This window comes from Humulus lupulus, chromosome 4 (assembly GCF_963169125.1).
Source record: "Humulus lupulus chromosome 4, drHumLupu1.1, whole genome shotgun sequence".
NCBI classification, from domain to species: Eukaryota; Viridiplantae; Streptophyta; class Magnoliopsida; order Rosales; family Cannabaceae; genus Humulus; species Humulus lupulus.
Window position 1 is genome coordinate 82864299 of NC_084796.1, and position 72089 is coordinate 82936387.

The window sequence follows — 72089 nt, forward strand, 5'->3', positions numbered from 1 at the left end:
ACCATCACCAGGAAACTATGTTTGATGATTTTCCTAGGGGCCATCAACGAGTCAGCCGATCAGTCAGAACTTCAACCCCAAGTTCGGCTCCACCTTCGAATGCACCCAGGAGAGCTCGCGACGATTCAAGAAGGAGGTCTGGGGGGAGCTCGCGTGGCCAACCTACTCTGGCTAGCCCTCTCGTGCAGCGATCGGATTGCCAGACACAGAGGGCTGGAGGCACTAGAGCAGAGAGACCGCGGGCTAGTTTGGTTCGACCTGACGGAACTAGAATTGCATCACCAATCAGACATTCTCCTTCGAGATTGCCTTAACTCGCTGAGGGGAGATCCAACCAAAAATGAAATTCATGCTTGCCGATAGGATAGTCCTTCCAAAATACGTGACAATGGGAATGTCCCACCAAACCAAGCTTGGAGGGACAATAACCTGCCTAACGCGTACAATGGGAAGGAAGCTATTGAACAGCCCCAGAACAACCAAGGGATCAAAGACCAAACCCTGGAAATGTTAGCTCAGATGGAGGAGCTAATGAAGAGACTCCTATCAGAAAATGGAAAAGATGAATATGACTCGGGGGACGAGCTCGAGCTTTTTTCCCCCAACATCGCAGCAACGGCATACCCGCCGGGTTTCAGGATGCCCCATCTATCCAAATTCAATGGTGACGGAGATCCGTCGGATCACTTGGGGATGTTCAACACCATGATGATGGCCCATAATATCGGGCCCGAGCTGAGATGCTTGATATTCCCTTCGACTCTGATCGAGCCAGCTAGGCAATGGTTTAAGCAATATAAGAAACATTCTATCAGCTCGTGGAAAAGTTTCTCTGCCGATTTCAAGAGAGCATTCCAAGCCTCTCAAGCAGTTCACGTCAAGGCGGACTCCCTTACAAATGTAAAGCAGCAGCCTAGAGAATCCTTAAAAGCTTATCTGAGAAGGTTTGCCAATGTTGCAGCCCGAGCTAGAGATGCAGACGAAAGTTCCAGACTCATGGCTATGAGAACTGCAATCCTTGTTGGAGGCGACCTATGGAAAGAAATCTAGAGGAAGGGCGTCAGCACCGTGGATGAATTCTTGCACAAGGCCCAGAGATGGATAAACTTGGAAGAAGCACGAGCGTCGGTCGCAGAAAATACCAAGTCCCTGACCAGCCTGCTGGAGCGGAAATGGACGTCGTAACTACGACTCAAACCGTTGCCCAGAATAACCATGGGGGAGGAAGCAAGAGAAAGGGAAATGGTGAGGGCGGCCAGAATGGTCCTAAGAAAAACAAGCCCGTGGAGAAGTTCAAACAAGTCTACGCTGCTTATGCCGACCTCACGGATACTAGAGAGCATATTTTTCTGGCAAATTTTGCTCGCCTTCCTTGGAAAAAGCCGGAGCCTTTAAAAAATCAAAGGGAAAAAAAAGGACCCTTCCAAATTTTGTCGATTCCACAACGACATTGGTCACAACACAGACGATTTCAGGCATTTGAAGGATGAGATTGAGACACTCATCAGGGCCAGACCCTTGGCCCAGTATGCGCGGAATCGAGTCCCTTCCAGTCAGCTCGCTGGGCAAAGCACTCAACAAGCTCCGGAGGCTCCTATAAACCAGCCTGGGGCCCGGGTAAATCAGGATACCCCTCCTCCCATAGTAGGGGGAGAGATAACCACCATCCTCGGAGGCCCTCATCTGGCAGGCACGAGCAGAGGTGCCCATAAGAGATACATCAATGAACTGAGGTCTCATAATGGAGTTGAGTTTATCCCGAGGCAGCATCTGCCTAAACAGCAGCGATTGGAGAGACAAACAATTAGTTTTACGAAAGAAGATTCTAGTCATGTCCAGTTCCTACATAACGATCCTCTAGTCATAACCGCCTAGCTCGCCAATCGGAGAGTTAGGAGGATACTAGTTGACAATGGGAGTTCGGTGAACCTGTTGTTTCAGTCCACGCTAGAAAAAATGGGGTTGTCTGTAACCAAGCTGAAGGGAACCTCCATGATGTTGTATGGGTTTTCTGGCGAAGGGTTGGCAGTGATAGGAACAATCGAGTTAGTAATAACCTTGGGTGAGGGACCCTGAATTGTTTCCAAGCTCCTCGAGTTTATGGTCATCGATTTTCCCACCGCATACAATGCAATTTTGGGTCGGCCTACGTTGATGGCAATTGAAGCCATAACTTCTATCCGCCACCTCGTAGTCAAATTCCCTTCCTCTATGGTGATATGTACAGTCTGAGGTGATCAGCTTGCTGCCAGGGAATGCTATAGCATTTCCATGAAGGGAAAGTCACAACCCGGGCAACAGACGATGGCCATCCAAGATGGGAGCAAGGAATCCTAGGAAGTGAGGAATAGCCCTGGGATAGAAGAACCTCAGCAAGCCGATGGCGTAGGTATTACCTTGAGTAATTATATCGACCCTAGAGTAGGCGAAGATAGATCTGAGCTCCAGGCTATCAAAGAGTACAAAGAGGTAAACATCTATCCTAAAGACCCTTCGAGCATGATTAGGCTCGGGAAAAACCTTGGCAACGAGAGAAAGGCGGAGCTGCTGAAATTTCTGCAAGGAAATCTAGACGTTTTCACCTAGGCTCATGAAGACATGGTAGGGATCAGCCCGAGCATCATCATGCATACCCTTAACTTGGACAAAAGCATGCCTGCGATGTCCCAGAAACAGAGGCGTCTGAGCACGACCCGAGCTGCGGCCCTAGAAGAGAAAGTAGCTCAACTTTTAAAATGCGACTTTATTCGCGAAGCAAAATACCCAATCTGCATCACCAATCCTGTTCTAGTTCCAAAACCTAATGGAAAGTGGCAGATCTGCATCGACTTCTCTGACCTGAATAAAGCATGTCCCAAGGATTGCTTCCCCTTGCCAAGAATTGACCAATTGGTGGATGCCACAGCGGGACACGAGCTCATGTCCTTCATGGATGCATACTCTGGTTATAACCAAATCGCTATGAATCCCGCGGACTAGGAGCATACAAGCTTCATGACTCCAACCAATGTCCATTGTTATAAAGTCAGGCCCTTCGGGCTGAAGAACGCAGGAGCTACATATCAGAGAATGGTTAACAGAATGTTCGTTAATCAGATCGGGATAAACATGGAAGTGTATGTTGACGACATGTTGGTCAAGTCAAAAACTGTCGATAACCATGTTCCTGATCTGAGGGAGTGTTTTGAGATCCTAAGTATGGTATGAGGTTGAATCCCCAAAAATGTACCTTCGGGGTGACATCGGGAAATTTTTTGGGGTTCATAGTCAACACTAGAGGGATAGAGGTGAAACCTGACAAAATCAGATCGCTGCTCGAAATGCCACCGCCCAGGTCACAAAAAGACGTCCAGAGTCTGACAGGAAGAGTGGTAGCCCTTAATCGGTTTATTTCCAAGTCAACTGACAAGTGTTTGCCATTCTATAACCAGCTCCGGGGGAACAAAAAGTTTGAATGGACCGAAGAGTGCGAGCGGGCCTTCCTCGATCTAAAAACACATTTAGCTAAGCCGCCAGTGTTGTCTAAACCAATGGCCAGAGAGCCTCTTTTCTTTACTTAGCTGTTACGGAAGATACGGCTAGTGCCGTGCTGGTCCGGGAAGAGGACCGAGTTCAAAAGCCAGTCTATTACATTAGCAAAAGACTTCTCGGAGCTGAATCGTGGTATCCTTTAATGGAAAACATGGCTTTTTGCCTTATCATGGCCTCCAGATAGCTTAGGCTGTACTTCCAGTCCCATTCAATCCACGTCATGACCAATCAACCTTTAAGGTAGGTACTCCAGAAACCTGAGGCATCGAGACGTCTTTGTAAATGGGCCATCGAGCTCAGCCAATTCGAAATACTATATGTACCACAGACTGCAATAAAAACCCAATCTCTGGCTGATTTCATGGCTGAATGCACTAGGTTCCAAGAGGAACCTGTGGAAGAACCGGTGCAGGCCTTATGGAGAGTCTTTGTGGATGGTTCATCTAACGAAAATGGGTCCGGAGCTGGAATCATTTTGATATCCTTAGAGGGGCATCGTTTCCACTCCGCGTTACAGTTTGAATTCGAGGCGTCCAACAATGAGTCCGAGTACGAAGCTCTATTGGCTGGGCTTAGAGTGGCAAAGGAGTTGAAGGCAAGGGTCGTCCAGTGCTACAGTGATTCCCAGCTCGTGGTAAACCAAGTATTAGGGGAATACCAATCGCGGGGAACCAAGATGGTGGCCTACCTAGCCAAAGTGAAGAAAGGGTTGTCTGAATTCGAATATAGTCTGGTCGAGCAAATCCCTCGTGAGCAGAACGTCAATGCTGATGCTCTAGCAAGACTCGCCACCTCCAAGGAGGCCGAAACCTTAAGCCTGATACTGGTGGAATTCTTGGAAATACCAAGCGTGGTGGAGAATACAAGGGAGATCGAGATGATTGACGCCAGGCCAACCTGGATGACTCCCATAGTCGAGTACCTTACAACAAGGAAGTTACCTGACGAGCAAAATGATGAAAGAAAGATAATCTTTCAAGATCTGAGGTATACGATCGTAGATGGGACGCTGTACTGATGTGGCCTTTCTCTACCTCTTTTGCAATGTGTTCTGCCAGAGGAGGCTAAAGCTATTTTTCAGGAGGTACATGAAGGCTTTTGTGGAGATCACGCTGGGGTGGCAAAACCTGGCCTTGAAGATATTGAGGCAAGGGTATTATTGGCCCACTCTATCAAAGGACTCAATTTCCTACGTCCGAAAGTGTGACAAGTGCCAGAGATTTGCCACGATCGCCCAAGCTCCACCAGTTGAGCTGAAGATGATCTCGTCCCCATGGCCATTTGCGGTCTGGGGAATCGACTTAATTGGAGCCCTGCCCACGGGAAAAGGAGGAGTTCGTTATGCGATAATGGCCATTGACTATTTCACGAAGTGGGCAGAAGCAGAGCCCCTGGCAACAATAATGTCAAAGAAAGTCCTCGATTTTGTGGTTAAGAATATCGTTTTCCGGTTGGGACTACCAAGGAAGATCATATCAAACAATGGAACCCAGTTTTATAGCGACCTCTTCACCAAATTTTGTGGAAGACACAACATAATTAAGAGTTTCTCCTCAGTGGCCTGCCCCCAGGCTAATGGGCAGGTCGAAGTTGTGAACAAAACGCTGAAGGAAAGCCTTAAAAAGAGGCTGGAGAGGTCAAGGGAGTTTGGCCCGAGCAGCTCCCGCAGGTGCTATGGGCGTACCGGACCTCACACCGAACTTCAACAGGGCACACCCCTTTTTCCCTGACTTTCAAAAGTGAGGCCGTCCTTCCTGTCGAAACAAAGATAGCTACACACAGGATCCAGACCTTCAACCAAGAGAAGAATGATAAATTGCTCAGCGCGTCTCTCGACCTGATTGATGAAAAGCGAGAAGATTCACAGCTACGGCTTATGCATTATCAACAAAAAATCACGCGTTACTTTAGTACAAAGGTCAAGAAGCGTGTCTTTGGATTAGGAGACCTGGTACTTCGAAGGGTGTTTTTAGCAGGCAAGGACCCCAAAGATGGTGCCTTAGGCCCGAGCTGGGAAGGGCCCTATCAAATAATTGAAATCATACAGGAAGGTACTTTCAAATTGGCCTGACTTAATGGAGAAGTGGTACCACAGACCGGGAACGCTATACATTTGAAAAAGTATTATCAGTGATCAAACCACCTGTCTATGTAAGGCTTGGATATAAAAGCCATTTAATTTTAAAAGTATATATAAAAAAATTGTTTATGGTACATTTGTGTCTTTGTACAACAGTTTCACTTGTATGTTAGTTCAAAGTAACCTAGAAAGTTCGCTTCCTGATTACTTGGGGGGGGGGGGGGTGGGTGGGGGGGGGGGGGGGGAAATAACCCGAGGACCAGGTTCTAAAACTTAGAAGTTGGTTAAATTGATTAACAATGTTTTTTCTAAGGAAAAAGCGGAGTATTCAATAAAACTAACGCAAACTAAGTTTATAAATTAAATATCCTGGACATGACCAGGTTTCGAAACTTAGAAGTTGGTTAAATTGATTAACAATATTTTTTCTAAGGAAAAAGTGGAGTATTCAATAAAACTAACGGGAAATAAGTTTTTTAAATTAAATATCCTGGACACGACCAGGCTCTAAAACTTAGAAGTTGGTTAAATTGATTAACAATGTTTTTTCTAAGGAAAAAGTGGAGTATTCAATAAAACTAACGCGAACTAAGTAATTTAAATTAAATATCCTGGACACGACCAGGTTCTAAAACATAGAAATTGATTGACCAGTGTTTTTCTAAAAAACGTGAGGCGTCAATAAAACTAACGCGAACTAAGTTTCTACTGAACACATCATAAAATATAAGAAAAAGATTAAAGAACAAGTAAAACTTGGACAACTAAAATTAATATATATAAATTGTCTCGAGGTGAATAACCTCGTGCTTAGCATTTATAAATGAAAAATACAAAATAAACTAGGACTCCCCAGGACACCCCGAAGAGGTCACCTCCTCAGCTTCTTGCTCGCTGGCGGTAGAGGTCTCCCCAGTCTCAGGAGGCGGCTCTTGTTGAAGTCGAGCCTTAAACTTCTCGAGATATGGCTCCCACACCTCGGAGGCCAGGAAAGAGAAGTTGCCATCTTGATTGAAGGCCCAACAATGGTAAAGCATAGCCTCCATGGAGGAGCAGGAAGACACCTTCTCTGCTTTGGTGGCAGCCTCGGCCTCCAGCTGTTTAGCCCTGGCCTCTGCGAGTTTAGCCTTCACAGTAGCCAAGGAGGCCTGCACAGCCTACTCGCCATCTTGGGCAGCTTTCAAGGTAGCCTTGGCACTTTGCTCTTTTTGTTGGGCAGTTGCGAGAGCATCCTGAGCGGTATGGAGCTCGGCCTTGAACTCTTCATTCCTGGCCATGGGCCGAGCTAGCCTGCGATGAAGGGCCAAAGCTGCCTGCAAAAAAAAAGTAAAGAAAGTTAACCGTGTGCTAGGAAGAAAATCAAAGAGTAAATTTAACTAAGTGTGCTTATCGTGAGGTTCATCCCCAGCGCGAACTCTATGACGTTTTCGGGACTCCTCGCCTCGATCTCCCTTAAGTCCTTCAGATTGGCTTTGTAAAAATGCTCCATCGTATAGTTTATAGTCTCATAGACCATTCCCCGAAAGGTGTTTGGATTTTCTCTAGATCTTGGGCATTGATCGGGATACGCACGATGGGAGTGGGGACTGGCGGAGCACTAGCTGGTGCCACCTGGTCCCGAACAGGGGCTAGGTGTCGTGGGGAAAGAGGCGGCATCTTCTCTGTAGCTGTAGGAGTCTGACCTCTCCCCTTAGCAGGGGACTTAGAGGTTGAGTCTTCTTAGGGAACCAGGGCCTCTTTACAAGTGGCCCGGAGGAGGGATTCCCCTCCTGGAAGATGGAACGCAGGTCATTGTCCCCGGGCTATGCCATATCCTCGCCTGAAACAAGAGGAAAAAGATGTTATTACACATGTAAGGTTGGTCCCATACTCCTAAAAAAAGGCCAACCTAAAAGACAAGGTGTTGTCTACTACTGTGGTACCCCTAGGACAGCCCATGTGATGATGCAGTACTAATTGGTCTACACATTAGAGCAAGGTTATGTTACGGTCTGGGTTTTTTTGGTGGCGGTGCACGAGCTAGTTTGGGTTAAACCTAGCTAGCCTAAGGTCTGTGGCAGCCCTGTCTAGGTCCCTAAAAGGGTATGGGTTACCTTGGCTGGAGGGATCGGCTGCTGCCCCCGATTGAGCTCGGTCCAAATCAGGGTCCCGAGCAGCCTCAGGAGCTCGCCTCTTCTGTACGAGTGGCACCTCGGCCTCCTCTTCCTGCTCGTCGCCATCGTTGACTGCAAAGTCTCCCTTGGGGAATAGGCGCCAGCTCGCGGGCTACTGGATAATTGGCCCGTGTCCTCCACAAGGCCAAAGTTTGTCCTGCGGAGATTAACTTACATGCCAACATTGTGTCATCAGACACGAGCTGGCAGTAGTCCTTCTCACTGGGCGGAAGCCCCGCCAGAGTATCATATTGACTCCCAAGGGTCACAGATTTGGTGGTCCTTGCAAAAATGTCTGCATGATGATGCTCCAGTCAGTATACAAGCAAAAAGACAAAAAAAGAAAATAGTAATAATAATTTCGCGAGTTGAGAATAGAAAGGAAGGTTACGAGGACAGTTGAAGTAATGGTACTTGCAGTTGCAAAACCCATTCGACATAAAGAACTGATCTTTAAAGTCGTTGGGATGGTTGGGCAGCTCGATGACTGTAGGTGAGTTCGGGAAGCGGGTCAGGTAGTAGAACCCATCGCCTCATCCCCTTTGGTCCAGGCTGGCCTTAAGACAAAAGAAGAAGAGGATGTCTGCGGGGGTGGGGACCTCCCACATCTGCTTCAGGAAAAGATACCTCAGCCCGGCCAACAGACGATAGGAATTCGGAGGAATTTGAAATGGTGCCAAATTCACATAATTGAGGAAGTCGGCAAAGTACTGATAAAGGGGGAGGAAGGCCTTGACCCTTAAATGCTCATCGCTCTAGGTTGTGATGTCTTCATCGAGGGGTGCGCAGCTCCTCTCCCCCTCGAAGGGAGGCAGGGCAATAAGAACGCCAGTCCCAATCTCGATGTTATGGGACAACATTATCTTGTTGAGCCTCCCTTGGGTCGTGATCTTCGAGACTATCCTCTCCGCCTCAAAGTAAGCATCAGGTCCCACCTCGATCTCCTTCTCCACTGTGGGACCTAACTAGGGGATGGGGGACTCTATCGCAACCTCCTTCCCCCTGCTGGATTGCTGGGATGATGAGCCGGCCGCGCTTTTCTTAGATACACTCCTTTTGGGCGCCATCTGATCGCCTAGCGAACAAGAATGATGAAATACTTAGTAGGCGGCCTAAAAGTTATGAAAGCACAAACAGCGTGGGAAGAACAAGGGTTTTTCATACACGAGCTGAGGTAATCTCAGCCCGCAGTGTGACGCCACGCGCTGTCATGGACACGCGCCTAAGTTACCAACAGATCCCTGATATTCAGGGATCCTTGTGTTAGGCCATGCGGCCCATTATCTATTTTACCTATTGATTAGACCACCCAGAGATCATTCTGCTATAAATACCAGGACCTTGGGTAGCGAAAGGGGTTGGATTCTGTCTGTAATACAAATACTCTGTAAAAATAGGAAGTAGTATACAACAATAATATTTACTCGTGGACTAGGGGGATTTTAACCTCCGAACCATGTAAAAAGGAGTGATCATTTTCTTTGCAGTTGATTTCCAACGTCTTTGAGCATTATCCCTTTCTTAGTACGGTTTACCATTAAGCACTAATCCATCCTAGTTATTCATATAATTCACTTTTGGCAAAAAACCGCATCAACACATTTAATAAATATAATTCCCATTTACATAGGGATATGATTGCCTAACAGATTATACTCCTGTTATCTCAGACAATAAATGTGCAATGCAGCCTTGAAATTAATGAGTGTATAGAGTGCCTCCGAATCTCTCGGGTTCCTTCAGTATGCTTCATCACCAGGTTTCTGTAATGCCCCAACTCCAGGGACCGTTACGGTGTGCCTTATAAATAGTGCTAAACTCGTTAATCGAGTCATTTGGCCAAAATCGTGTAGCTAAGTATGATTAGCAGTTTAGGGATTAAAAATTTTGGTTAAGATGTAACGTTTCATTAGAACGTTTAACATATCTGCTGGGATCCCAAAATTATAATTTCAGAGTCTACTACAAGAAAATATTTACAACAAGTCGTTCTATGTGGCAAAACAGGGTTTAAACCTAGCAGCTGCATATGTACACGTCATCACCTAAGCTCTCCAACTCAAGGATGGTCCAGCTTTCTTTTGCTTTTACCTGCACCACATAGCACCCATGAGCCGAAGCCCAGCAAGAAAACACAATAAAGCAAAGTATAATATCAGCAATGATCATAATAATCATCCAAGACTCTCAGTCCCAATATAAATAGATGACAGTCGCAACAGTCACGAAAATGGGTACAACCCCCCTCTAGCCATGTGACGTTAGGGTCACTCGGGCTTAACTGATAAGAGAACCTTCATAAGTTTGATCAGGATAGGTGTATGGTGAATAGTCACCAACATAACCTTCCTAATGACCATAGAGTCATAACCCTGGAATAGCGTTCCCTAGCCATGTGACAAACAGTCACCAGGGCCATATGCCCTGGCTCTGAATAACTGGTCTTAGACAAGACAAGCGCTTATAAGTTCATCGACCTTAGGGTCGGTCCAGCGTTAATACCCGATATGAGTCATTCTTGCTGATATCGATTAGATCTAATCTTCATTTGGCTCGGCGTTCACGACGCTATGCCATTTCAAACTCTTAGGTTAGTAAAACACGATCAATGTTCAACCCATTTTGAACTTGACTAATAAATCACAGCTTCACAGATGGATCTAACACCATTGCCGATTCTGGCTAATAAGTCAGTGCCACACACAAGTAAGTCATGCCACCAAACATATATCACATGTCCAATATCCATAAACAAGGTATTCAACATGCTTACTTAACATGTACTAGTACAATTAGGTCTATGCAAGAACACAGAGGCTCAAGTTCTGAACAATATCATACTCAATATGTAAAGCATGTCCTAATCACATGTCTCTCATGCATCATATTCATTATATTCAACAATCCAACATGCAGCAATAATAGCCATGCATGTCACATACACACAGGGTGCAGTTTTCTTACCTCAGATTCGAGCTAGAACGAATAAGAGAACGAACCTTGAGAACAATCAACTTTTAGTCCTTTAACGGTCACCTAGTCATAACCAAATATAGGATACCATCAATAAAAATGATCAGCATAGGTTCCCAAACCAATATCTAGCCTCCGGGACATCAATCCACACTTAACCGGGTAGTAGGATCGATCCCGAGGCCGAAAGCTAGCATCCCTAAGTCAAAAACCAATTTCTGGACAAAAATGCCCTTATGGGCCGCGGCCCTCCCTAGCCATGCCGCGGCTCACACTCAGACAAGGGCAAAATCCCTCCAGAAAGCCACATAGGCTGCGACTCACCATAGCCAGGCCGCGACCCTTTACGCAAACCAGCAAGCCACTAGCTTGCTTCCCTTGAGTTTTTCTTTGAAACCAATCCTTCAAACCAGTCCCAAACATCAACCTAATACTGAATTCAACCACTAAACTTCACCTACAACGCACCCTCATCAAAACTCAAGTTAAACATCAACCAAACTTCCATTAATTCCAACTTTCCACAAAGAATTCACAAGCTGAAAAGTAAAGCCCAAAACAGAGTAAAACCAGAGATTCCATGGCTGAAACTTACCTCAAACTTGATTTTGAATCCCCTTCAATGGCTGAATCAAGTTCCTAAGCTCCCACCTTTGATCTCCAACCTTAATTCCTCAATTTGAGCTCAAAAACTCTAAAGGGAAAAAGAGGGAAAAAAATGATGTACGGGAGAGAAAGAAGGAGATGAGGATGATGCTCTGTTTTTGTTCTGTATTCCTACAGCCTTGAAAGTCAATATAAATCCAACCCAAATGACCTAAATGCCCCTAGGTCATTAAAAGTTTCTAAAGCCTTGCCAAGGGTAAAACCGTCCTTTCCCGCCTATCTCGTTAATTATAATTAACACCCTCAAATTCCCGCTATTCTCAATATTCTCAAATGCCAATAAATCATATCCCATTACCCTTTAATTCTCGGTAATGTTCTAATCATCGAAATGACCCCGAGACTCACCCCGAGCCCCGAACTTAAGCCCGTTATGACTAGACCGAACACTTACATTCATGATCGTCTCATGCCGAATAGCTCGAACCAATCCACCTTATAATGTGGCTATATTAATTAATCACTACCATGCACCCAAAATACACAATTACGCTCACAACGGCCAAATTACCAAAATACCCTTATAATCATAAATACACCCATATGCATGCATTTACCATCATATGATAATATAATTCACATAAACATGCATATGATCATTAAATAGCATCATAACTCAATTATGACCCTCTCGGCCTCCTAATCAAGGTCCTAACCCTTATTAGGAAATTCGGGGCATTACAGTTTCCATGAGCTGAACATATTTAGAGCGCCCTAGAGGAGATCCAACCACTACATGTCTCGAACTAGACCGTCATCCTAAGAGGGGACCTGCCTATCGCTTTAATGTCATGCTACCAAGTCCTAACTCGGGCTGCTCGCATCATCATTAGCGAGATGTTCTACTCGTATGCTTTTTCCATATTTCATCTACAAATTGTACCAATACCTAAGTGATTAAACTCGTGCTAATTTTTAGAGTACAACATTTTCCACTTTTTGACTCGCACAGTAAGGGCTTTTAGGTTTCTTCCATGTAAAATTGTGACTGCCTACTACTCGAGTATTGACCACATGGCCGTCTATAATTGGAGTCTATTTGGGTTTCGAGGACTTTGACAACTGTCCTATCAACTTTTTTCTGCTGCGTGGGTCATTTAATCTTGCCCTTTGGATCTTGATCTGACCAAATCTGATGGCCCAAATTAATTCCCAAAGCTTACACATAAATAAGGAGATCAGACCTGAACCTTACCACCTTCACATTCAAAAACTTTTCGTTCAGAAACAGAAATCTCTTTTTTCTCTCAAATTTTTCCCAAAAAACTTCATCGCCTTTTAGTTTCTCAGAAGCTCTCAAGCTCTGCCTGTGGACACATCAACATTCTCAACAAACGTATAAACTATAAGTATTTCCTCATTTGGCTTGAATCTTACACTTCCTTATTTTCCCATGAGTTTTTTACTTCGAAAAATAGTTTTTGTTCAGTACCGTTTCATGTTATGCCCATGTTTGAGTTTAAATAGGGTACGATTTTTGCTAAAATCTCGATACTAGATTTGTTTAGAAAGAAGGTATTCAAAAAATGGGCACATTTTGATTAGAAATAAGGTATTCTAAAACTGGACATATTTTCTGGGTTTTGCAAGGAAAATGTCACTAATGAATCGATTAGGATAGCTTTTTGGATGTAGAAGTTGAGAGGATTTTAGGTTTGGCCCTGGGTAGCTTAAGGGTCACAAGTCCTTAAGCGGTTTTGCATTAAGAACTTTCAAAAGAAAAGTAGTGGGTCTGACGAACCTAACACACGAATCCCGAAGTATCAGGGAATTTCCTAAATACATAGCGTGTGGCCTAGGACTATGCGTGGAACCATGCGTTGATGCTAGGACATATCTTAGATCGTGTAAATTTTGAATTGCCAAAAGTAAACCACTCCAATCCTCGGGTCATCGTACCATTATCACCGTAGCTAGTAATTGTCTTAGGTTGCCACCAAAAGGACGCTTTGTCGTTAGGCGAGCTAGATCATGGCCCCACCAAAGAAAAACATCGCGAGCTCCTTTACCCAGAACAAGAATAAGGGCAAGCAGATCAAGTTTGAATCTCTAATTCCTCACTTTGGCCCAGTGGTGGAGATGGAACTTGTTGTTGATCCTAATGCTTTTTTCGAGGCCGAGCACATCGTTTCCCGAATAACATCGCTGGGAAAAGTGAACAAAATACTGCTGAGCCATGGAATCGAGATGGGAATTGATGGCCTCCTCGCCCGACCTCTGTTGGAAGGAGAGCAGAGTTGCGCCCCTCTTCAGGATGGCTTTGGGGCTTGGAGTGATGAGCATCTAAAAGGTAGGTGCCTTCCTCACATTAGACAAGTACTTCATGGATTTTGACAACAACGTCGAACTGGCTTTGTTCCAGCTTCCCCCCAAGCTCGTATCAAATTTTGGCAGGGTTGAAATATCTATTTCTGAGGCACGAGTGGCAAGTCCCCAACCTGGCAGATATTATGTACTTCTTCTGCCTCAAGGCCAGTCTTGATCAAAAGGGTCGAGGTGTCGAATTTTACTACCTCACTCACTTCCCCAACTCGGCATCCGTTATTGACCTCCCCTGCCACCCAAATGACTACAAAGATCTGTTCTTTATGTCCAATGGGTTCAAGAATTGCGATCACCGACACTTCAACCGCCCTCGTAAGTCTCCTAACTTCCTGAAATCTTTACACTAACTCTCTTATCATATTCAGTTTTTTTAGTTTAATCCCTCTCACTGAGTTTGCTCCTTGTGTAGCTATATTCAAGAGGACAGATCGTTCTAATACCCTTAGGGGTCAATACGAGATGTTGTCCCATCTCCATTCGAATGAGGACTTTCTACAGGTAGTGAATGATGCTACAATGGATGCCTGCAATCTGATTCGCAAAGGCTAGACACTGGATATCAGGACCCGAGGTCCACCTTCCATATTTCCCCAAGATTCCTTATCCTCAAAAATTCTTGCTTGCCATTGAAGACACCGAGGAAGAAGAGGATTTGGCACTGCTGGTGTGCAAAAGGAGAGCTGTTGAAGATGATCAGGGTCCTGATCCAGAGTGAGCTACGTCCAGGGAAGCAGCCGGTACTTTCGGCCAAGGTAACCCATATAGAGAACTTGATCGGGCAGCTGTTAGTTTTAGGCTAATTCCCTTCAACCCCCATTAGCTTGTTAGTCGACATCCTACTAACCCAGACTTGAACACAACACTCCTTCAGTATGTGGATCATCTGGTGATATGCTATGACCATAGCTACCCCAGATGCACCATTGTGGTTGACAACACCCTCCACTTTAGGTCCTCCATTTTTGAAGAATATGGGCAAAATCACAGGACATGGCCTTCCTTACGTCAGGATGTATTCGCCCCCAGCTTTAGGCAGCCTGTAGATGAGTCTAGCTCAAAAGAAGTGCCTGAACTCCTTTGTAACCAGGATGTAATAACTCTAGACTCTCCCCCACCTCAGCTAGTCCAAGAGATATAGGTTATACTTAATCCGGTTCAAAGCCCCAAGTTGATCGTATTAGATTCCTCCCCTAGCTCGGAGGGTAGGGTTCTTGCTCTTGTTCTTGTCTTTGCATTACTTTGACTACTTATCCCTTACACCTGAATCTTCTATTTGTCATTTTTCAGGTGAAGAGATGGACTTGCCAGACTCCTTAGGTCTACGGAGTGCCTTCAAACCTAGTGGGGTCGGAGCTGGGCTCGTGGTAAAAAGGCCTAGATTGCCAAAGAAACATGCCTCGAAGACTAGGACTTCCATCGAGTCTCCGGTCAAAGACAAAGGTGCCATCTTCGCCCAGGAGAAGCAACATCAGACTCATCCCTTAGTCCTGGTGACAATAGTCACTGTTCTCGAGGCTCCTCCTCCTCTCCCTCGACCTGAATGTCCTTCGGTTCCTCATGTGATCCAAGGTGAAGCTCCCTCTGTTCAGACCCTTGTAAAGCCACTCGAGCTGGCGAGGATCTCTAAAGCATTTTGGGGGATTGTATACGAGATGGCGAGCCATATGGTTGGCCATGTGTATAGAGCCAATGTCAAGGACCTGAGGGCCATGGAGGAGCGTACTCCAGAAGATGTTCTCAAGTCTGCGATTGTAATGAACCTCACTATGAGCCAATGTCAAGGACTTGCCTTTTCCTTTTGCAGTCTATCTTGGATTAACTCCATGGAATAGCTCGGGTTTGACCTAGGAATGATGAGCTCCAAGCCACCCTTATCACCTCCCAAGAGAGCAAGCAATCTGCAAAGGCTGCCTTGACTGCTTCCCAGGAAGGCGAGCAGATTGCTAAGAATTAGGTCGTGGAAGTGAGCCATCGTCTGGAACAGTTGCAGGCTGAGAATGATGGCCTCAAAAGAAGTTTGGTGAGGTCGAGGCCAATGCCAAGGAGGAGGCCAAAAAGGCAAGGTTGGAGCTTGCGGAGTTGTCGAACTCAATGGAAGAGATGCCTTACCAGTGCTGGGCTTTCAACCAAAACGTGAACTTCACTTTCATGCAACCAGGGTTTTGGGAACTTTTTCTTGCCAAATTCAAGATTTGATTCTCACAGGAATCCTCTGAGATCGTCGAGGCTTTTGATACAACTGACATGGATGGCGAGGAAGTGACATCCTCCAAGCGAGTCGACGAAGATCAATGATTTCATTTCTTTATTTTTTATTTCGTAACTATGTTCCAAGGGACTAAAACAATCACTTTTGGGCTCAGATCGAGGTTTTTTCCCTCCTCAAGAGTTAATTTGTGATCTATTTGTGTTTCCCTTAGTCTATTGTTTTCTCATGTTTGTGAATTCTTGGATTCTTGTACACTCAAAATCTTAGGGGTTGTCTTTAGATCAGGATAGATTTTTGATGGCTTGACTAACTAATTTTTGTCGATATCATAGTTGTATCCAAGATTTTGCCCACCTATTTGTGTTATACATGTTACGATTGTATTCATGAGTTTTGTTTGCTTAACAGCATTGTACCTGTTAGGAATTAGGCCTCAGACCTGGTCGTATCTAGGGATTTTAGTCTGCTTAATTGCATTGTAACTGTTAGGAATCAGGCCTCAGGCCTGGTTATTTCCAGGGGTTTTGTTTTAGAAATTTCTCAAACTTAGTTCGTATTCAGAATTTGAAAATCCGAGCTTTAGTAAGCCGTTGAATAATAAATTTTTCCAAACTCTAAATTTTAGATTTCATCTAAATACGCTAAACTCTTTTAAAATCTCTCTTCGGTTATGTGCCCCCCAAGAAACTAGAACTTATAAATGTTCTAGGTTACTTTTACAGAGTGGCTCGTTTTAATAAAATGACAAATTTGATTACGTAATAATCCGATTGTTATTCAAATGAAATTGTTTTTATAGACAAGCCTTCCATAAACAACAATTCCAACATTAAAGATAACAAAATTATTGATAGTACTTTTTGAGGTGTAGGGCATCCCATGTCCGTGGAACCATTTCTCCAATTAATCGGGCTAGCTTTAAGGCCCTTTCGTGCAAGATCTCCACGATCTAGTGTGGTCCTTTCCATTTCGGCCCTAACACACCGTCCTTGGGATCTATACTAGCCCAAAATACATCCATGTTTCCCGACCTGGTTAGCACACATTGTGTTGACTAATCATTGGTACGTAACACCGACATTCTTCATCCCGAATGGCATAACATTGTAGTAGTATACATTATGCTTAGTCATGAAGCTGGTATGCTCCTGGTCTGCAGGGTTCATTGCAATCTGGTTATATCCAGAATACACATCCATGAAAGACAATTGATTATGACTGGCAGTAGCGTCTACCAACTGATCAATTCTCCAACAGTAGATTTAGAAATCTAAGAAGAGTATTAGTGCTTATTTGCAAACCGTAATGAACTTATATGAACACACATAATTTTATGTGGTTCAGTGGTTAAAATCCACCTAGTCCATGAGACAATGTTATTTCTCTCTCACAATTTCTGCAGAGTTTCAGTATTTCAAAAAAGGCTGTACCCTTCCCTGTCCATTATTCCTGATATATTATAGTAGAATTTCCTGAATAGGTTTGGGTAACCGTGTGCATAAATATGGTAACCATTAATAAAGATTATTCCCATTTACATAAGGATACAATTTCCTAATAGATTATACTCCTGTTATCTCGGACAATAAATGTGCCATGCAACCTGGACATTAATGAGCGTATACAGTACATATGAATCTCTCAAGATCCTTCAGTATGTGTCATGACCAGGTTTCAAACTGGACCGTCATCCTAAGAGGGGACCTGCCAATCACCTAAATGTCGTGCTGCTATGTCCTAACTTGAGCTGCTCACATCATCATTAGCCAAATGTTCTACTCATCTGCTTTTTCCATATATTCATCTTCGAATTGTAGTCCTAGCTGAGTGATTAAACTTGTACTAATTTTTAGGGTACAACAGAATTTACATTTGTTATCTCGGATATTAAATGTGTAACAAAATCTAGGTATTAATGAGTGTATAAGGAATCTCCGTGTCTTTTGGGATCCTTCACTATGCTTCATGACTGAGTTTCCACAAGCTAAACACTTCCTTCGAGCTGGATGTCACTGAGATAACCTAACCCGACATGGGCCAAGATCTGTCTAGAAGGAGATCTAACCATCACATATTTTGCACTAGGTTGATGGAGCAAGAGGCGATCTAGAGATTATCTGGTTGTCGTACTATCAAGTTTCACTTGAGCTGGTCACATCAGAGTTAGCTAAATGTTATACCTGTACACTTTCTCCATACGCTTATATGCCAGTTGTTCCACAGGCTGAGTGATTCAGATCGTATTTATTTTGGGTTAAAACATTTTCCCCCGAGCTCATGGTCGTGCATGACATCACCTCTGGCATGCACAGTAGGCGCGTTTAAGCTTCTGTTGTGTGAAATTGTGCCCACTCACTACTTGAGTGCTAAACACATGTCAATCTGTAATAGGTGCATGTTTGGGTTTCGAGTACTATGACAACTGTCCTATCAAACTTTTCTCACTGCAAGGGTTATTTAATATATCCCTTTGGATCCCGAACTGACCCAATCAATTGGCCCAAATTAGTTCTCAAAGCTTATGTTTAGATAGGAGAAATAGACCTGAACCTCACCACCTTTGCATTCAAAAAAACTCCCTTTCCTCCTAAGGGCACTTTCAGAAACCTTCTGCATTTCCTCATTCTCCAAAAGCTTTCAGGCTACTATCTTTGATGTTTTCATCACTTCCCTCAATCGAACATCTAATTTGTAAGCATTTCTATAAGCAAATTAAACTTCACCCTCTTATTTTTCAATAAGTTTTACGAAATTTTCTAGTATAGTTTCTTGCTTCGGTCATGTTCGAGTTTAATAGGGGTTTTTGATAGGCCAAAACAATAGGACTAGGTTTGATTAGAAATAATGTTAAAAAGTGGATAATCTTCTTAGTTTTGAAAGAGCAATGCCTGTGTATCCATAGAAATTTGAGGGTTTTAGGTTCAGTTCTGGGTAGCTTAAGGGTTACGATTCCCCGAGCGGTTTTGCATTAAACTGCCTTTAAAAAGGTATTGGATCTGACACGCGAACCCCAAAGTATAAGGGGATTTCCCAAGTTTATAACTTGTGGTTATTGAATGCTCATGGACACACCCGTTGTTGCTAGGAGATACCTTAGCTCGTGTATTTTTTTAGGTTGAATAAATCAAATTTAAACCCTCAGGTAGCCTTACCTTTATCGTCGTAGCAAGGTTTTGTCTTAGGTCGCCTCTAATAGGCCGGTTTGTCAACAGGCGAGCTAGATCATGGCCCATCGAAAGAAGTCAGTCGCGAGCTTCTCTTCCCAAAGCAAAAGTAAGGCCAAGAAATTTACAGCTGAGACCCCTGTTCCCCACTTCGACTCGGTAGTAAATAGGGAGCTCGCAGTCGAACCCAACACCTTTTTTGAGGCTGAGTGCATCGAATCTCGAATAAAGACTCGGGGCTAGGTGAATAAAATTTTTTTTAGCCACAAGATCGAATTGGGATCCGAGCGCCTTGTTACCTAAACTCCATTGGAAGGAGAACAGAGTTGTACTCCACCTCAGGATGACTTCGGAGCTTGGAGTGATGAGCATCTGAAGGCAGGTGCCTTTCTCCCTTTGAACCAATACTTCGTGGATTTTTTGAACTACATCGAATTGGTGCCATTCAAGATTCCCCCCAAATCGTATCAAATTTTGGCAGGGCTAAAATATATATTTTTGAAATGAGTGGGAGGACCCCACTCTTGCCGACATCATCTACTTGTTCTGCCTCAAAGCCAACCCCGAACAAAAGGGGCGAGGTGACGGTTTCTACTACCTCACCAGATTCCCAAATACGGCCTCCTTCATCGTTCTACCCAGCCACCCGAATGGCTACAAGGATCAATTCTTCATGTCAAAGGAGTTCTAGAATTGGACACATCGGTATTTCAATTGTCCCCGATAGTTTCTTAGCTCTTCAAATTTTGTACTGGAATTCCTGCTTGATCAAGTTTAAATATATAATGATTTGAGTTGTTACTTTCTACAGCTACATGCAAGAGAACAGGGTATTCAAAGATCCTTGGAGGTCAATATGAGACGTTGTCCCGTATTCCTACCAAGTAGAAGGAGTTCCAGACGGTAGTTAATGACGCTACCATGGTGGTTGCAAACTGATTCGGAAAGATTAGACACTGGCCATTAGAGCATCATGTCCTCCCCCCGAGCTCCCTCCTTCTCAAGAATTCATCCCTATCGTTAAAGACACTGAAGAGGAAGAAGAGGTCATGCAGCTAGTGCGCAAAAGAAAGGCCCCTGAGGATGGACAACATCCTGACCTAGACCGAGCTAAATAGGGGGCAGCAGTAGGAACTTTCAGCCAAGGTAACCCATATAGAGAATTAAATCGAGTTGCTGCCAGTTTTAGGCTAGTTTGATTCAACCCAGGACAGCTCGTTATTCGACCTTCAGTTGATCGGGACCTTAACATGATCCTCCTTTAGTGTGTGGATCACTTGGTCGTACTCTACGGCCATAGCTATCCCCGGTGTATCACAGTGGTAGACAACACCCTTCACTTAAGGTCCACTATTTTTGAGGAGTACGGTACAAATCTATTGTCGTGGCCTTCCCTATGTTAAGGTGCATTTCCCCCGAGTATTAGGCAGGCAGATCGGAAAAATATATATACGTAAGTGCACGCAATCGACTCAAGTAATATTTATGATAAGTAGAGTATCGTTCCCACGAAGACTATCTTCCAAGTACCACTATTTGTTCTTTTAATTTCTATTTGGCAACCAAATTTTAGATGAATGAATTTAATTTTAAAATTATAAAAGAAAACTAAGAACAAGAATCACTAATTAAAAGATTTAAATCACTATTAAAAAGACCCAGGGTGTTAATTTCATCAACTTTTCATTCTACCAATTTTATTAATCAAGTCTAAATTTCTTTCTTCCTATTCTATTAGTAGGTTAACATAATTCCATTCCTATTCTTTTTCAAGATATAAGATCTCAACCTATATGCAGGTTTTCTACATCTCTGTGATAAACTTAAACATATAGAAGGCATTAAGCATGGAAACCTAATTACTACACAAGTCATACAGGTACTTTCTTCAAATATGCAACCTATGTCTATATAATAATACCATATTCAATTCCTATTTTTCGAATTTTGAATCAAAATCATAAAATTAAGCAAGTATTTACTAGCAATAAACACACATTATATAGATTAGAATATAGAAGAAAAATCAAAAGAACATAATAATTAAATTAGATAGAAATCCAAGTGACTACATTAAACCCTAGATAAAATTGTTTAGTTCTTATCAGACATGACTAAATCAACAAAATAATAATTCAAAAACATAAGATTCACAAATTTAAAGAAGAAAGAAAAATATAAAAATGCAGAATAACTAGCCCTAAGAATCAAATTAGTCTCTAAAAACGTAATTAAAATCTGACCTAATAACTTAATTAAACCCTAAAAATGAATTTATAGTAAAAAAAACTACAATAACTGTGTTTTTCACTTACGGGTCGCGACTTGGCCTTCTTTGGGTCTCAGCCTGTGTCTATTTTTGATCCATCTCGCTTCCTTTTACATGTCCAGGCGCTACGACTTAAACATCACCAAGTCGTGGCCCATGTCCATTTTTCCCCTTTGATGAGCCTTTGATTTCCTCTTGAGTCGCGACTTGCAAGTCCAAGTCGCGACACTAATTGCCTCCAGTAACCATGTGTCTCTAACTTCGCCTTGAGTTGTGACTTATATGCCCAAGTCACGCCATTAATTCCATTTTTTTCTCAAATTAGTTCTTTCAACCCGTCTCTTCATCCAAAACTTACTTTTAATCGTCCTTAGCATCATTTTGAGTCCAACAATTGCCAAAAGCATATTTTTTTCCACAATTTTCACTTCTTTTTACATTTTTCTCGTGATTCACCACACCAACATACGACCAAGGCAAACAAAAGCGTAATCTTGCACAAAACACACATAAATATTCAAGATTACCACAAAACACATTCTAAAATGACACTAAAATGAAGTTATCAAACTCCCCCAAACTTACTCTTTGTTCGCCCTCGAACAAAGGACTCAAACAAACCTAGACTCTAACAACATGAATTATACCACCAACAACAATTATGCCTCAAAATCGTGAATAATAATCATATAATTCTAAGAAAACTGCTCAACAATTTATTCAATCTAGAATTTTGATCAAAACACTCCATCAACACACCTTAGTGTACTAACATTTTGGATTATCAACTCATGATTATTAAATAAACATATTCGAAATCAATTATGCTCACCAAATTTCTTTCCAATCGATCCATTCAAACCAAGTAATTCCATAAGCTCACATACATGCAATTCTCCACTAATATAAATCATGATATGCATAAGAATCAATAAGACTTTTATAGGCTTGCAATGATGGCTTAGGTAAAGGTAGATGAGAAAGTAATTTTTAAGCTCACTTTACTATAAGCACATGACCAAAGCTCACCAACTTTACATCCATAATAATACAATCCCATAACCTCCTTTCTTGTTTTTTTTTCTTAAGATATATATATTTCAATTATAACTCCCCCGAACTTGATTTTTCTATATATTCTTGTTTCTTTTTTTTTTTTGCAATATATATATCCTCTCTCTAATTCTTTTTTTTTTTCACTTTTCATTTTCTAAATCCACTCAAATCACAATTAAACCCCATTACACATCAATCCCCATAATTGCTTTCTCAATCATATGCTCATAGTATATTAGGGACAAATATATAACCAAGTTTAAAGTATTAGGCTTAAATGATGGTTTAGAACAAAAAGGTACAATATTAGGCTCAAAAGGGGTAAACAAACGATTATGTAGTTTAAGGTTAGCAAGAAAAGCTCAAACGATTCAAATGATAGCCTAAATCATATTCCTAAGCATTCATGATATATTATTTCGCCTCAAATAACAAGTAAGTAAGTTCTAGAATTATAGAAAATAATTTCCACTTTCCATTCATCATTCCACTAACCAATTTTAGCAAGCATAATCAATATCCAAAAACATAAATTTAACACAATGACAAGATATTCAACAAATGTTATCTAAACTAAAATGAACTAACGGAGTGTTCAATCAAGCACACAATTTTTTTTTTCAGATTTCATTTTCTTTGAATTATACTCATAACATTCATTTTATTCTCATCGACATTTGTTGTCAATCAATCTTCATGTTGGAACTAAGCACACTAAAACAAAACTCTAAACACTAACATAAACTAAACAAATCACACAAAACAAAACTAACAAAATAATATGCTCCCTCCCCCAAACTTAAACTTAACATTGTCCCCGATGTTTAAAAATAAGTAAAGAAAGAAAAATTACTTGGTGCAAATCACGTCTAAAATGGCGGTGAATCTGGATAAGGATGCCATGGTGATGGATGAGGAAAGTACTGGCAGTCTGCCTCTTGGTTTGACCATTGGTAAACCAGCTCATTTTGTCTATCAACCAGAGCTCTATGAAAATCATGAAGCTCTCCCAAATAATTGTGAGTATGTTGGTTCTGCCGAATGATATAATATAATCTAGCCAAGTGCGGATCTGGTGGAGACTCAAGCACCAAATATTGAGGATATTCTTCTCTTCTCTCCTCCTCAACTACCCTTGTTCCATCTTGTTGATCATTGACAGGTATGGATTCCTTAGCCTCTTCTCTTTCCCTTTCAACTATCACATTCCTGGGCAGCGGTACTGGTGGCTCGAAGGATGGGGCATTGAATTTTTTGATTGTAGCACGAGAGACTGGCCCCACAAACTTCATATAAATATCACTGGGATATTTAGGTACCTCCCAGACTTCACACAAATCAATAATCATGGAATCGTGTCCCAACCAAGTAGTAGTAGTCAATCTACATAAATCCCTAATGCTTTGGCGAATAATTAGGCCAATATCAATAGAGAGTCCCTTCATAATTGCATACACCAGAAGACATATATCAATCCCCACCTCAAACAAGTGTGTGTTGGGCATAAGTCGTGCACTCACAAAAAGAGCCTAGGCTTTGGCCACACAATTTATTTGATATCTCCGTAAATGTTTTAGCTCCCCATTCTGCATAACAAAAAAAGCACCAGGAATTCCTAAAGTCTCTGCCACCTCAGTCCAATTTATTTTAGTATGATACGCCAATTGATATATTCATCTCCTTCTTGAGACAACATTGGTAATCTGTATAGAGCATCAATATTATCAATGGCATACTCAACCGAAACCCCTCTAACAAACACATTTTTATTAACGACCCCAAGAAAGTTGGCGTAAAATTCGTAAACCAGTGAACAATTGGCCTTCGGCATCTTATCATCCACAAAAAGTTCCCAACCTTGGCGTTGAATGTCATTCCTAATAATGTTATAAATTTGAGGGTACGACTCTTCTTGATATTCCATTCCGCGCTCTTGAATGATTAGACGCTGAGATAATCGTTGATAGTGATCATAGGCATCCTTGTTAATAAATCACATTGGATCAAATTCTAAAATTGGTTGAGGTGTTGGCGGGATTTTATAAGTTTGGGGTGGTAGGGTTCGATATGTCGAGGGTCGATTAGTGTTTTTAGAAGATGCAGCCCTAGTAGGATGTTTCCTTGGACCCATACTTACACAATTGATAAAAAATATCACACAAAATTTTTGGCAGCACTTCCCCAAAATTTCTATAATTTCTTCACTGAATCGTTCCAAAAATTTCACTCAAAAACACCAAATATGCTAACAAGAAGTTTAAAAATCCAATGCAATCCCTTAGTAAAAATTATTGCAATGAAAACATCCAAAAAAAAAAAAAAACTTACAAGCCTTGAAATTTGAAGAACTGCCCACTCTTGAATTCTCCTTCAATCTTCAAATACCACCAATGGTAACAAAAAATTAGGGTTAGGGAGAAAGAAAGGAAGAAAGAATTCAATATGGATTAGAAATTGTAATTAGAAATTAGGAATATGGCTTAAGGGAATTTGATATAGAAGGATAAAGGAAAAAAAATTGAGAGCTTTTTCTTAAGAAAAACTGATTTGGGAATGAAAGCATTTGAAAAATGAGGGATATGACTAAAAAAAACATGATTTAAATCTAGTTTTCCTCTGTCTGACACAGGTGCACCACCACCCAGCTTCTTCATGTCGCGACCCGCATAAAAAATTAATAGAATCCTCTTTGTTAGGCGCCACGACTCAGCTTTTTCAAGTCGCGGCCCGTCCCTATTTTTAAAAATTATAAGCTCTCTGTTTCAGCCAAGGGTCGCGACTTAGAAGCCCATGTCATGACCTGCCCCTCCTTTAAATTATAATTGCTCTTTGACTTGTTTAATGTCACGACTTTCTGGTTTAAGTCGCAATTTGGCCAAAGTCTAATTGACAGACAATTTTTTTCACGATTTGCACGAATTTTTTACAGACTTTTTTACTAAAAGTAAATAAAACGAAAATAAATAAACTTTATAAATCTAAAATAAAATTAAATAAAATTGTGCACTAATAAAAAATAAAAACAAAGGCTAACATTAAATATAGGAATGCCATAGCACTGTCGTTAACGTCATTTAACTGGACGCTGACTACCCCATTTAAAGTGGTTCCAAAACCATCACTGATTTGCACTTTTCCATTGGTCCTTTCCAATATTGCTTTAACCTCTGACCATTTACTTTAAAATGTCCTGTTTTCTCGCTATGAATCTGAACCGCTCCATAAGGTAATGAGACCACAACTATGAAGGGTCCTGACCATCTAGACCTTAGTTTTCCTAGAAACAACTTGAATCTAGAATTAAATAACAGAACTTTATCTCCTTGTTGGAAATCCTTTCTAATGATCTTTTTATCCTGAAAAGCCTTAGACTTTTCTTTATAAATCTCTGCATTTTCATAAGCTTCATTTCGAAATTCATCGAGCTCATTCAACTCTAGAAGCCTATTCTATCCAGCCATAAATAAGTCATCATTCAACTTTTTCACTGCCCAATAAGCTCGATGCTCAAGTTCAACTGCTAAATGACATGCCTTCCCGAATACCAACCGATATGGTGCATATCAATCAAAGTATTAAAGGTTGTGCAATAAGCCCACAGTGAATCGTCAGGCTTTTTCGACCAATCTTTCCTTGATGTGTTTACAGTTTTCTCTAAAATACTTTTAATTTCTTGGTTTGAGACATCAGCTTAACCATTAGCAAGTGGATGATAAAACAAGGCCAGTCTATTATGAACTCCATAACGAGCACATAGAGCTGTGAATGATTTATTACAGAAATGACTGCCTTTGTCTCTAATAATGGATATTGGAGTACCAAACCAAGTAAAAATATTCTTATGCAGAAATTTAAGTACCTCATTTCCATCACAAGTAGGAGTTGCTGCAGCTTCCACCTATTTAGAAACATAATCTACTCCCAGCAAAATGTACTTATTATTATAAGATAAAGGGAAAGGTCCCACAAAATCTATTCCCCACACATCAAACAACTCAACTTCCAGAATTCCAATCATTGGCATTTGATCTCTTCTGGATATATTACCAGTCCTTTCGCAGTGATCACAACTCTTAACAAAGGCATTAGCATCTTTAAATAATGTAGGCCAATAAAATCTACATTGCAAAACTTTTGTTGTTGTCCTTGTTCCTCCAAAGTGACCACCACAATGTAAAGTATGGCAATGAGTAAGTATGGAAATCATTTCCTAAATTGGGACACATCTTTTAATCACTTGTTCAGCACAATGACGAAAAAGAATGGGTTCATCCCAATAAGAATGCTTCACTTCCGAATAGAACTTTTTTAGTTGCTGCCTTGACATGTCTCGAGGCACATCTTTAGCTACCAAATAGTTGACATAATATCCAAACCATGGTATCTTCTCTTCACATTCAATAAAAAATAATTATTCATCCGAAATTTTTTCATCAATTGTCTCCTCTTTAGCATTATGATCTTCTTCTTCTTTTTCCAATCTAGATAAATGATTAGCAACCAGATTTTCTGTCCCCTTCTTATCACGAATTTCCACATCAAACTCTTGCAATAATAAGACCCATCGAATCAAGCGAGGTTTAGCATCTTTTTTAGTCATAAGGTACTTAATAGCTGAATGATATGTGTAAACAATCACCTTATTACGACTTAGATATGGCCTGAACTTGTCAAATGCAAAGACTATTGCAAGTAATTCCTTCTAAATAGTTGCATAATTTAATTGAGCATCATTCAAGGTTTGACTAGCATAATAAATTGTTTTGAATACCTTGTCAACTCGTTGTCCAAGAGCTGCTCCTACTGCATAATCACTAGCATCACACATTAATTCAAAACGAATTTCTCAATTTGGTGATACAACAATTGGAGCAGATGCCAATTTCTCCTTTAGTATATTAAACGCCCTTTAACAATCAGAATCAAAATTGAATACCGCACCATTGTTAAGTAAAGTAGATAAGGGCTTTGAAAATTTTGAAAAGTCCTTTATGAACCTCCTATAAAATCCAGCATGGCCTAGAAAACTTCAAACACCTTTAACAGACACTGGAGGAGGTAAATTTTCTATTGTTGAAATCTTGGTCCTGTCTACTTCAATTCCATGGCATGAAATCTTATAGCCCAAGACTATTCCTTTTGTCACCATAAAGTGACATTTCTCCGAGTTTAATATTAAATTTGACTCCTTACATCTTTTTAAAACCCTTTCCAAGTTAGCTAAACATCCATCAAAAGAGGGTCCAAAGACTGAACATACATCCATTAAAATTTCAATACCTTTTTCCACCATGTCTGAAAAAATAGACATCATACATCTTGGAAAGGTGGCAGGAGAATTACATAACCCAAATGGCGTCCTTGGAAAGGAAAATGTTCCATAAGGGCATGTGAAGGTAGTCTTTTCTTGATCCTCCAGTGCTATAGGAATTTGATGATCTCTTGAATATCCATTCAAAAAACAGTAATAAAGATGGCATGCCAATCTATCTAGCATCTGATCTACAAAAGGTAAAGGAAAATGGTCTTTCCTGGTGGCCTTATTCAACTTATGGTAATCAATACAAATTCTCCACCCCGTCACTATACGAGTTGGAATAAGTTCATTATTATTATTTGGAACCATAGTTATCCTCCATTTTTCTCTTATTAGACAATTTCTCCTTCATAAACTTCACATAACTAGGCATTTGTTCTGGAGCCTCTACAAAAGGAATTTTAATGTGAAGTTTCTTAAATACCTCAAGAAATTTGGAGAATTGTTTGTCAAGATTAGCCTTTCGAAACCGTTGAGGATATGGAATCTTTTGTGTAGGCTCGGTGTATTTTGGTTTTTCTGTTTTTGGAAGGTCTTCAGTAACTTCCTCTTGTATTGGACTAGTAACTTGTTGATCCTCTTTCTTCTTCCCCTTGTCATCCACTGTAGGTCCATCATACTTAGTCTCACTCTTCAAAGTGACAGCTTGACATTGTTCATTAGGATTTACCTCAGTGGAACTAGGCAAATTCCCTTGTTGCCTACTAGAAAACATTTGGGCCAAATGACCTATTTGTGTCTCCAAACTCCTGATTGAAGACCTAGTCTCTATCATGAATTGATTTAATTAGTCTGGCTGAATTGTTGGTGGGTTCATTTGAGGATGTGGTGGTGGATGTGATGGGCGTGGATTTTGATCATAATATGGTCTAGAATGTAATCCGTAAGTTGGTTGATGAGGGGGTTATTGAGGTGGGTACTGTGGATATTGTCGTTGTAACCCTTGATGAGGCACATCTTGAAAAATCACCAATAACTTGTGTTTGTTCCAAGGGCATATTATTCACATCAATTGAGCAACTAGTAGTGCTCGGGCATTGTTCATAAGCTTGTGGTCCCCCACAAATCTCACAACTTATAACATTCTGTACTTGCATTGTTTGTGCGGTGAGATTAGTTTGCTACAATTGCTGTGTTAGAGATGCCACATGAACAGTTAATAGCGCAATTGGATCATGTTCTAAGACTCTTGCTACTTTCTTATTCTCACACTCAGTAGGCCAATTATAGTTATTCATAACCATCTCTTCCAATAATTGATATGCTTCATTAGCACTTTTTCTCATAAACGCTCCTCTTGATGCAACATCTATAATTGTCCTTGTATTGCCCCCCAAACCATTGTAAAAAGTATGAACTAGTAGCCACTTCTGTATTCCATGATGTGGGCATTTCCTTTGCAACTCTTTAAATCATTCCCATGCATCATACAAAGAGTCCCCATCCAATTGATGGAAGTTATTAATCTCTCCTCTTATTCTTGTTGACTTGCCAGAAGGAAAATATTTACCAAGGAATATCTGAGCCAAATCTTCCAAAGTAAGTATAGAGTTAGCTTGTAATGAATTCAACCAACGCTTAGCTCTGTCCCTTAGTGAAAATGGGAAGAATCTCAATCTTACAACATCGTTACTCACCCCATTCATTTTGAATGTCGCACATAGCTCTAAAAATTTTGTAACATGGAGATTTGGATCCTCATTTGGTAACCCTCCAAATTGTACACATTTTTGCACCATCTGAATAATTAAAGGTTTTATCTCAAAATTATTTGTTTCAATAGTTGGAGGAAGAATGCTTGAATATATCCCTGTAACAGTAGGGAGTACATAGTTTCTTATTGGTGGATCGGCTTCAGCTGCATTACACATATTTGCATTATTGACAATGTTATTTACCTTCTCAGCCATGGTTAAATCCAACCGTTTCTTTATCTTTCGATTCTTTCTGTACATTCTCTTAATTTCAAAATCTATTGGTATGATTTCCTTTTGTCTACTTCCTCGCATATACCAACAATTTCTGTAACACAGTAGAGCTTTGATCCAAATACGTGTAAAACAATAAAAAGAAAAAAAATACCAACTTAGAACAAATAACAATTAACTTTGATTTTGGAAATTAAGTCCCCGACAACGGCGCCAAAAACTTGATCGCAAAAATATATATACACAAGTGCACGCAATTGATTCAAGTAATATATATGATAAGTAGAGCATTGTTCCCACAAAGACTCTCTTCCAAGTACCACTAATTTATCTTTTAATTACTAGTTGGCAACCAAAGTTTAGATGAATGAATTTAATTTTAAGATTATAAAAGAAAACTAAGAACGATAATCAGTTATTAAAAGATTTAAATCACTATTAAAAAGACCTATGGTGTTAATTTCATCAACTTTTCATTGTACTAGTTTTATTAATCAATTCTAAATTTCTTTCTTCCTTTTCTAATAGTAGGTTAACATAATTCGATTCCAATTCCTTTTCAAGATATAAGATCTCAACCTATATGCATGTTTTTCTACATCCCTGTGATAAACTTAAACATATAGAAGGCATTAAGAATGGAAACCTAATTACTACACAAGTCATACAGGTACTTTCGTCAAATATGCAACCTATGTCTATATAATGATAGCCTATTCAATTCTCATCTTTTGAATTTTGAATCAAAATCATAAAATCAAGAAAAATATTGATCAAGTATTTACTAGCATTAAACACACATTATATAGATTAGAATAGAGATGACAATCAAAAGAACATCATAATTAAATTAGATAGAAATCCAAGTGACTACATTAAACCCTAAATAAAATTGTTTAATTCATATCAGACATGACTAAAACAACAAAATAATAATTCCAAAACATAAGATTCACAAACTTAAAGAAGAAAGAAAAATATAAAAATGCAGAATAACTAGCCTAAGAATCAAAATTAGTCTATAAAAACATAATTAAAATCTGACCTAATGAATTAATTAAACCCTAAATACGAACTTACAGTAAAAAAAAACTACAATAGCTGTGTTTTTCATATGCGGGCCGCGACTTGGCCTTCTTTGGGTCGCGGCCCGTGTTCATTTTTTGATCCATCTTGCTTCCTTTTAAGTCTCTGGATGTCGCGACTTAAACATCAGCAAGTCGCAGCCCGTGTCCATTTTTCCCATTTGATGAGCCTCTGATTTCCTCTTGAGTCGCAACTTGTAAGACAAAGTCACGACACTAATTGCCTTCAGTAACCATGCGTCTCTGACTTCGCTTTGAGTCCAACAATCGCCAAAAGAATCATTTTTCCACCATTTTCAATTCTTTTTTCATTTTTCTCGTGATTCACCACACCAACCTACAACCAAGACAAAAAAAGTGTAATCTTGCACAAAACACACATAAAGACTCAAGATTACCACAAAAACACATTCTAAAGTGACACTAAAATGAAGTTATCATAGGCCGCGCATGAGTCTAGTCTAGATGAAGAGCCTGAACCCCGTACAACCCAAAATGTAATAGTATTAGAGTCTACCCTCTTCCAATAGCCCAAGAGTTAGAGGTTTTACCTAGTCCAATTCGTAACTAGAGTCGATCATAGTAGTTTCCTCCTCTAGCTCGGAGGGTAGGGTTCTAGCTCTATTTTGTTCCTTGCATTACTTTGACTAATCATTTCTTGGATATGAATTTTCTGCTCGTCCTTTTGTAGGCGAAGATATTGATCCGAAGGGCGCCTTCAAATCTGGTGGAGCCTGAACTGGACCCGTAGTCAAGAAGGAGATAATATCAAAGAAGAGTTCCCCTGAATCTGGAGCTACCATCGACTCTCTTGCAAAGGATAAAGGTGCCAGCTCCATTCAGAAACAACAATAATAGATGCAAGCACCAGCTCCAATAACTACATTTACTATTCTTAAGGCTCCTCTTCCTTGTCCTCACGATGAACCTGTTCTAGTTTCACAAGTTTTTTAGGGCAAACCCACGTCTATTAAACTCCTAGTCCAGCCCCTCGCGGTGGCAAGGATCCTAGAGGCATTTCGTGGGTCCCTCTAACACATGATGACCCACATGGTGGGTCACGCCAACCAAGCGAACGTCAAGGATCTTAGGGCCATAGAAGAGCATTCCCCAGGGGATGTCCTGGAGTCTGCCCTAATAATGAACATGACTGTGAGTTATCTTTCTTCCCCCTATAGTATTTCCCTTTTTGTTTTTACTTTTGCGAGCTAATTCTATCTTGCGTCTTTTTTTTTTTTTTGTAGTCTGTTTTAGCTCAAATCTGTAGCATCGCCTGGTTCTGATCTCAAAGAGAGGAGCTCAAGGCCGCCCTGGCTACATCCCAGGAGAACGAGCAAATAGCCAAAGATGGAATTGTTAAGGTGAGCCAGCAACAAAATCAGTTGTAGGCCGAGATCGATAACCTCATCAAGAAGCTTCAGGAGGTTGATGTACTAAAATATCAGTCATCCGAGGTCGAGGACATAGCCAAGGAAGAAGCTAAGAAGGAGAAGTAAGATGCCGAGAAGGAGAAGCAGGATGCTGAGTAGGCGAAACTGGATGTTGCAGAAGCAACGAATGCCCTTAAGGATATGTAGAGTCCCAGAATGTTTACTTAGTTAGCTAGCTAGTAGTAGTAGTAGTATTTTAGATTTTGTCGATTTTGGTTCAAACCGGGACTTAGTTGGAAACTTCTAGCAATAGTTATGGATTTTATAAGTTTAACCTATTGTTTAAGAATATTAATTATAACATAAGGTTTGATTAATATTGCTGGTCACAAATATGATATTTATTATAACCTAAGGTTTAGATAGAGCAAATAGGAATATGACACTTGTCATAAGCATGATTATTAAGGAATTAAGTATTTTAATGATTAAATAAGGAAATATAAGCTTTAGTCTTCACCAGAAACTGTTAGGATCGTAGTTTGACTCAGTGAAAGCAGTTATCTAACCTTAATTTATGCTAAAAAAGTGCAATTACGTGTTTAAAATATTCACGTATGCCGATATATCGCAGCATTTGAGCCGATATATCGCTTGACGAAGAATACGGAAAACACATTGACATTGCACGATTGTACGAACGGAGGCTCAGGAATAGGGCAGAGCCAATATATCGCCCTAAATCCTTTTTTTTGTTTTTTATTTTTTAAAACAATGAGCTCATTTATGTATTACAAATATTACTTTAAAGTTTTCAATGAAGTTATGAATTTTCTCATGTATGTTCTCTTCAAGTAGTAGTTATGTCTAGTAGGTTTAATGATCTAAGTCTTAGAAATAGTTGGGTCATTACAGTTGGTATCAAAGCAACGGTCCATTTACATGAAATTCTCCTTGATACACACGCTCAAGCTCCAAATCTAACAGCCAATGTAAGTATTTATGTTTTAATTATTATGTTTATGTGTTTAACTAACATTTTAGTCTTATGTTTTCAGTTAGAGATATGGATGGAGCTTTATCATATAACGATATCTGAGCCATTAAAGCCTTAAAAAGGATTAGAGAACCAAGAAATACAGTAGGAATATTGGAAAGAATCACTCGGAGATTTCTTTTATTCAATAATCAAATAGTCCATCTCCAAACAACTAAGCAAATAATGATGAGAGCTATGGAGCAATATATTTTAGTAATTAGGCTTCTTAGAGATTTTCCTTTTGTAATTGCTGCTTTGGAAGAAAAATGGGAGACAATAGATGTTGAAGAGGAAATACCATTGGCTATGAGATATTATTTTCTCATAATTAAGTTTACCTCTAAGATGGAATTCCAATCCACACAAGAACAAAAGAATAGAATTTTTACGAATCTTCCTAGAGGAATTTTTTAGGCTCACAAAAATGTGACTATGAAGAAATAAATGACAATATGTTAGATGAAGGATCTGATGTAGAAGATCCCGATTTTTAGAATAGATTAGTTTCTTTATTTATTTTATTTATTATTTTGCCTTTATGATTGTACTTAGTGAAAACTATTTTTCCAAATTAATATCATTGTTATTTTGATGACATGTATGAGTTTGATTTTATTTTGCAATCATAATAAATAATAAATTTAATAAATAATGACTAAGTTTGGTGAGGGTGGATACATATCAATGAACTGAGTTTCTATATTGAGAGTTAGGGGGCCATAGTAGTGGGAACGATTTTATTGATCCCAGCCCTCCCTCAGTATGGTTAACGTTGGAACAACGATGAGTTTTCAGCCTGAGAATTAAGTCATATAGGATAATTAGAAACACACATCGAAAATAATAAGGATGGCTTATTTTTCTAAGTTTAGAAACACACCCTAATTATAAAGAAGGCTTACATAATTCTTTTCATAAGAAATCATAATTAATAGGTCCGAGTTATGTTTACTTAGATTAAGTTTTGTTTTAGAGCCTATTAAGGTATGTTCTAACATGATTCTCTCAACTGTTAGAACTCTGCTGAAGATGTCACTCAGAAGATCTGCTCGCAACAATGGCAATGCCTCCAAGGTCGTTCCTGAGACGAATGAAGCCCTCCAGTTCGAAGAAGCGGAAGGCGTGCAACCAATGCTGCTATTAATGAAGGTACGCCACCGCTGCCAGTCGACAACACTGCAGAAATTGCCAAGCTTCGGTAGCAGTTGAGGAATTACTACAGCAACAGCGACAACAAGCTTAGCCTCAACCATAACAACAACCTCAACATATGGCTTAAGCACCCCATCAAGTAGGTACTTATGGGGGATAGCCAATGGCAAACTATGCGCCATACCCAGCTCAGCACATGGAGCCAATCTATGAACGGTTTCGTAAGTAGTACGCTCAGAACTTTGAAGGGACAACCGACCCCTTCGAGGCAGAAGAATGGCTCAGGATTTTCTAGCCGATCCTAGCACACATGAACCTCGGCAACGCGGACTGCATATCCTGCGTTTCGTTTCTACTCAAGAAGGAAGCAAGAATATGGTGGGACCTAGTACAATAGACTCATGATGTCGCCAACATGACTTGGGCCAGATTTGTAGAGCTATTCCACAAAAAGTACTATAACTCAGCTGTCATCGCTTCAAGGGTCGAGGAGTTTGCTAGTCTAAAGCAGGGAAGCTTGACTGTAGCAGAGTATGCTCGGCAGTTCTACCGATTAGTTAAGTTTTCATCAGAAATGGTTCCAACTGATTTTCTGAGGGTGACCAAGTTCGTTAGAGGGCTTCGACTAAAGATTGAGCTAGGGGTTAAGCTTCTGAACCCAGGAAATACTACTTATGCTGATGTTATAGAAATGATAATAGAAGTGGAAAGGCTTCAGGCGAATGTTAGTAAAGAGGAGGCCAGTAAGCCTGAGCCTAAACAGTCAAATCAACCCCTGAATGGTTGGAACAACCACAAAAACAACAACCAGAAGTCCAACAATAGTAATGGTCAGAAAAGAAGGCATCCTGACAACAAGCAGTTTGACAACGATAAAAGGGCATAGACAAATAATGGAGGCAATAGGCTGGGTTATGTAGAATACCCGTAATGTGCGAAATGCCAAAAGAAACATCCGAGTGAGTGCCGTGCAAACACTAAGGGATGCTACAACTATGGTCAGGAAGGTCACCGAAAGAAGGAGTGTCCCCAGCTCAAGTCAGAAGGGAAAAGAGACGACAAGATGTTTCCTACCAAGGTTTTTTTCCTTAACCCAAGGAGAAGCTGATGCTAGCAATAAAGTAGTTACAGGTCAGGTTTCTATCCTCAATAATGTATGTTTTCTGTTATTTGATTTGGGAGTCATTCATTCGTATATCTCGTTAGGAACGATAGGAAAATTAGACAAACCTTGTGAAAGATTTAGAACTAGGTTTGAAACAGAATTACCTTCGGGTGAAATAGTCCTATTATCACGGGTAGTACGAGGCGTACAATCAAGATTGAGGACGTAGAATTAGAAGGAGACCTGATAGAATTGGAGATTAAAGACTTCGACGTGATACTGGGAATGGACTAGCTAGCAAAGCATGGCGCAACCATTGACTGCAAACACAAGAAAGTAACGTTTGAGACTCCTGATGGCCAGAGACTATGTTTTATGGTAAAGCTTTCAGGTCTATGCACACAACTTATTTCATCACTCAAAGCTTAGAAGATGATAGAAAAAGGATGTCAAGCATTCTTAGCCAGCATTACAGATGTGGTAAAAGAAACATCGCTAAAAGTTGGAGACGTTCATATTGTAAAGGAATTTCCAGAAGTATTTCCTGACAACTTTACCAGGGTTGCCGCCGACTCGAGAAATTGACTTCATAATCGAACTAGTACCGAGCACCGAGCCTATCTCTAAAGCACCATATCGAACGGCACCTATCGAACTCAAGGAGTTAAAAACGTAGCTACAAGAACTCTTAGACTTGGGTTTCACTAGACCGAGCCATTCGCCATGTGGAGCACTTGTTCTATTTGTGAAGACGAAGGACGGGAGTATGCGGATGTGCATAGATTACCTTGAGCTGGATAAGGTAACGATTAGGAACAAGTATCCGCTACCCCAGATTGACGACTTGGTTGATTAATTCCAAGGAGCGACCGTGTTCTCAAAGATTGATCTACGGTCTGGGTATCATTAGCTCAAGGTTCGGGAAGAAGACATTTCTAAGACAACTTTTAGAACTCATTATGGGCATTACGAGTTTCTAGTCATGTCTTTCGGTCTTACCAATGCTCCAGCCGCATTTATGGATTTAATGAATTGGGTCTTTAAGGACTACTTGGATAAATTTGTTGTAAGATTCATCGACGATATATTGGTGTACTCAAAGGATAAAGTCGAGCATGAAAAACATTTAAGGTTAATCTTGTTGCGATTAAAGGAGCATCAACTATACGCCAAATTCAAGAAGTGTGAATTTTGGCTTTCACAGGTAGCATTTCTCGGCCACATAGTATCCAATGACAGAATTGTTGTAGACCCATCTAAAGTAGAGGCTGTGAAGGATTGGCCAAGACCAAAGAATGCATCTGAAGTAAGAAGTTTTCTGGGACTAGCAGGTTATTATTAGAGGTTTGTAGAGGGTTTTTATAAGATAGCCACTCCACTTACCAACCTGACTCAGAAGCAGCAGAGGTTCAACTGGAATGACAAGTGTGAAGAGAGTTTCGAGTTGCTTAAGGATAGGTTATGCTCAGCACCAGTACTTTGTGTACTGACACCCAATGACAAGTTTGTAGTCTATTGCGATACGTCGAAGCAAGGATTGGGTTGTGTGCTGATGCAGATTGACAAGGTGATAGCCTATGCCTCAACGTAGTTGAAGGATTACGACCAATGCTATCCAACACACAATATGGAGTTGGCAGCAGTGGTCTTTGCATTAAAAATCTGGCGCGATTATCTTTATGGAGAACGGTGTGAGATTTATATGAACCATAAAAGCCTAAAGTACTTCTCCACGCAAAAGGAGCTTAACATGAGGCAGCGCAGGTGGTTAGAACTAGTAAAGGATTATGACTGCAAAATTTTATACCACCCAGGAAAGGCAAACGTAGTTGCTGGTGCGCTAAGTAGGAAGAATTATGGAAGTCTAGCAACATTAGTCGGAATAGAAAAGCTGCTACAGCAGGAGCTGATCAATGCTGGAATAGAAGTAGTCATTGGTAAATTGGCTAACTTGTCCATTCAGTCAAGTCTGTTAGAAGACATACGGAGTGGGTAAGTGCATGATGACACGTTAGTAACACATATGGATGCAGTTAGAGAAGGGAAGGCCACCGATTTCTCAATATCAAGTCAGGGGTTATTAAGATATAAGGATCGGGTATTCATGCCAAATGATCAAGGGATTAAGGTGAAGATTTTAGAAGAAGATCACAATACCCCATACTCAATTCACCCAAGGTGGACCAAGATGACTTACGACATCAAGGCAATGTATTGGTGGCCAAGAATGAAGAAAGATATAGCGGAGTACGTGTCTAAATGTGTAGTATGCCAGCAAGTGAAAGTAGAACATCAGTGGCCTGCAGGTTTATTTTAACCACTTAGCATTCCAGAATGGAAATGGGACGACATAGCCATGGATTTCGTGATGGGTTTGCCTCGGAAGAATAAGCAACACGAATCGGCTTGGGTAGTAATAGATAGATTAACTAAGTCAGCTCATTTTCTGCCTGTCAAGACTTCATATACAGCAGAACAATATGCAGATATTTATGTTCAAGAGATAGTAAGACTGCATGGAATCCCTAAGACAATAGTGTCCGATAGAGGATCGGTGTTTACATCGAGATTTTGGAGAAGCTTGCAGCAAGCTATGGGCACCAAGTTAAGTCTTAGTATAGCATTTCATCCATAGATCGATGGTCAGTCCGAGCGTACCATACAGATTTTAGAAGATATGTTGTGTGCTTGTGTACTTGATTTCGGAGGATCTTGGAGTGAGTATTTGCCACTGATAGAATTCTCCTACAATAATAGCAACCATTCAACGATCGGGATGGCACCTTATGAGCTACTTTATGGAAGGAGGTGTCGGTCGCCATTACATTGGGATGAGGTAGGAGAAAGGCAACTACTTGGACCCGAAGCTGTTAGAGAAGCTCAGGATGTAGTAGTGCTAATTAGGAAGCGTATGCTCACTGCTCAAAGTCATCAGAAAAGTTATGCGGATGCCAAGCCGCGTGATGTGGAATTAAAAGTTGGAGATCAAGTCTTCTTAAGAATATCTCCTATGAAAGGTATGAAATGGTTTGGGAAGAAAGGCAAGCTTAGTCCCAGGTTTATAGGTCCCTTTGAGTTATTGGACAAAGTGGGAGCAGTTGCATATAGATTAGCCCTACCGCCAGCGCTATCAAATAGTCACAATGTGTTCCACATCTCGATGCTGCGTAGATATGTGTCAAACCCATCTCACGTCCTCAAGTATGATATGATAGCACTCCAGAAAGACTAGAGTTATGAAGAACAGCCGGTTAGCATCCTAGATAGTCAAAGTTCTATGGAGAAATAGTTCTGAACGAGAGGCAACGTGGGAGTTAGAGGAGGACATGCAAGCTCGGTATCCGGAATTGTTTTGTAAGTAAATTTCGGGGACAAAATTCTTTGTAGTAGGGGAGAATTGTAGAGTCCCAGAATGTTTACTTAGTTAGCTAGTTAGTAGTAGTAGTAGTAGTATTTTAGATTTTGTGGATTTTGGTTCAAACTGGGACTTAGTTGGAAACTTCTAGCAATAGTTATGGATTTTATAAGTTTAACCTATAGTTTAAGAATATTAATTATAACATAAGGTTTGATTAATATTGCTGGTCACAAATATGATATTTATTATAACCTAAGGTTTAGATAGAGCCAATAGGAATATGACACTTGTCATAAGCATGATTATAAAGGAATTAAGTATTTTAATGATTAAATAAGGAAATATAAGCTTTAGTCTTCACCAGAAACTATTAGGATCGTTGTTTGACACAATCAAAGCAGTTATTCAACCTTAATTTATGCTGAAAAAGTGCAATTACGTGTTTAAAATATTAACGTATGCCGATATATCACAGCATTGGAGCCGATATATTGCCTGACGAAGAATACGGAAAACACGTTGACATTGCACGATCGTACGAACGGAGGCTCAGGAATAGGGCAGAGCCGATATATCGACCTAAATCCTTTATTTTTTTTTTATTTTTAAAACAAGCTTTGACTCCTTAGAACTACTTCTGAACATTTTGAGCGAGTCTTCAGCCTCTGATTGACGAATATTCAATTATTTTCAACTTTATTCATTATTTTTATTCAAAGCCAAAAAGAAGATATTTATTCCTAGAACTCTATAAATAGGACCTAGTAGCCAGGCCTTCCACTCATTCTTCAGCTGTGATCAGACTCCAAGGTGCTAGTACTACCATAGAGTGATAAACACTTGGGTTGGGAAAAAGCTTTGCCATTCTTAAGCTTTATAAAACACTTGGGAAGTGAGGATTAGTGTATTTCTGTATTGAAGTTAGACCAATCCTTAAGGTCAACTAAGGTACTCTTATTCTTTAAGTTCAGTTCTCTAAAACTCTTTAGTTTTCTTTAGTCCTTTTATTCAGATCCTAACTTTTGATATTGGTTTTTTATTAGGTTCTTGAAACTTAAAGATCTTCCTTGGTAAGTTTTGTTTTGAAGGTTTAGTTTCCACAATTATTCTTTACCCTTTAGAAATACTCACAATTTTTATTGCTGGTTTTAGGAGTGTTCCAAGTCCCGCATTTGTTCTCAATTATTCCGGTGTTGGTAAGGAAAATAGGATAGTTTTTATATGCTTGTATGTTATGATTATTCTATAATATGTTATGTTATGATATGTTATGATATGATATGTTATGATATGTTATAGTATATATGTTTTGGGGGTTATAGTTGCTTAAATAGCAAACCTCAACACTTTTATGTTCTTGGGGCTTATAGCTGCTTAGTTAGCAAACCTCATTGTATTTTGAGGCTTATAGCTGCTTAGCTAGCAAACCCCAATATTCATCATGTACATGGGTTATAGTTGAGATATATGTTTTATAGTGTATGTTTTTGTTATGATCTTATGTTTACGTTTGATGTTATATATATGTTGGTAGATTTTCCTTGCTGGGCATTAGGCTCATTCCTTTTTCTTTTTAGTGTGATGCAGGAAAATAGATACAAAGGTGGAAGGATTCTTGGAAGCTTGGTGCGTGTGTTGAGGTGAATGGAGTGGATGGGCTGCGTGTCGATTCGAGGACGACGTTATTTTTCTTTAGTCTCTTTAAATTATGATTTTTATGTATTTTTCCGCATTTAGCTTTGTAAACAATTTCATTTAAAAGTTAGGTTTTATTTTTAAAACAATGTGCTCATTTATGTATTACAAATATTACTTTAAAGTTTTCAATAAAGTTATGAATTTTCTCATGTATGTTCTCTTCAAGTAGTAGTTATGTCTAGTAGGTTTAGTAATCTAAGTCATAGAAATAGTTGGGTCATTACAGGACATGCTGTATCGGTGCTGGGCATACAACTAGTAATGGGATTTCTCCTTTCTTGATGTAGAGCTTTGGTGACGTTATCTTGCCAAGTTCAAAAGTCGACTCTCATAAGAGCCCTCCGAGCCCGCCTATGCTTCTGGAGCTGGTGAGGGGGATGGCAATGTGGTATCATCACATGGGCAAGTTACCTGAGCTCAGTATTCTTTTAGGGCGAGTTAGCTCATCTTTCTTTTCTCTTATTCTGTTTTTTTATATCCTTTGTAACTATGCGTTCACAAGCTGAAACGATTGCCTTTGGACTTAGTTCAAGGTTTATTTTTCCTAATGATATTCAAATATATGTTTGTGTATTTTTGTTACATTATGATCTATTTTGTTCCCCTTATTCTATTATCTTGCTATGCTTATGAATTTTAAATTCTTGCACACTCGCAATTATGGGTCTTTATATCGAGATTTGTTTCCAATGGTTTGGTGAATAATTTTTTTTCGATATCCTCGTTATACCTAGGAATTTGCCCGGCTAATAGGGTTATACCTATTACGAATCAGGTCTCAGACCTGGTTTTGTTCTGAAGTTTGTCTGCTTAATAGCATTATACCTGTTAGAAATAAAGTCTCGGACCTAGTTATGTCCAGGAGTTTGTCTGCTTAACAGCATTATACCTGTTAGGAATCAGGTCTCGGACCTGGTTATGTCGAGGAGTTTTTCTGCTTAACGACATTATACCTGTTAGGAATCAGGTCTCAGACTTGGTTATGTGTAGGAGTTTATAGTTGAATTTTGTTTAATTTCGTTCGTATTTGGAATTTCATTGAAAATTAGATTTAGCTATAAAAAGTTGTTGAATAATGAATTTTCCAAACTTTAAGTTTCAATGAAGAAAAACAGTTATTTAATCACATGAATATTTTTAAACTCATCGAGAGTTATATGCCCTCCAAGTAATCACAATTTATTAATATTCTAGATGGCTATTTCAAAATGAGTATGTGATACATCACAAGAATAAGATAAACACGTAGCCATCCTGTGTCATTTAAATTGAATGCCTTTTATAAACAAGCCTTACACGGAAAAATACTGAAAACATAAAAAACTAACAAAATTATCTTATAACTAATAATATTTTTTATCATGAAGAGCATTCCAGGCCCATGGTACCAACTCTCCACTTAGCTGAGCTAGTTTGAATGTTCCCTCACATAAAATCTCCACAATCTGGTATGGTCCATCCCATTTAGGTCCAAATACACCATCTTTAGGATCCTTACTTGCCAAAAACATTCTCTGAAGCACCAGGTCATCCATCTCAAATCTATGTCCTTTTACCTTTGAGTTAAAGTAACCCGTAATTCTCTGCTAATAATGGCAGAGTAGTAATTGTCATTCTTCCCACTTTTCTTCTATTAGATCCAGGGATGCGTCTAGCAGTTTTTGGTTTCGATTTTGATCAAAGGGTTTTTGTCTATGTGTCGTCACTAGCACTTCAATTAGGAGCATAGCCACACTTCTTAAGGTTAAAGAGAAGGGAGTGTGCCTCGTGGAGGTGCGGTATGTGGTCCTATAGGTCCAAAGTACTTGTAGGAGGTGCTTGACCATAATCCATTGGCTTCATCTAGTCTTTTTTATAAGCTCACCTTTGTGGTTTTATTTACGGCCTCGACTTGTCCATTAGCTTGCAGATATGCCAGTGAAGAGATACTCTTGATTATGTCGTACTTCTCACAAAATTTTGTGAAAAGATCACTATCGAACTGAGTTCTGTTATCAGACACGATCTTCTTCGGGAGCCTAAAGCAATACGAGATGTTCTTCACGACAAAATCCAGGACTCTCTTTGAGATTATGGTTGGCAAAGGCTTAGCCTCGACCCACTTCGTAATGTAGTCGATGGTGGCAACCGAATAACAAACTCCTCCTCTCCCAGTTGGTAATGAATGGATCAGGTCGATCCCCCATATTTCAAACGGCCAAGGCGATGAGATCATGGTTAACTCAATGGGCGCTGCCCGAGCAATTTTGGCAGAACGTTTGCATTTTTCGCATTTCGGTACGTACGAGGACAAATACTTTTTGAGTGTAGGCTACAATTAGGCTTGCCTCAATATCTTTAGGGCTAAGTTTTTCCCCCCAGCGTGGTCCCCGTAGAAGCCTTCATATATCTCTTGTAGAATGGTATGTGCTTCTTCAGGAAGAACACACCGCAAGAGGGGAAACAAATGTCCTCGTCGGTATAGAACTCCCTCAACCATAACATACAGTGGGACTTGATATATCCATTTTCTTTTGTCCTTTCGGTCATCAGGTAGTTTATCGGTTCTGAGGTATTCCACTATGGGGTTATCTGGGTCGGTATTGTTTTAATCAATCCGACGTCAACCGGTTCTTTCATTATGCCTGGTTGTTCTAAGAAATCCACTGGGACTACGTTTAGTGTATCCGCCTAATTGGTGGTTGCAAGTTGGGCTAAAGCATCAACATTGGAGTTCTACTAGCGGGGTACCTGCTCATTGGAGCATAACTCAAACTCAGGCAGCTCATCTTTAACCTTAGCTTGGTAAGCCACCATTTTGATACTTTGAGCTTGATACTCCCCTAATATATGATTAGCCATGAGCTGGGAATGAATATTACATTGAATTGCCTTCGCTTTCAGTTCTTTTGTCAACTGTAATCCTGCCAATAGAGCTTCATACTCTACTTCATTATTGGATGCTTCGAGCCCAAACCTTAGAGCTGTATGGAATTGATGTCCCTTAGGTGAGATCATAATTTTCCAGCTCCAGATTCGTTCTCATTAGATGACCCATCAACAAAGAGTTTCAACAACTCTTGCACCAATTTTCTCATTGGCTTCTTTGGAAAACCTTTACATTCGACCACAAATTCATCGAGTGCTTGACTCTTGATTGTTGTGCGTGGCATATACAATATCTCAAGGCCGAGATCAAGTAGAACACGTGTTTTTCTATTAAAGGATATTAGGACTCCGCCAGGTGAGTTTACTCACATAGTACACCGGTTTCTAAAACCAATTTTCCACTCGATCTAATACGGCGCTGATCACATTTTCTTTCACAGCTAGATGTAAGAGCAAACATTCCCCAACTACCGATTTTTATAGTATGGGGGACTCAGCCATGTGAGTTTTCTGATCTTGAAATTCTTGCTCGCATTCTTGGGTCCACTCATACTTTTGTTTCCTTTGAGAAAATTTTAAAATGGGAGACACTTGTCAATTGACTTTGAAACCAAGAGCTTTAGGGCAGCTGTTTTCCCAGTTAGGCTCTGTACTTGTTTACGTGACCTGGGCGAGGGCATTTCTAATAACGACCTGATCTTTTGTGGGTTCGCCTCTATCCCCCTTGTGTTGACTATAAAGCCTAGAAATTTTTCCGATGAAGCCCAAAAGGTACACTTCGGGGGGTTTAACTTCATGTCCTATTTTATTATCATGACAAAACATTCGTCTAGGTCAGATACATTGTTACAGGTAGTGTTTAACGCCCAAACGTGACTTCCACTTAGCGGTAGTCATAGTAGATCGGGTCGTCGATTCCACTAGGAGGCAAATGAATAAAGTTAATCAATAAATAAGTTTCGAGATAAATAATATGCGGAAAATTGAACAAGTGATGTTTTTGTTGTTTTTGAGATTTAGAGAATAGAAATAAAGATAGACTAAAGTGTGATGTAACAATAGGTAACAAGTAGGAAGGATCAAGAGTCACCAATATGCATACTTATTTGTTTGGTTCTTTGATTCATAAAAATTACACAAATAGATAGTTCACATCCCAACTATTCATTTGGAAGATTTAACATTAAAGCTCAAATATATTTCACATAAAATGTATTCAAGTGATTATTATTCTTTGCCATGGAAGGATGAGATAAATCTGATGAGAAATCTAAAAATGACATTATACCATTGGCAATAATGCAATAAAAGATTGGACATAAAACCTAACACAAATATTACTTTTACTATTTATAAAATACATAGAAAGAGCACGACTATTTCTATATAGATTTTAGCAAAAGTAAATATATATGAATGAGGTGGGGAAAATGATAAAGATATTATCTATATTCTTTTCACTAATTTGATAATACATAGAAAGTGCTTGACAAAATCTATATACTATTAGTAAACATAAATATAGATAACAAGATGAAGAAATAGAGATGAAAGAAAATAAATCACTCAAATATATAAACTTTAAGCACATGGTGAATCAAATATACCAAACAAAGTCATAGTGCATATAGGATCATCCTAACCTTCCTAAGAAGGTTAGCCTATTATGCAAGACTTTCTCATGAAATTCTAGAGAGAAAATATGAGAAATGAGACTAAAATTTGGTAGAGTTTTGCTACCTAAAAATTACATACAAAATGTGAAATGAGAGTCCCTATTTATAGATGGAGAAAAGGACTAAAAGAAATTAAACAACAAAATGGGGTTTACAAAATAAATCTGAAATATTAATAATAAAATATGATTTTGAAAAATCAAATCTTATTATAAATATTAACCTAGTTATTTTGGTGCATGGTCAATATGCCCTTTTCTAAAATACCACAAAGTATGAACTTTAAAGCTCAAAATAGCAATTTTGCAAGGACCAATACCCACAAAACATGGGTTGACAGTGACTGGTGGTAGAGGAGGGTTTTGACCCATTCCCAGCCCATGGGGAGGCACCACGTGGACGGCTGGCTGGGAGAGAGTGAGTTGGTTGCTGCATTGGGCGTGAGAGGCTTTCAGCTGCTGGAGATGCTTCGGGCTGGCTGGCTGGAGATGGGCCTTCAGGCTGGCTATGTTGGGTCGCTGGATTCGTGGAGGGGCTGGGTGAAGGAAAGGAGTTGGAGAGAGGTTGATGGGCTGTTCCTTCGTTGGGCCTGCGTTGGAGGTGCGTTGGGCCGCTGGGTTGGGAGCTGGAGGAAGCTGAGGGGAGTACCAGGTCAATGGGCTGGAGGAGAAGGGGTCTGCTGGGCTTCAGATGGACATGTGGCGTAAGGAGGAGGCGCCACTTGGTGCGCATGCAGTGGGAGCTCCCTAGGCCTGGGCCAAACGGGTCTTGGCAATGTTACTTCAAAAATGCCACAATTCCACTATATTTTCAGTTCTACTTCTTCCTTTCTTGCTTTCTTTTTTTTTCTTTGTTTCCAAGTGCCAAAATACACTTTATTTTCTACAAAGTATAAATAAATTAAATTAAGATCAAATATTTCCAATGTAAGAATATATCACATTAATTCCATGAAAATATTAATTAAAACTTAATTTATTTTGACAATTAAAATAAAAAATGTGCATTTTCACCACTAATCAGGAAGTCTTTGATTTAAGGAGCATATCATCGACAAACACTTCCATGTTTTTCCCAATCTGATAAAAAACATTTAGTTGTCTAGTCGTTGTTACGTTGCACCAACATTCTTCAGCCCAAATGGCATAACCTTGTAGCAATATACGTTATGCTCATTCATGAAGCTAGTGTGATCTTTGTCTATAGGTTTCATCGTGATTTGGTTATATTCAGAATTTGCATCCCTGAAAGACATGAGCTCATGACCAGCTGTTGCGTGTACCGATTGATGGATTCATGTAGTGGAAAATAATCCTTAGGACATGCCTTATTGAGGTCGGAGAAGTCAATGCAAGTTCTTCACTTCCCATTGGGTTTTACGACCAAAACAAGGTTAGCAACCCAGGTCGGATATTTTTCTTCACTGATGAATCCACACTTATGCAGGCGAGCTACTTCTTCTTCTAAAGCAACTGATTATTCTTTCCCCAAAAGCCTTTGTTTCTATGCCTTTGTAGGAACATTCCTTTCCACATTTAGTGTATGCATTATTACATTTAGACTGATTCTCACCAGGGAAAGACATCCAGGTTATTTCTCAAAAACTCGACCAACTCCTTCTGCCTTTCTGTTCCAAGATTTTTTTCCAACTTTTACTACCCTTGAAGGTACTTCTGGGTCGATGCTGATTTCTTCGAGATCTTCCAACACTTGGAGCACAGACTTGTCTTCACCTAATCTTGCATCAATTTCGTTTTCCTGGGCGACCTCATTACTTTATTCCTGAGGTTCTTCTGCCACATAGGAAATTTACACTACCTGAGGCTCCTCTCCTCCATCAATAATAGCCACGAGACTGGGTTGTGCTTTTCCCTTCATGGAAATGTTATAACATTCACTGGCAGCGAGATGGTCTCCTTTCACTGTACATATACTTGAGGTTGAGGGGAGCTTCATCGCTAGGTGTCGGATCGAGTTCATATCCTCAAAAGTCCACAACACGGGTCGTCCCAAAATCACGTTTTATGTGGCTGAGCAATCGATTATGATGAGCTCGAGCATTTTAGAAACAATTCATGTGTAATCCCCTAGCGTAACTACAAGTCTGATCATTCTTATGGTTGTCGTTTCTTATCCTTAGAACCCGTGTAGGGTCATTGAGGTCACCTTAAGATCAGTTACAGACAATCCCATATTTTCTATGGTGGATTTGAATAGCACGTTTGAAGAGCTCTCGTTATCAACCAGTATCCTCCATACAATTTGATTGGTGAGATGAACGGTTACCACTAACGAATCATTATTCGAGAATTGAACGTGGCTAGTGTCCTCTTTTGTGAAAATGATTGATTGTTTCTCCAACCGTTGTTGTTTTGATAACCTTTCCTCCAGAATAAATTCAGTATTGTTGTGGGTTTTAAGCTCCTCTTTGTACCTTTTTTGGGCCCCATTATTCGTGCCTGCCAAATGGGGTCCTCCGGTATAGTTGTTATATCCCCTCTTACTTTTATAGAGGGCACGACTTGCTTCACCTGGTCTGTCTGAGCTCGGGGTTGGCAGTCTTAATTTTTTGAAACTGGATCAGTATTTTGTCTGGTTGGATGATTTGGAACTACTTCGTTTGGGGCATACTAGGCTAAGGTCGAGCTTGGATGAGAGTTTCGATCTCGTCCTTTAGTTGTCAACAATCATCAGTATTATGTCCGATGTTGTTGTGATATCCGCAGAACATAGTCAGCTCTCTTTTCACCCTCTGATGTCTCAAAGGCTCTGGCTTCTTCCATGGAAGTCTATTAGAGTTTACAAGAAAATATACTCTCGCGCATCATTCAGGTCGGTATAGGTGGTTCCATTCTGGTCACCCTCACCAATCCCCTTCCGCTTATTGTTACCTGTCGAGTTATTTTGGGCAGCAGGTTGAGCCATAGCTGCAACATCCGCCACCGCTCCAGTGGGCCGAACAGTGGTCTGGCTGGTTCTTAGAACATCAGATCATGCCTCCTCCAAATTTATCGATTCCCGAGCCCAAGCCCGAGCCAAGAATTCATCCACACTCTTTACTCCTTTTCTTAGGAGTTCTTGCCATAAATCACCTCCTAACGTGATCCCTGTCCTCATTTCCATGAGCTTGTAACTATCATCAACATCCCTAGCTCATGCTGTTGCATTGGTGAACCTGTTCAGATATGCTTTTAGGGACTCACCAGGTTACTATTTTATGTTAGCCAGCGAATCGGCCTCAACGCGAGTTTCTATCACAGCTTAGAAATGTCTCTTAAATTCGGAAGACAATTTCTTCCAAGAGGTGATTGAATGTTTTTTGTACTTGTTGTGAGGAACAAAATACATCTTAAGTCGAATCATTCATTGTGGGCCATCATTAACGTATTTAATGTCCTAAGGTGGTTGGACGAGTTAGTGTTTCCATCTTATTCGGGCATGGTCGACATCCTGAAGCCAACAAGATACATAGTTTCAGTGTTATTTAGAGGAAAAGGCTCGAGCTCCTCATCAGAATCACAACCATCAAATCCTTTTCCAGATAAGAGTCTCTTCATTTGTTCTTCCATCAAGGCCAGTTGCTCTAGGATTGTATACTTGGCCACTATGTTATTTGGGAGCTGATCTCCAGCCCCTAAACTATTGTATGCATTAAATGGGTTATTTTCCCTCCAAGCTTGAGATTGAATAGGTGGGATATTCCCATTGTCATGTACGATAGACAGATTTCCCCTGTGCTGAGTATAACTCAAATCATCTTGGCGAACTGGATATCTTCTTTATGAATTCAAATGATCACACAGGTCAGGGTGTGGGTCGAAATGAAGACTTTGTGTGGAGCTTAAATGACTCCTCAGGTTTCTCTCAGACATGCCTCTATGCTGGCTCTCTATCTTGTAACTTTCGTTAACGAAACTTATAGACTGTGGTTGGGATCGAGGACCTGGATTATTAACGCGAGGTCGTGGGACATAGATGTCTTCTATGGGAGGAGGATTTCTCTTGCTATCCCCATGAGCTGGAGCGTTCCTATGCGGGTGACGTGGCGTCGAATGTCGAACTGGTGATGGCAGATGTCATAACGGTGAAGTTATCCTCGTCCAATCGAGGTGAACTAGGTTCTCCCATCTCTGTTCTACCCTAATGTCTCGGGTTGGAGGTAGAACCAGTTCATTTGTGTGTGGCGGAGGCTCTGATCATGGAACTGATGGATTTGCTGGGGTGTTTTGCCTCCTTCAATTGGTCCCAGATCACCTTGTTGGGTTGTTCTGAACATTTCGTGGCATCTGTTCAGAAGGCCCGAAGCTCGGGGTCGCAGTTTTGAAAGATCAGCAGACATGGGGCTGATGGTTCCTATTAGGATTGGCAGGTTGAGTATTCTGCTAATTTCACGCAGAAGGTGTGGACCTCAGAGTTGCAGTTCTAACAGAGCAACTGAGATCGAGTTAGTTATTCCTGTGGGACCTATGGGAACCACTTTTTCTCCTTCTGATATTAACATCAGTTTTCGGAAGGGGTAATCGCACTACAACAATTTTTAGTATATATTACATTAAAAAATAACACTTATTTAAAAGTGCTATTAATAAGCAATTAAAAAAACACACGACCGAATATGTGAAATTTCATTTGGCGCCATATGAAATATATAACTAGGCGCCAAATGAAAATAAGAGACACGGAAGCACACAGTAAACTAGTCTCAGCCTCCATTGAATCCCTAATTTCTGGTTTCGTTTCTTTGCCTCTCTTTCTTTCTTTCTTTCGTCTCTTTGCTTCTCTTTCTTTCTGGTTTCCTAGTCTCTTTCTTTGCTTCTCAGCTTCTCTTTCATGCTTCTCAGCTTCTCTTTCTTTCTCTTTTTTTTTTCGTCTACACAACCAAGCAGAGCATCGCTCAACAACCCTTTTATTCAAACTTCACTATTTATTCTTCTATGTCGTCTAAAATTATGAAAAACCCGAAGAACCATTCTTTCAGGATCTGGGTTTTCACTTCCTCGCCTTTTTTCTTCATGGGTATGTCAATTTCTTTACTGGGCTTTCGTTTTTTTTCCATCTTCTTTATTGTGTTTTCTTGATCTTTTGTGCTCTGATGTGTTATGTATAGCTTTAGGTGAAACCCATTTGGGAATTTCACTGTTCAGGTTACATTTTTTTTCTTTCCTTTCTTTACAGCGTCACTGCATTTTTAAGCTCTTCAGTTTTTTTTTTTGGTTGAGTTTTTTTTAAATTGGACCAAGAGGTCTTGGGGGTTCTTAAAAGGTTCCAAGATTTGGTTTAGCTTTTCAAAAAATGTGAGGAATTTTTTTATAGGTGAAAGTAATTTCATTTTAATTTTGGAGCTGAGAAGTTTTCATATTTGGCATCTTGATGCTTTCCATTCCTTAATTCCTTTAGATTTATTCTTTATTTGCTTGATCAGCCAATTTATGGTGTTACCTTTATTCAAGCTTATTGAATGCTAGTAAATTCCATGTCTTTATCATTTATTTACCATCACGAGTATTTACAATTTCTAAAGGTATGGTTGATTATTTTTGTCCAATATTTACATTATCAATCCTTTTATGCTGTAATTTACCTTGGTCTGTATGTTGAACAAGGAAAATCTCCATATAATTTTTTTATAGGTTAACATTTAGCTCAAAGCTGTTCCTTTAACCCTATTGATTTGAACTTGTTGAGTTTTATGGCTTTCAATATATGTAGAAAGCTGATGGCACAACCGAAGTATTGATGAAGAAAAAAACTTAGAAGTGAATTGGTTGAACTCTAAGGAATAGTTTGAATGATCAAGTTGAAAATGGCTACAAATATGACGACTGATCAAGGTCCTGATAGAAATGGTACTGTGTGGACTATAGATCAGAAGCTTGATCAACCCATGGACGAAGAGGCTAGAAAGCTTAAAAACATGTACACAGAAAAGGTATACTTGTTTCTTGTTCTTGGAGATCTCTTTCTCTTAGTCTTTCATCCTTTTGAAATACCTATCAAAGTCAAACTCATGATACCTGGAAAAATGTTTACTTCAAAAGCTTTGGATTTTTCTCACAATATGGGAAATCGTCAAAATGGATATTACCGATATAGAAGGGATTGCTGCAATATAGTTGTATGCTTGTGCTCAGGGTAGATTACAATTCTCTAGGCCCTATTTTAATTTCCTGTGGGATGTATTCTGAAAATGGCGGGCAATGAGATTAATGAATTTGATGAAATTGAGCATATTATGATAGTTGCATGGTTCCTTTACTGAATTGCTTTTGTTTTGTTTAGAAAATATTAGCACTGATACTTCTGTATTTTTCACTTCTGAGCTAGACGTTATTTGTGCACATCTTACTTCATAGAAAGAATGTAGAAATACGCTTCTCTCAAAATTTTATTGTTGATTTGTATGTTCTACTTTAATTTGCTTGTGCGATGCATTAAAAATGGCCAGCTACTAGCCATGAGAGTAAACAAAAATTTATAGAAATTTAGCATGTGATGCTACGTATTTAGTTCCTTTGTTAATTTGGTTTTGTTCTATCTTGTCCAGAAGCTTTCAGCAGTAATGCTTCTGCAACTTGCATTCCAGAGCCTTGGAGTGGTATATGGAGATTTAGGCACATCTCCGTTGTATGTTTTCTACAACACTTTCCCTGATGGAATTAAAGACCCAGAAGATTTGATTGGAGCTTTATCTTTGATAATATACTCGCTTACTCTTATTCCGCTTCTCAAGTAGGTGCTAATTGTTTGTAGAGCAAATGATAATGGTCAAGGTAAAGTGTTCTCAACTTGGAAAGTTGATTTGCCGAAGTTAATCTTCTAATGCTTGCATATAAATTTTATATATTTCTTGTTAAAATAAATTGAAAAATGAAGATACAAAGAAACAGGGATTATTTATGAATAGCATGATTGAAAAATGAAGATACAAAGAAACAGGGATTTAAGTATTTATGTTTCAGAGAAGAAATATGATAATCTAGATGTTGTTTATGTATTTTATGGTATTTTATAAGAAACAAAACTTTCATTAAATTTCAAAAAATTATGTATTTATAGTTACAAGAATGTGATGTAGTATCTTTAAATACAAGAAATCGAAAAAACTTAAACTCTATTTAAAGAAACCAAACAAAGCTAACACCACTAAAAAAAATATTAGTCCAAGTAAGAGTAATTAGAGAAAGGAGAAAATCCTTGAATTTCATTTACTGAAGCTCAATGGTAAGTTGAAACCTAATCCTTTTCTACAATGATATCATATCTTTGATGACCTCAAAAGATGCATCATCACATTGTTCCACATTACAGCCACGATCTCGCTTTTACCAAAAACATAAAGGTTCTCCATCTATACTGTCTCACATATTTTAGGTAATACCCAACATAATCAACTTCATTCAACAATTCACATCATAATGATCTAGCTTTGCTGCAATGCTGAACAGATGATCCAATGTTTCAGTTATGTTTATACAAAACACACCACAAAGGTGAGAGGGTTAAATGCAAACTAGTTCACAAGTACTAGTCTTATAATAAACTAGCCGAACAAAAGCGTCAACTCTGATTGGAATGGATGGTATTAAAATGCTAATAAAAATAAGGAGATTGCCAAAGAATATTAATGTCAGACTAAGATTTACAAGGATAAAAAGCCCAGAATTTTCACATGTCCAACAATTTTTTATCTAGAAAGGATTCCCCAATGTAAAAACTTGCCAAAATATTCAGCAACAAAATTAAATTCCCTGTTTCTGTCGTTTAAATTATGGTTGATTAAATTTCCAGTTAGAATGCATTACTATTGAGTGTTTATGTCATTTAATATGCAATGGTCTGGATAGTATTACTGTATATTTTCTCTTGTACTTTTGAAGCCATTTGAATTTTTTTAATTATTTTTAATCTGTAAAAAGGTGGTAGGTTGTATTACTGTAGATTTTCTCATGTATTTCTGAAATTTGAATTTTTTAAAATTATTTTTAATGTGGAAAGGGGCTTTATGAACAAGTCATCTCTGCTTATGGAAATTGATTAATGGGAGAGTTTTCTTGAAAAAATAAAAATATGAAAGGGATGTTGTATGAATTTGTGTTTCGTGGATATACAAATTTCTGGTTTCATGGAATTGGTCTGTTTTTGTTATTTATGGGAAATTTGGTTGGAAAGGAATAAGAGAATTTTTTAAGAGGTCTAATTTGATGAACTTGTTTGGATAAATTAAGAACAAGGTTTTCTTGTAAGTTTGTTCATTAGAAATAATTATTTCTGTTCTATATGTAATATTGCTACCAAGGCAAGATAATTAGATCTTGGATTAGTTTCTTCTGCAATTTTTCAATGTGTCAGTCTTTGGCTTCTACAAAAGTTTAGATTTACTTTATCAAATTATTAGCAATTCTATAAACATAGATATTCCTTGTAAGACAGGTATGCTCTATGTTTGTTTTTTCCCCCGAATATTATGCCCCTTTGATATCATCTGCTTGTTTGATAATCAATTACATAGCAACTTACTCGTTATGCAGGCGGAACTTTTGCTATCTATTCATTACTCTGCCGACATGCAAAATTGAGAACTATTCCTAATCAAGACCGAAGTGATTTGGAACTTACAACATATAGTCGTTCTACATTTAGTGAACACTCATTTGCCGCAAGAACCAAGAGGTGGTTGGAGGGATATGCATTTATGAAGAACACAATGCTTATTCTTGTCCTTATTGGCTCTTGTATGGTAATTGGGGATGGAATTTTGACTCCAGCCATTTTAGGTCTATATTTCTTTGTTCTGATTCTCTTCAGGAGAGAGCAGAAACCCATTTTAATAACTGTTTAAGGATACCTTCACCTAATTCCTTCTAATATTTTTGTCTCTTGACCAAAATTTATAAAAAGAAATTGATATAAAATTGTTGTCCAATCATAGTACCAGCTGTCAGCTTGTTGCCTTTTACTTTTTCCCTGAAAGCTCCTTTGCTATTAAATCTGCCATATATACCATACAACTTTTCAAGGACCACAAGAGTGACAATTTGTATAGCCATGCCCATTCTGCCCCATATACATACACTATGCCATAGGCCACCTTTCAAAGTGTTTCACTTGACTATACTTGTTGATGATCTCCTTCCTACCCTTTCAAACAAGTCAAACTTTCTTGGTTCAATTAGAAGATACTTTTTCGATTAAAAAAATGTAATGTTTATGAGATACTTAATTGTAATGTTCTTTTGCAGTGTTGTCAGCTATTGGTGGGATTAATGTTGGCCACCCCATGATAAGTAATGGTATCTACATTCATCCGAGTTTGAATATTTTCTATTATTTGGTGCAATTCTATCTTTTCCAATTCTGAAATTTATTATGTTTCCGTGTCAGACATAGTTGTACTTGTTGCTGTTATTGTCCTAGCCATTTTGTTTAGCATTCAACCATCAAAAAAGAGTGTGGAATAGATTAAAGGTGGAAAAGAAGTTTAAAACCTGATATTTTTACTGGTCTACTGGTCTGATATTTTTACTTAATCGTTTTCAATCATGGGGTATCCAACAAATAATAATGCCAAACAAGGAGAAACTTGCATTATTTATATCCTTGGGTTATAGCAGCTCAAGATGACTTGGGGCCCTTTCTGAGATTCTTTTAGTTTGCTGCAATACTTAGCATCTAATGATGAAATTATGGGCTAACTGTGGTACAGGTAGAGCTTTATTTTTGGGAAGATGACACAAGCTCAACAGTTGACTTTTACAGTACCAGAAATGAGGTAGTTGCTTTGAATTCAATCCTTCGGGTTGTTGAGAATTCACTTGATGGTCAGACACAAATACAAAAGAATATCCTGCAAGAATTACGTAATGCTGTTGTTGATATGATTGGTAACTGTTCGGATGCGAATAGTATCAAGTCTGTGATTGTAGAAGACCACAGCTGTGACAAAGAAAAGTGCTTGGTACAATGGGGTGAAGACAATGGCATGAAATCAAGGTTACGGATTGCCTGTAAGGATTTACCCCTCTCTCTCTCTCTCATATAAGGTCTTTGTTAATCAGGTATAAAGTGTTTTTGCAATTGTGTCTTTTGTGGATTGTGGTTCATTTGGGAAAAGGGAAGGTTTATAAAGAGTCAATCTTTGGCTGCAAAAATTTTCTATCTTATATAAGTGGCCAAGTTTGTACATAAGGGAAGGTTACTGGGAACAATATCATGTTTTCTTATGTCTCATTCATCAATGTAGACGTGGAAGGAGCGGGAAGAGGAGCCATAGCAAGAGAAGATCTGAAAGCTGGAGATACTGCTTTGGAGATCCCTACCTCTTTAATCATTTCCGAGGAGCTAATGAAGAAATCTGACATGGTATGATTGTTAAATGGAATTATTTTACAAGTGCTCCAAGTTTATGTTTATCAATTTTATTTTGAACTTTTCTCATGCACAAGGCAGATATAGCTAATAAATCACAGTGACTATTTGTAGAAATGTTGACCATTAATTTAAGACAAAGATGAGTTAGTCAAAGCTCAAACTGATGGTAAATGACGATCTATCCCCATCCGTCATATATTGACTAGCCTTCAATGTAACAAAAAATAAAAATAAAAATCGGAGGCCTCATGTTCTTTTGAACTAGCTGGAAAATTGTCACAGTTTATCCTTATGTTTAGTGAACCACTTAGATACAAAATTACCCTCTGTTTTTCTATATAGAAAAAAAAAACAGGCAATTTTGACTAGTCCATTTGGGTAGCAAACCAAAGTATGATACAAAATCATCCTGTGTTTTTCAAAATAGAAGATGGTGATCTTCTGTCAAGAAGTATTATGTGATCACATCAACCACTAGGAAAACATAATTCAGTCCAGTTATTCAAGTATTTAGAGATTGTTAAGCATAAAGAAATTCCTAGTTATGCAGTGAGAAAATATCATTCATCCTATGTATCAAGTTGTATTAAACTTTTATGACTGGCTAATTTAGCATAAGAGTTTCTCGATATGAAATATAGGTGAATGAATCCAAGGAAAATTTGTTACACATACCTAGTGATAATTTTTTTTATCCCCATCTCTATTTGGCAGTAATTCTTGATTTCTTGTTTGAATGAAAAATGTGCACCTGTGTTCTTTCTTTCTTAATCTATTTATAGTATTAGCGTTTGGATGGTGATTTCATACCAATGGGTATTGTGCATATATTTGTAGATCCACATGTAGCGTAAGCTTATGATTTATATGTACATATAATCATGGAGACATTTGTATATACCTTTTAGTAAAAGCGGTAGCATAAACAAAATGATTCTCTAAAAGTCCATTAAGATTTAGTGTTCTCCTTAGCCTTATTTTTTTCCCTTGGTGGCGGACTGGTCACATAACATGAATGCTGTGCTTGTGCATTAGTTGCACCACATTGAGAGGGTAAAGAGTCATTCAAAGGGTCATTATTTGTTTGTTTAAAATTTTCTTTTTCTTTAAGATTCTCTTCCTCATCATACCATTTTTATCTCATCACTTGACAAATATTGATGTTCTCACTTTTGCATGGATTTTTGGGTCAGCCTTTTCTCTTCTCTCAAAAGGCAGTATGTTCCTAGGTGGGCCCAAATAAAAGTTATTGTCCCTAACATCTCAAATTGTTTTTTTTTCAACATCTCTTATTGACTTGCATTAGAATCTACTTCCCCAAGCTGTATCCAGTGAAGTGATTAGAACATAACTTTTTGGAAAATCTAATTCAGACAGGGCAGCAGTATATACATGCACATCGTAGTAATCTTAATTTTGACATTTTGTTTTTGTACGTGAGAGCCATGTTAACATTTTGATTTTCCTGAAAAACGTAGGGACTGACTTCAGTAATTTGAACTCTGCATTTTACAAAAGGGACAGCTGTTGTAATAGTCATGTTGGTGACAACCTTTCTCATGATTTTAGTGATGATACTAGTGTGGTGTTGCCATTGGATTCTTGTCTTGATCTTCACTGTCTTATCATTAGCAGTGGAGTGCACGCACTTCTCCGCTGTAGTCCTCAAGGTTAATCAAGGCGGGTGGGTTCCTCTCGTGATATCAGTAGTATTCTTCGCCATCATGTATATATGGCATTATGGTACCCTGAGATGCTACGAGATTGAGATGCATAATAAGATTTCAATGGCATGGATTATTGGACTTGGTCCTAGTTTAGGGCTTGTTCGTGTGCTTGGAGTAGGATATGTGTGCTGTGTGTCCCTGAATTCTATCACTTCTTTTATCTAGGAGGTATGTTTTTCAACCTGATTTGAGTATCTCTGTTTTGGTAGGGTGTTTTCATAAATCCAGCCTTCATTGAGCCATTTGGACTTACTTTAATTGAGGTGATTATTTTTAACTTTGGTTTCAGATATTGATTAATGTGAAGTCCAACATGATCTCTTTTATTTATTCTACAAAAGGGAAATAAATTACTAATACAGAAATAAAAAAGTTAAAAAATGCAATTTGGTGGTGCAACTGTTTTGTGTTCTCATTAACTGGCCTTTTTTTTTTATTTGCTCATAAGCAGTTGCTTCAACTAAATTGGGGAAGATATTGAACTCCTATGCCATTTTAACTTGTCCTTTCACTGTGAATCTCTCCTATGCATTCCTAGTAAATCTAACTTGTCCGATGCAATTGTTTAAATTCTGCAGCCAGACTTGAATGTGAGGGAAAAGATACTAATCATAATTGACACATGGCAAGAAGCCTTCGGGGGACCTCAGGGGAGATATCCTCAATACTATGCAGCATATAATGAACTGAAGTTAAACACCACACTAGGATTAGACACAAGATAGATGCAAAATAAAGTTATAATATATAATTGCATGGTCACCTGATAAAGTTATAATTAGGTAATTAACTTTTTTTATGTACTATTTCAGTTTACTATAACTTTAAGTTGAAGCATTAATTATTTAAATTTTGTTGTAGCTAAGCAAATGAACTCACAACAAAGACAAGTGCATAAAGGATGATGAATTGAAGGATGGAGCAAGTTTGGTTTACTTTTGTGTATCTTGTAATGTTTCTATTTTTCATTTTTGAAGTAAAAATTGTTCAAGATTATAAAACTTTATTATGTTATGTTTTCAAACTTAAGTTAGAACTAAGATCTCATGAAGTAGACACATTCATGGTTTGAATTAGTTATTGTTTAATGTAATACTTATAGTTTATCAATCTATTGAGAATTACATTTTATGATTAATTTTGAATTTTTTTATCAAAATACAATAATGAAAATCTTTTAATTAAAAAAAAACCATATAAGTATACTTATCAAAATACAATTTAAAATTTTATTACTATATGTTATGATTTAAAAGCATATTATAAGCGTAAAAAATCGTTATGGTTTATATAATATAACAAACTAAAAATGTTATCAAAATAATCAAATGTAACAGTTGAAAAGTGTTATGAAAAAAATACAAGATTAAACTTCAAATTTATAATAAAAAACTCTATCTAAATGTTATTATTTGAATATTATAGCACCTAAAAATGTGTTATTGAATAGTTTAAGATAACACCGAACATAACATTAAAAAAATGTTATAGAAAAGACTGGACTTTTAATAACATTGGCTACGTTAGCATTTTCAGAAGTGCTATCAATAGTCCCAGATAGCACTTTTTAAGTGTTATGAATACTATTTTTTCTTGTAGTGTCGAGCCAATATCTCCTTAATCTTCTTGTTAGCCTTAGTGAGACAGGTACTTAATTGGGCATTTTCCATCTCGATGGTTGTCAGATATCCCAGATTGGGATTTGGTGGGCATGATGTTGAGCTCCCAGTATCGTCTTGACCCACATGTTTCTTTCTAAGGTGGTGTTGAGCGTCTGGGCCTTTTCTGGTGGGAACGATCGTATGATCCACCTCCTGATCACCTGGTTGTTCCATCTCATTGTCATGCAAAGACCAGGTCACCACCATGGTGAGCCTTGGGTGAAACTTGTGTTGGGTATTAAGCACTAATAAGCTCTCAACGAAAGCACCAATCTGTTGAAGTAGTTTTTTGCCAACAGTTGATTAAGAAATCTGACAACAGAGATATTAAGCTTTCTTACTAAATTATGATTAGACAAATGAGTAATATCACAAACACTTACACTTTAACGTGGTTCAGTGGTCAAAATCCACTTATTCCATGGGACAATCGTATTAATCTCCTTTAGGCTCTAGGTAAAATTGTTTCTTAAAATTTCAGCAGAGTTTTTGTATATCAAGAAGCGACCCATTTTTCTATCCCTTCCCCTAATATTTATAGAGGGTTTTCCTAGACAGCTTTGGGTAACTGCGTGCATAAACATTGTAAATTATAAATCATAATAATCTCCCATCTACATAGGGGTATGATTGTCTGTGGAATTTACATATGTTATCTCAGGTGATAAATGTGTAATAAATTCTCGATATTAATGAGTGTACAAGGAATCTTTGAGTCTTTTAGGATCCTTCACTATGCGTCATGATCGGGGTTCCACGAGCTGAACACTTCCTTCGAGCCAGATGTCAAAGAGATAACCTAACCCGACATAGGCCAAGTTCCCACTAAAAGGCGATCTAGCCATCACGCATTTCAAACAAGGTTGTTGACGCTAGAGGCGATCTGGAGATTATCTGGTTGTCGTACTGTCAAGTTTAACTTGAGCTCCTCACATCAAGATTAGTTAAATGTTCTACTTATACACTTTCTTCATGCACTTATCTGCTAGCTGTTCCTCGGGCTGAGTGATTCAGTTCATATTTATTTTGAAGTACAACAAATATATTAAAAAATATATAAATTATTTTGTACTTGGTTAAAAAAAATTGTATTGGATGAGACAACAATTTTCGCAGAAATGTCATCTCGTGTTAAAAGTAGACATGCTAAGATAGTCTCACCAGAACTTTCTATCATGTAATTTTAATTTGCATGACACGATAGTTCAAGAGCTACTATTGATTCATGTCTATTTTTGAGAAGAGACAACATTTCTACACAAACTGTTGTCTCTCATGTGTTGCCTATGTACAATTTTGGAGTAGTGATGATTTTGTGTTCAACACAAACCAATTCTTGAAGTAAGGATTTGAAGGTTGTAAAAGATGAACACATTTTCGTCATTGTAGATTATGCAAAATACAACAAGAAAGTAATTAGAAAATAAAGATTTTGATTGTTGACAATTTATGGCTTTACACTTTCTAAATGAACAATGATTAATGGAAAAATTCAATATTTAAAACCTAGATGCTAATCAAGAAACTTTATCTATGTATGAATGCAAATCTTGATAATCAATGAACCATATTAAAAGTATGAATGCAACTCTTGCAAGTTAAGATTAAGTGATTATATGATTGTAAGATGAACTTAGAAACATTTAACCATCAATACTAACTATGCAAACATAATTAAAGAAGTAAATCACAAATAGAGTAACATAACTAAAATGTTATGGTTTAGAGAGATACAACATTTGAATTTGAGCAATTTGAATCTTCAAAATTTGGAAACATCTAAAGGCTTATAAACGAGGAGTATCGTTATACAAAATTTCTATTTCAAGCCTTCCCATTGTTTCTTGAGACTTCGCCAAGATGGAATGAGAAGTGGGATTGAACAAGCCTTTTGAGCTCGAACAAGTCAAGTAATACTTGGTGAGTTTCTTGGAGAAAACTTATGATATTTGAGAGGTTGAGAGAGAGAGAGAGTTGAAATGTGTGATCAAGGCTTTACAACTATAATAACCCTCAAATATGGTATAGGCATCATCATCAAATCTAACTTACATGCAGACGATGCATCGACTGCTAGGATTTTCAAATCCTTTTCGCGTATAGGCAATGCAACGCCTCCAAATACATGATGCAGCACCACCCTCTCTCTCCAGAGCCTCCAATAGGACTCTAAAATTGCTACAAATTCCCCCAAAGTTTTTGTGAATGTTTATATATCCCATTGTATCACTTTAGACCCATAAAAGTCAATTATAGATGCTTACTACACAATGTTATGTTTTCACTACAACTTAAGTAAAAATCGTTAAGTATTTTGCACCTAATTATATAAACAACTTAATCATTATATTTCACCAATCTCAACATATATTTGTAATGCATAGAGTACGCGTTTTTCGAGAAGCAAGGGTGGAGTCACCCCAGACCACCGTGCGGGTCAAGAATCCTAGTAAATATTCATGTGTGTATCCCTCGTACATTATTTGTATGTATGTTCCAACAAAGAGAAAAGTTTTTTTCTTGCCACAAAAATAGAAGTGGCAAATTAACGATGGGTCTAGAAAGCTTTTTTGGTTATATAATATGAGCAATCATAAATGCACTCCAAATTTGCACACTCAAATTACACACCATGATGTGTGAGAAATCTTAATCATATAACTAAATATTCTGTGGACCTCACTTAAAAGTATCCATGAATGAGATTACCTACACATCATGGTGTGTAATTTGAGTGTGCAAATTGGGAGCGCATCTAGAACTTCTCATATAATATATGTATACTTCTACGCACAAAATGTTACGACATACTTAGTAACTATTATTTAATCATCACAACACGTTTTATAAACGTGGTTAATTTATGTGTATATAACCAAGTCAGAGGTAGAGGACGAGAGGGGCTACACTCTGTGCGCCCCTTTCATCTCTCACTCCTCACTAATGTGTATATATAATTTATATATAGAAGAAAAAGTTTAATATATTTTGTTTACATATAAATTTTAAATAGAAAAAAAATGATAATTATACATTACAAAAAATTTATCATTTAGGGAAATTTTTCAATCACAACAAGGATTTTTTTTTATGACTAAAGGCTACATTTAGTCACAACAACAAATTATATTTAGTCACAAAAAATTTTATTTAGAAAATAAAGATAATTATACAATACAAAATATACATTTAGTAATAAGATTTGTTGGGACTAAAAATAAATTTAGTAACAACAAGTGGTAACTTTTGTCACCAATACTTTTAGCCGTGAAATTAGTTGTGACAACATATATATTAATAATATATTTTTAGCCACAAATTTTCATGTGAATAAATGTATATATTTTTATAGTGCTAGTAAGATGTTTAGAAAAAGCAAGCATAAGAAAGAGGAACGTGAGTTTAGCAATGTACTTAGAGTTTAGTATTGTGCTTTAAATTTCATGGAAGATTTTTGAAGAGGTAAAATAAAAAGGGAAAACTTTTATGTTTAAAGTTTTTAATATATGTAGCATGGACATGTATGCTAAAACTAATAGAATTCTGTTTGAAAGAAATATATTATGCCTCTCACATTTTAGTTATTTCTTCTGCCACTAGACACAACACGATAAACAAGATAATGAAACACAAAAAAATATATAATTAATAATAAATATCTATTTCATAAATATAATTAAATAAATTTTGTAAAAGAAATTTGATATTTGTGAAAAATACCCAATGTTCATTTTAATTGTAAATTTAATGCAAAAAAAAAAGAAAGTCAACTTCATTTTCTCATTCAATGCTTACTTAAACCCATGAACCATGTAGAGTGTCGTGCAGCCCTTTGAATCATTTGAGCTAAAATTAACCTTCCAACCATTCGAGTACTATTGTGCACATTTTTTGTGATCGTGTACGTCGCACACACTTTCATCTCTAGAACAACTCTTATTGAGTCATGTTCTCAAGCATATACGAATGCATCAGTGCACCGATGCTCTTTATCCAATATACGCACACTATCTAAAAAGACCCAAAAATACTAAACCGAAATAATGCAAAATAAAGTGTTTTCATTAAAAAATATGTCTTAAAAATCCTTATAAAAAAGCTTTTCGGAAGTATGTGCATACTTAAAAGTAAATACGTCCAACAACAGTTTTAAACATCTAGAGTGAGCCTTAAAATTTTAAACTACTTAAAACATTCAATAGCACCTAAATCCCACAGTCAAGCCATTCTACATCCAACAAATGAGACTCCAGCACCCACTGCTCTGCCTTGTCCTTGCACTTACCTAGAACATTAAACAACTAGGTAAGCGATAATGCTAAGTAAGATAACCCTTTCAAACAATAAAGGAAACATAAAATAAGGACATAAGTCAATGTCCGAGTCATTGAGAAGCCATTAACAAACAAACATACAAGAATTAGGGTTTTAGAAATATCTGGGATCTAGGTAGACAATTAAGAAACGCCTAAGCGTCCTTGGGTGACAAGTCCTAATCTAGAGTTTCTAACCAAACAAAGTATAACCACATGTAGAAAAGTCAACCGTAGCTCCTCTAGAATCTATCATATAAGTAATTCAAGAGTCGATACTAATAATAATATTGGGGCATAAAAAAATATGCTACCAATTCACACTCATACCAACCGATCATAAGAAATATCAATACTAGCAGATAGTTAGAAACTAGATATCATATCATGAGTAATCACATAGCATACCCGAGAAAAATATTGTCATAGGTGTAAGTGATTTGCACCACTTTATCGAGACTCCTAGGTTATTGAATATGCTCAACTCTAGTTAATAATTGCAGACTTGAATTTGAGATATTTACACGTGCTTGAACTAATACGATATACGATCAGCATAGCTCTAACCCCGATATTATGTAGAACTTTAACTATGATATTAAGTGGAACTCTAACTGGGATATTATGCGGACTCTAACTGCACCGTATACTAAGAATAAACATCCCCTAGGACAACAGTCTCTGTAACGCCCTAAACTCCAGGGACCGTTACGGTGTGCCTTGTAAACAGTGCTAAACTCGCTAATCGAGTCATTTGGCCAAAATCGTGTAACTAAGTATGATTAGCGGTTTAGGGATTAAAAATTTTGGTTCAAATATAACGTTTCATTAGAACGTTTATTATATACATTGGGATCCCAAAAATATAATTTAAAAGTCTATTACAAGAAAATATTTACAACTGGCCGATCTAAGCAGCAAAACAGGGTTTAACCCTAGTTCCTCTTCAAACCTCGGCCGTGGTGGTCGAGCAGCTGCATATGTACACATCATCACCTAAGCTCTCCAACTCAAGGATGGTCCAGCTTTCTTTTGCCTTTACCTGCACCACATAGCACCCGTGAGACAAGGACAGTCATATAATGACATCAAATCATAAGGCACACGCCTAGCAAATATTGCCCTATTCAAGCAGGCAAACAGATTCATGAGATGATGGGTATCCAGGATAGAGAATCCTGCCCTCCTGAATGGATGACTATCAAGTCAATCTCAATCAGATAAGTGATAACACTGGTGGTTCTGGTAACTATACCGGGCTTATAGCCCTGAGTAGAAAAGTGACAGTTGTAATAGACACTAAGGTGGGTTCCGTTCCCAATATACATGTGACGATAGGGTCACCGGGGCTTATAGATAAGTGACCATTTCACTAGCTTAAACAGGATAGGTGCATGATGACTAGTCACCAACATAACCAACCTCATGACCATAGAGTCGTAACCATGGGATTCCGCTCCCTAGCGATGTGACAAGCTGTCACGTAGGCCTTAGGCCCTCGCTTTGAGTAACTAGTCTAGACTAGTCAAGCGCTTAAAGTTCTCATCGACCTTAGGGTCGGTCCAGCATTAATGTCCCTAGAGGCATTCAACGCTGATATCAATTAGATCTAATCTTTTATCGGCCCTGCGTTCATGACGCTTTACGTCGTTATCAGCTCTTAGGTCTGTAATACGCAACCAATGCCGACCCTGACTAGTCAGTGCCATACACAAGTAAGCAATGCTACCAAACATATATCATATGTCAAATATCCGAATATAGGGCATTCAACATGCTTACTTAACAGTTGCTAGCACAATTAGGATCATGCATAAACACAGAGACTCACGCTATGAACAATCTCATATTCAATGTTTATAACATGCCCTAATCACATGTTTCTCGTGCCACACATGCATCACATTTAATCACTTGACATGCCTCAACAATAACCATGCATGTCACATTTAAAAATCCAACATACATCAAGAATAACCATGCATGTCACATTTAAACATCCAACATGCATCAAGAATAACCATGCATGGCATATATACACAGGGTGCAGTTTTCTTACCTTTGGTCCACGCACAAGTTACCAATAAACGAGCCACAAGCTCGATCCCGATTCCAAGCCTCTAGTGATAACCTGGTTACAACCACAAATGATGATCCAATGAGTTCAAGTTCTAAAACCAATCCTAGAACCAAAATCTATCCTCCAAGACATCAAACCCCACTAATCCGGGTAGTAGGAATGATCCCGAGGCCTAAAACCATGTTCCTGAGGCCAAAACACTGAAACAGTTTCAACACCTTGCTTGAGCCAGCACCTTCAGCCGTAGCCCCCAGCCACATCAGGAGCAAGGGCCGCGGAGCCCAGCACGCCTTAAACCTCTCTAGCTGCTTCTTCAAGCTTGGGCCGCGGCCCCCACCCAGAACAAGCCATAAACCCAATTTTAACCTTTTAAAACCTTCCAAAAACATATCCAAACATCTCCAAACTCAAAAATCAAAGTTCCAAAACATCCCCATGATCCAAAACCAACAAAACCCAAGTCTCAAATCTAACAAATACTCATTAAAACACAAAGTCCAATTCAAGCTTAAAAACTTTAAACATAAAACTTGAATTACCTCCAATTGAGTTGTTTCCAACTAAATCCTCTCGCTAATAAGCTTCTAATCTTCGCTAGGATCGCTATGCCTCGATCCTCGCTTGAATCCAAGTCCTAGAACTCAAGTTACCTTCAAATATGCGATGGGGAGACGAAAATGGAACTTAGAGGGAGAGAGAACGTACATAATGTTCTTTTTATTTCTTAAAAGGTTACTTAAGCTTAAGTAGCCTCAAACAAATCCTAACGCTCGGGGTCCCGAAAACATCCCCGGGGGCAAAATAGTCAAAACCTCCAGAATTTCCCCCTGATCTTACTAATTCCCAATTTATCACCAAATATTTATTCCCATTACCCAATAACCCGGTAATGCTCTAAATACCCCTTGACTCACTCCGAGTCAAGAAAAAATCCCGTTGTGACTTTCCCACTAGCTTACCTCCTAGGATCGTCTCATGCTGAGTAACCTTGGCATAACCAAATAATAATAGAGCACCACACACATATCACATATATGCCAAATATGCCTGAAATGGCCAAAATATGAAAATCACCCAATTACTCAGAAATGGGTTCACATGCATATTTAATACACCTAACACATGAATATTATCATTTAATAACATAATAAATCAATTATAGTCCTCCCAGCCTCCTATTCAAGGTCCTAAACCTTATTAGGAAATTTGGGGCATTACAACTATCCCCTCCTTATAGAAATTTCGTCCTCAAAATTTATTTGAACCACCCGGAATATAAATTCCGCACAACTGATTCCAGTTTCCCAGGTCGTTCCCTCAACCTCACTGATTCTGTAACATTACCTTAACTCAAGGTACACTTTGTTCCTCTGAACCTTATTCTTTCAATTTCATATTTGGACTGGCTATTGTTTACAGGATAACTTAGCCTCAATTCCCTAGATTCTCATAACTCAACTCATGAGTTTCTTTTAATCCATGTCCTCAGCATGGAAATACATAATATACTGTATACAACTGACAATGCCAAAGATATGGTTAATCCAAAGTCACCCTAACCAGTCCTATCAAGGACTCAAACTATTATACTACTCTAGGGCTCAACTTGCCCTTAACCCCTCACCCCTTTCCATGGTGATACTTTTGAGGAAGATATAATCTTCTACCTGAAACTCTATGTTCCTACTTTTCAATTCAACAAAACTTTTCCATTTACTCTGAGAAGTGAGCGTCCAAGCTTCACCCTCTAATAATCTCAATAGTCCCCTGAACCACCTCAGGATCCAGATATATATTAACTCATTCATCTTATAAGATGTTCTTCCAATAATAATTGGATAACCCTCTCTCTCTGATTTACCATCAGTCTGAGAGTAATAAATTGTATTGAATCTCATCTATATACTCATCGCTTTCTTAACCCTTCCATGACCTGGAAGCAACAACAGAGTCTTCATCTAATAAGATAGACCTTGAGTTTCATGAAGGCGCACTATTTCTTTCTCACATAGAGATTTGAATACTGATCAGCTGTATTATTTACTCTCACTGATAGAAGTGAACTCACTTGGAAAAACTGGTCCATAATGACCCAATGCCAATTCATGCTAACCCAATAACTTGGGCAATCCCACCGTGAAACCCATCGCGATGCTCTCTTACTTCCATTATATAATACTCAAAGGATACAATGACCTCACTGATTTCTGATACTCTGTCTTGACCTGCTAACATGCTAAGAACTTTACCACATATACCATTACATCCCTCTCCATCTCAGGCCACCACTATAAAGCTTTCATATCCTGATACACTGACATGATGCCAGAATTAAGAGAATAAGAAGACCAACATGAGATTCATCCAAAATCTCCCAATTAATCCCAGTGTCCATCGGATTCCAAATCCGATCCTTATACCTCAATAAATTCATATTTGACACTGTATAATCCTTAGCTAATCTAGCTAAGACTTTCCACTCAATCTTTCCTATCTGTGGTTCACTTAATTGTTTCATTTTGATCTTCTCTGAGATAATAATCTCAAACATAAAACTGGCCACCTAGCCCACCAAAAACTCTACTCTGGTTCTGATCAAAATCTTTAACCAACATGTTGCATAGGCAATTACTTCTTCTGCTACTGAGGTGTCATAACGACCTACTAACTGGTTCTGATATGCAAGAAGACTCAGAACTATTTCCCAAGGCACCTGAAATATCTTTACCTACCAAGGAAACTCCTGCCCTTAAGGCATTCCTTGACCTTGGCAAATTTTCGCCGAGAATACACCACAAAACCATTGTCCACGACGATCACAAATCCCATTCAAATTAATCTTTGAATGCTCTATTCATCTGATTCATAAACACTTGGCATTAGACAAATTCTCAAGACATACTCAGTACTCCCAGTGCCCTTATCTGATATAAAACAGTCTTCTACATGTCTTTCTCCCTGATCTCTAGTTGGTACTTACCAGAGCCAAGATCTACCTTGGAAAACACCATCTTACTCACAGGCTGAACCTTAAGTTCTTACAACTCCCGCTGAACCATTCCAAACAGTGCTCTAAACCCGAATCCATTCCTGGCACCAACCCAATCACCATTCTATCTTTTTCACATAAAACAACCTTGGCAAATCCCCTGGAAGCACATCCAGAAACTCACAGACTAATCCAGTCCGTTCTGACTCCACTGGCACAATCTAAGTGGTATCCACCACACTAGCTAAGAGTTTCATGCATCTCTCTACCATAAAACTCTAGCTCTCACTACCGATGTCATCAACATACCAAATCTATGCACAGTGCCAACTACCACAAGACTTCCCACTCTCAAACCCAAGAGTTACTACACTTTCCATGCCATCTAGCATTACCCCATAATCACTTAACAAATCCATATCCCAGATTATACCAAAGTCAGTCATAACCAACCTTATCATATCAACTGATCAGTCCTTTTTACCACAATCCAACTCATCTCTTAAATCACCAATACAGTACCATCTTCCCATCACAACATAACCATGTGATCTGCATAACAACTCTATGCTTCTATATATGCAACAAACAAAGGAACAACATGGCACCAAAACCAGTCAGTATAACTTAAAAATCAGAACTAGAAAACTGACTTGCCACCCCTAAGGAACTAGTCTCAGTCTCAAATTCTGACTACTTCGGAATGAACACTCGAACTGGAGTCGAGCTATCTATCCCCTTTTGCTCATCCTCTCTTAGCACTAGGCAATTCTTCACAATATGCCCAACCATACCACATGTGAATCATGCCTTTGCTCGGCATTCTCCCGGATGACGCTTCTTGCAACGAGTGCAGATTGGATAAATTTTCTTCCAGCTTTCACTCTTACTTGCTCCAATAAGTGCAGGTACCACTATTCAAGCTTCGTGCTCCCTAGCACTCTTTTTCTCATTTCTCCTGCTCTAAACAGCAAGAGCCTTCTCTACCATCTGAGCATAGGTAGAGATTTCATACACTGGGGAAACTCTAATGCCCCGAGCTATACCAGGATTCAATCCCTGAACAAATCTTTCCTTTCGAGCCACATCTGTGGGTACCATGTCTAAAGCAAACTTAGCCAACCCTTCAAATCTATTAACATACTCGGTTACTATTGCATTACCCTGAACGAGATTCATAAACTCATTCATCTTAGCAGTCTTAGCTACATCACAATAATAATTTTCATTAAACAACTACCTAAATTCTTTCCAATCCATCACAATTGTATCTCGTGTTTGAGATACTACCTCCCACCACGTCCGGGCATCATCCCGCAAAACAAATGTTGCACAAGCTACCCTATCGTGACCTACCAGTCCTATACTATCAAGAATGGAACTGATCATGCCCATCCATTGCTCAGCTCTGAATGGATCTAGGCCTCCCTCGAAGACAGGAGGGTAATACTCTTAGAATCTTCCACAGAGAAATTCCCATCTGTTCTCAACCCTAGCCTGAGCCGAAGCTGATGCCACTCCTGGCATAATCAAGGAAGAAGTGCTGCCCAACAGATTCTGCTGTTCCTTCAGACACCTGATATCTTCCTCATGCCTCTGCACTCTTGATTACAAATCTGTGAACATCTGTCGAAAATTCATAGGAGCAGATGAAGAACTAATACCCTGGCTGTAATCATATGATCACAATCATATATATATTCACAGAGCATATAATCATATAGTCAAGAGCCAGGCTCTATCAGAATCTCATGCTCCCTAATACGATGTGCAGGAATAGCATTTACATTCTATTTAAGCAGTTAAGCACATTACTACAGAAATAGTTACCATTCCCTGAGTGAAGCTATCTTCAGTGACGAGTGTACATGCCCAGCTTGTCTTCAGGAACCATAAACCTTGGCAAGCTCTAATACCAAGTTGTAACGCCCTAAACTCCAGGTACCGTTACGGTGTGCCTTGTAAACTATGCTTAACTCGCTAATTGAGTCATTTGGCCAAAATCGTGTAACTAAGTATGATTAGCGGTTTAGGGATTAAAAGTTTTGGTTAAGATATAACGTTTCATTAGAACGTTTATTATATACATTGGGATCCCAAAAATATAATTTAAGAGTCTATTACAAGAAAATATTTACAACTGGACGATCTAAGCGGCAAAACAGGGTTTAACCCTAGTTCTTCTTCAAACCTCGGTCGTGGTGGTCGAGCAGCTGCATATGTACACATCATCACCTAAGCTCTCCAACTCAAGGATGGTCCAGCTTTCTTTTGCCTTTACCTGCACCACATAGCACCCGTGAGACAGGGACAGTCATATAATGACATCAAATCATAAGGCACACGCCTAGCAAATATTGCCCTATTCAAGCAGGCAAACAGATTCATGAGATGATGGGTATCCAGGATAGAGAATCCTGCCCTCCTAAATGGATGACTATCAAGTCAATCTCAATCAGATAAGTCAATCTCAATCTCAATCGCAACCAATGCCGACCCTAACTACTCAGTGCCATACACAAGTAAGCAATGCTACCAAACATATATCATATGTGAAATATCCTAATACAGGGCATTCAGCATGCTTACTTAACAATTGCTTGCACAATTAGGATCATGCATAAACACAGAGACTCACGCTCTGAACAATCTCATATTCAATATTCATAGCATGCCCTAATCACATGTTTCTCATGCCACACATGCATCACATTTAATCACTTGACATGCCTCAACAATAACCATGCATATCACATTTAAACATCCAACATGCATCAAGAATAACCATGCATGTCACATTTAAACATTCAACATGCATCAAGAATAACCAGGCATGTCATATATACACAGGGTGTAGTTTTCTTACCTTTGGTCCACGCACAAGTTACCAATAAACGAGCCGCAAGCACGATCCCGATTCCAAGCCTCTAGTGATAACCTAGTCACAACCACAAATGATGATCAAATGAGTTCAAGTTCTAAAACCAACCCCGGAACCAAAACCTAGCCTCCAAGACATCAAATGCCACTAATCCATGTAGTAGGAATGATCCCGAGGTCTAAAACCAAGTTTCTGAGGTCAAAGCACTCAAACGGGCTCAACACCCTGCCTGAGCCACGACCCTAACACCTTGAGCTGCGGCCTCCAACCACATCAGGAGCAAGGGCCGCGGTGCCCAGCACGCCTTAAACCTCTCCATATTTCTAGTCCTTATAACTAGCAAACATAATACCAGTTATATCGTGTTGAAGCCACGTAAATCAAAGGTTGACTTACTTGGACTCCTTAGTACTTAAATGAATTTTTCCCTCTTTATTTAGTGAACCAAGTCTTCTTAGCCAATTTTGTAATGAACATAATTACTATAATTAATCCTAGCAAAAACACTTACAAAATTTATTTTGTTATGAAAGTACCTATTCTATTGTCTCGGTCCTAAGGCTCAGCCATACTGCTAGTCTTTCGATACTTATCCTTCTCTAGAAGGGAAAATTAGATTTTACTCTTCACTTAACAGTTGCTTAGTGTTGTAAAAGTTATGTAGACAAGTATACACAATCATGTACAAGTAATAAAAAGATAAATATGATTATCATTCCACAGAGACTGATTATTTATTACAAGAAATTAATTTCTATTTCTATTTGGCATATAAAAGTGGGATTTAAAAAATAATAAGAACAAGAACTAAAATAAATGAATTAATAATTGAAAATTCATGGAAACAAATAATAAATAATTCAATACTGGATGAGAAACCTATGATATTTAGTTTCATCATTTATCTTTGTTAGGATCGAGTTTCCGAATATGCAACGAAATGGTGGTGGGTTGGCCCACTGTACAAAAAAATTGTAACATATTTAAACTACCTTTAAATATGCGAATCCATTAATATACATACATTAATCATAAGCAAGAAAAGAAT

The 72089-nt window shown here is 38.7% G+C and overlaps 2 protein-coding genes, 1 long non-coding RNA gene and 1 other non-coding gene across 4 annotated transcripts; 2 read left to right on the forward strand and 2 right to left on the reverse strand.

The window, feature by feature from the left end:
* Positions 1-25524: 25524 nt before the first annotated feature.
* On the reverse strand, positions 25525-26512 carry LOC133832337 (uncharacterized). The gene is made up of 2 exons (XM_062262696.1): positions 26474-26512; positions 25525-25875 (listed from the first exon to the last, which is right to left on the reverse strand). Exons 1-2 carry the CDS (start codon positions 26510-26512, stop codon positions 25525-25527), a joined length of 390 nt encoding a protein of 129 aa, XP_062118680.1.
* Positions 26513-29117: 2605 nt separating this feature from the next.
* LOC133833604 (small nucleolar RNA R71) lies at positions 29118-29224 on the forward strand. Its single transcript, XR_009892976.1, has one exon. It is a non-coding gene; the product is annotated as a small nucleolar RNA R71 (small nucleolar RNA).
* A 12546-nt stretch (positions 29225-41770) lies between these two features.
* LOC133832338 (uncharacterized) lies at positions 41771-42693 on the reverse strand. Its single transcript, XM_062262697.1, has 3 exons — positions 42343-42693; positions 41867-42061; positions 41771-41785 (listed from the first exon to the last, which is right to left on the reverse strand). The coding sequence occupies exons 1-3, from the start codon at positions 42691-42693 to the stop codon at positions 41771-41773; spliced, it is 561 nt and encodes a 186-aa protein (XP_062118681.1).
* An 8109-nt stretch (positions 42694-50802) lies between these two features.
* On the forward strand, positions 50803-53782 carry LOC133829058 (uncharacterized). The gene is made up of 3 exons (XR_009891492.1): positions 50803-50951; positions 51567-51792; positions 53551-53782. It is a non-coding gene; the product is annotated as an uncharacterized LOC133829058 (long non-coding RNA).
* Positions 53783-72089: the final 18307 nt, after the last annotated feature.

Coding starts and splice junctions, on each gene's coding strand:
- LOC133832337 (XM_062262696.1), bottom strand. CDS start 26,512: ATGCCTTTGTTAAGAGTTGTGATCACTGCGAAAGGACTG. Junction 25,876..26,473: donor TGATCACTGCGAAAGGACTG/GTAATATATCCA, acceptor ATGGCTGGATAG/AATAGGCTTCTAGAGTTGAA.
- LOC133832338 (XM_062262697.1), bottom strand. CDS start 42,693: ATGATCTCATCGCCTTGGCCGTTTGAAATATGGGGGATCGACCTGATC. Junction 42,062..42,342: donor CCGTAAATAAAACCACAAAG/GTGAGCTTATAA, acceptor CATTATTAGCAG/AGAATTACGGGTTACTTTAA.